Genomic DNA, 72,089 nt, shown 5'->3' with positions numbered 1-72,089 from the left:
CTAAACTTAGCTATAGATACTAAATCAGTTAGTAAGGTACTAACCAACACTGTTTCCTACGACAGTCGAGTTCAGCCGGTATTCGGTTACCAACGGATTTTCTTAACTTACCAACAGAATATATCGTTGCCAATAATGAAATTTCTTGTAGAGCCAAAGAGATTTCTTCACAATGAGCTACAATATTCTTATGATCGAATTGCTTCCTACATAATTTCTCCTCTCAATTTTCATTAAAAAGCTAACTAAACATAAGGCCATAAAAAATATGGAAAATTCCGATATCCGCCCAAAAAATTTATATTCTTATCCGAGGAAAAGCGGATATTATCCGGATTCGAAAAAAGAGAATATTATTCGTATCCAAATCCGGGATATTCGAATCCGAAATTAAATACATATATAATATTTTAATTATATAAATATATACTTATATATATTTTAAATTTAATAAATTAGCTTATAGTGTGTGTATATGCATTGAATAATACTGTCATACAAATTTTAAATAAGTGTACAAATACTTAATCATTGTCAATACAGTAGGCACATAAATAATTGTACATATACAAAAATATCAGTTGAGTTTAACCGTAAAAATATATTCTAAAATCATTGTCAATACAGTAGGTGCATAAAAAAAATCAAAAAATTAGATATCTGTCCAAAATACCTACATTCGTATCTGAGAAAACATGAATATTATCGGTATCCAAAATAAAGCGAATATTATCCTTATCTGAATCCGACAATCACTGATACAAATATGGATATGTCGGATACCAGTACAGATATAATTCAATCTGTATCCGTACTATCTGTTGATAACCCTAAGTTGACAGCTGATTCAATATCAACACATCTCAGTGTTCAGTATTCTTATATTTTATTTTCTAGCAGCGAAAAATCGGGTGTTCGGAAGCTCATGCTATCCAGCCAATTAAAACCAAATTTGTTATGACTGATATATTATTGGCGCGTTAACTTTTAAGACTTCAAATTTTATTCACACCCACTTGAGAATGGTTTCTAAAGCCAAACACAATGAAACAAACCCATTTATTATATGTATATTAAAGGATCAGGTTTGGATAAAACCAAAACTAGAGATATTCAATTTTTAGAATTGGAAATTAAAAATGCAGCAAAAATGATAGTTGGATTTAATTTTGGTCATAAAACTGCATTTCAAAAAAAACGACAAAATAAATTAAATTATTATACATAATTAGGAGGTGGGGGTGATAAAAACTTAATTATTTAAAAAATATGTAAAAATTAGGAGGTGGTGATGACAAAAGTGGTTCCTAGTTTCAGGGTAATAGAGTTGCTCCCCAGATGCAGACATTTTGTTCAACCTGAAACGTAAAAAGTAATAATTAACTTATTATAAGCGAAATAATTGATTATCTTGTTTAATTGATTACTATTAAAATAATAAAACGGAAATATATAACCCTTTGAGAGATAATGACCTAAATATCTGCGGTTGTAAAGGAGTCGAATCAAGCTAAACTCTTATGTATTAATTCGTTAAAAAAATGTCGAACCTGAAATCTAGCTGAAATTTTATCGAGTTAAAAATTTTTCTTGTACGTGTATCGACTCATTATGAAAAAGTTTATTCGCGTACATATTTACGAACAACTCATGGACTAACATTAAAAGTACAACTAATGAACATTGTTCACAAAATTTTAATCACAAACAACTTAGTTCATAAACTCGCTGTTAACGAAGGAATTTGGTTAACAAAAATTTGAGGTTCGCGGTCAGAATCAAAATCTGATGCGGTGGTCGGTGATCGGAGAAATCACCGCAATGCGTTGATTTGTACTTAAGAAACGGCTAAGATTGCTAGGTTTTATGTTTGCATTCTCAGAGCTCTCAAACACGTGCCCTCACAATGTGCCTACGTAGCTCTTTTTATAGAGGATCAAGCCAGACGTAGTTCTTGGGGAACAAGAAACCTAGATGGACTTGGCTTCTCATTCTGTGGCCCAATAGGAGTTGTCGAACCAACTTCTTATTATAACTCGACCACTGATTTGCTTTAGGAGTGCATGACGATGTGTCCTAGTCACAAAGGCCCAAGGCTCGTTATGACTTTGGGACTTTACGGACAAGAAAACTCCCCGGCCGAAGAATATCCAAATCCGCTACCGCTACTTCCGTCGATCGTAAACGCGGGTATAGCCATGACTTACTGCAAATACCAAAGTGCATCCTTGCCCCCCGATGAGGATAACCCACCCAACTACAGGACAAGTGATCCCAAGCGTAAAAGTGTAAAGTGCTAGATAACCCCAGAATCTCCTGTCGAGGACATCCCCCCGAATACGGAGAAAGGGCTCCCAAAGCACACACTAGATATTTATAACCGTTCCCCTATGAGGATAAACCGAAAGATTACATAACGACACCTTCGACATATTTTCCGGGATAAAGGGCTCCCGAAGGGCCCTTTCCTTCACGGGAGCCTTCCGGAGTTCTCCTCAATGCCTAGGGAGCGCCCTAAGCATGGAGAGGCCCTTTGGGGACTCCTTTCCTTGTATGATTCTTATACTTTGTCCACATCCCAGTTTAGTTGTGGGAGCAACCTCCTCGCTCATTCTTCCTTGTCATATCACTAGTATTGCGGAGTAGCCACCCGTGCGGCCATATAGCACGGGGCGCTCCTTATAAGGATCCGGGGACATTTCCCCGGAATTCAGGTCGTCCTTCAATTATTAATTATTTCACTCTTTCTCCCTTGTCTTGAGATCATATTCTATAAGTTCCCTATCAATACTATAACGATCGTCGTGGTACCGTTATCGTTGCACTCATCGCAGACTTCATCCACCCCATTCGTCGTAATCCTCTGTCATAATGGTAATTGTAAACCTTCGCATATAACTTTACCAATCATCGTCGTAACTTCTCCTCATCAATAATCGTCGTAAGCGACTCCCATATAAGGAGTGCCCTAGTCGTAAGAGTCATCCATAAAGGGAGTGTCCTAGTCGTAAACGTCCTCCGTAAATGGAGCGTCCTAGTTGTAAGTGTTTTTTGTAAAGGGAGGGCCCTTGGCTCAGGAGCTCCAGAGCTCGTCCATCCTCTTCCGCGGAGCGATCAGACCTATTTTTTAAAAGACCGATAAAATACCCATGATAATTTTGTGGTATAACAACTACCCCCCGATTTTCTAGTTTGTTAAAAATAAAGTGGAAAATCTTCTTCTACTTCCTATATCCTTCCGTGATTTTTGTCATCCATAATATCGTCACTTCATCTTTTGCTAATCAACTCTTTTCCGTACGTGAGAATTCTTTTTTCCATAAGGAATATTTTAGTTGATAATCTTCATCATTAAAATCTTCTTCCGAGTCCTCGTGTCAAGTGCTTTCGCAAATTCTCTCAAAATTTTCCATAAAGATCTTCCGCAGACGTTTTCCGCAAATATTTTCCGCAAATATTCTCCTCCTTCCGAGCGCATTCAGGGCGCCCCTACTCCCGAAAGTCAATTATGGGGGTTCAAATTTCAAAAATTCTAAATTTTTCTTTCTTTTAATACATCTTGCTCCTTCATTTCATTCTTAACTCCCATCTTCTAAAATACCCAAGATAAAGGGCATAAACTCTTTTCCTCCAAAAATCTCAAGAATCTTGGATTAACTTGTTCTTGGCTCCACCTTTGTGTTAATTTCAACCCACTCATCCTCCATCTTCCAAGGTACTCTTTCATGTATCTCTTTTAAATTCCTTTCATATATGCTACTAGATAAAAGAAATTTGAGCTTCTTGAACTTCCATGTTTATGCCATGTTTTGTGTGTATATGAATAGGTATATACATAGCTTGTTGATTTTTATAGATGCACTAGTTTGAATTCCAATTGTGTTAGTAGCTTGAATATTCAAATTTAGGTCATAAAAATTTGTAGCCACACACACGGGGGCGCTCGAGGCATGCCATGGGGGCTCTCGGGTCGCGACCCACCTTTCCCCATACGTGGCATGCTGGAGATGCGTCACAGCGAGGACCTCCGCACTAGGCGGGGCACGCCCGGAGCCTTAAAGCTCCCGGGTTGCGGCCTTTGATTTTTTTTTTAAGACAGGTCGTGCCCGAAGTTTTTAATGTCGCTTGGGTCACCGCCTTTGCAGAGTGCTTGGCGCGCCCGAGGATTTGCAGCTTTCAGATTGTGGCCCTTCGCGTAATATGGGGGCGCCCGAGGCACCTTGGAACTTCTAGTTTACGTCTTTTGTCCTTTTCATTGTGGCGTGTCTTAGCTCCTCCAAAATATACTTTTATTTTTATTGGTGTTGTGACGTGTCCTAACATTTTTCCTTGTTCTTATCACAGCTGGATGACAATTCACCTACGTATTTCCATCCGTTCACGGATTTTAACCGCAAGATGGGTTTTTCACCACTTCACTTTGGTCACCGACTCCTTTTTCAGCTTCATACTTGTTTCATTGTGCCGAGACTTTGGTAGACGGGATTCGACGAGGAGAGATTTCTATAGCTATTAAGCATGAGGCGTCTACTTTCACTATGACAAAGATGGCCTATCGCAATGGTTTAATAATGCCTGTTACAAAATTATGTTACCTTACATATGCCCATCTTAGCCTACCGCAACGTAGTATTTTTGATGTTAATATAGCCTTTATAACATGTTACTATAGTTTCAAAATGTTACATACGAGTAACATGTGGAAACTTATGTTATAATAGGGTGTTAATGGATTAAATAGTAACATTTTACAAATAATAAATATATATAATTATTTGAATTGAAAATTAATCAATTTTGATAATATAATTAAGCTATAATATTAATATTATCTAAGATTGAGAAAATAATTTTTTTTTTTAAATTTTGTAAACTATACTAATTAATAACTGATAAATTTTTTTTAATAAAAAATTTGACCACTATTGAAACTTAAAATTTTATTAAAAAATAAAAAAAGTGAAATTAGACCGCAGTTATTTGGGATGTCATTGAGCTCTCCATCAAGCGGGCTATAGCAGGCTCAAAATTTTTGGAGAAGCGGCAGATTTTTGTCAAAAATTTACAGTCTTCTGTAAACATCTCTCTCTCTCACAGTCTCTCTCTCACACTCTAAATATCACTCTCTCGGTCACCAGTCACACACTCTCTCTCAGCTTTCAAGTGAACCGAATCATCCTAAAGTACTACCTCACAGGTTGATGATTAGATTAGCTAGGGTTTTATATTTGTAAAATCTTACAGATTCGAGCTAGGGTTTTTAATTGGAATCGGGGTTTTTAATTGAAATTGGGGGTCGAAGGAGCATCATATTCTTTAACTCTTCACTCTCCTCTTAAGTAGTCCCTCTCTCACTCTCTCTCTCCCCAATTCATTTCTGTATATCTATATTTATGTACAAACAAATAATTGAATTATCACAATCCCGTGTTTAGTTTCATTGTTTTGTATTTCTATTATCACTTGATCTCATTTTAGGGCTTTGAATTTCTCATTTCTAGTATGTAATTATTTCTTTTATCACTTATATTTAATAATGTCCTGTTTTATACTGTGATCTATCCTTGTAGTAGCAATACCAGTTATGATTTTTAATCCATGTTTATTTCAATTTAGTGCAGTTTTGTTTGTTTGCTGAAATAATTAGTTTTTATTTTATTTCTGTGTGTATATCTATGTTTACAATTACGCCGTTTAATTGAAACCCAGTTGTTGTTTTACGCAGAGGAATTATGGCTTAATCTGAAGCTACGCCTGTTGTTCTGAGTAGCGAGTTGTTGGAATGGCCTAAAACGGATAAGCACAGGTTCTTAAATGTTGTGTCTCATGTTGGTGACCTTGTTCACACCATCAAGTATGTGGTTTATTATTTAATTGGGAGAAAGAATGTCAAATATGTGCTAGTTGTGATGAATTTATTGTTAAATGGTGTTTTATTTGATGTTTACAGGTTTTATACTGAAGGTTTTGGGATGAAGCGTTTGAGGAAGAGGGATATTCCGGAAGAGAAGAACAGAAATGCCTTTCTCGGGTTTGGTCGTGAGGAATCTCAGTTTGTTGTGGAGCTAACTTACAATAAGTTTAAACCATATTATATTACATAGACTTTAATCTTTTTACTCTATTTTGTTTAGCTATGATGATAAATGATACTTTGTATAAGTGACTAGGTAGATTTAACTCCCCTCCTACCCCTTTAAGAAATACATGTATCTTAGGGTCATCTAATGTAATTGATAAAATGTAAGATGTTAGTAGCTTGCAAGTGTCTTTTTTGGGGAAAATTGGTTGATGTGTTGTTTAATATAACATTGTTTGTTCAATGTTAAAAGATTGTGATTTGTAAAGAATTAAAATTTACAAAATTAAAATGTACAACCAAGTTATTTTATGTGTTCATGCATTGTGCAGTCCTGTCTATTTTCTGTTGTAGTAATCACCATTATTGAGAATGTACCAAGTAAACTAAAAGAACCTATTAAGTTTGAAAGGTAATCACTCCTAGTTAATGTAATTTTCTTATATTGCTCCCTCCTTAACCGACAAGTGTCTTCCGCTGCTAGTTTCTAGAATGATAGTGTTCTGATATATACAATTGGTGATGTGGAGCAGAGTCTCGTTAAGGGTGATGTATGGTTTCCCGATTGTGTACCCTGCTATATGAACTAGGTTATTTATAAATATAAATCAAGTTTTAAATTTTAGATTAATTGTGATAATTTGTATAGGTTGGAAATGAAGTCTTTTTCAGGATCAAATGGAGTACCCAATTGAAAAAACTTATGAGTGCTTATTGTGACCGTCAATCAGTTGACATAAATTTAATTACCTTTCTCTTTGATGGTTGTCCTCTCCGAGGAAAGCAGAGTCCCGATGACGTAGCCCTTGGTTTCACTCTGTCTCTTACATGTTTACTTGGTCTCCGGCTTAACTTTGTGTACACCCGTGTACACCCCCTTTTTCTATTGCTAATATACATTATGTGTTGTGTTTTCTCAGTTGAAAATGGAAAATGGAGACGAAATTGATGCTATGTTGCACGAGACTGGTGGAACACCTTTTTGATTATTACTCTCTTTGTTTGCTTTTGAGTTTCAAGTTAGCAGACTTCATGTTAGTTTGTGGAAGGCTACTGTAAAGTGTGATCATTTTCTAACCAAATCAGAGGAGGTTGATATTTTAACATTTTCTCGCTTTTCAGATGTTTGTTGAGGAAGTGATGGAGTTAGCTGAGTTGGATGTGTTGAGAAATGCATGATGTATTCATAATTTTCAAAAAATGAAGCACGGGTTTATCAGTCGGTATTCCTAATACTTAACACCCCTCTAAACCATGTAAATTTAAAGTCGCACACGTACAACATATGGAAAAATGATAGGTAACAAGTTGTTTGTGAGCAAAGTTATATATTCACAGCGGAGAAGAGGCGCTACAATCACCTCATTGGTTCTTATGCTTAACTTTCCTTTTTTGCTCAATTAGATGTTTTTGTCTTATATATCTTGTTTAATAGTTTTGCTAATATTGCATATAAAATTATTGTGTAATTTCTTTATCTAAAGAGGATAATGGAAAGAGTTATGTTACTTAAATTTGCAAGTTTTGCATTAGTTGCTGGTACACAGGATAGTTGACTTAGAGAAATTTTGAGGATGCCATTTTGTGTTGAACTATGTAGATTTTTAAATACTTCTATAGTTTGGAAGGAAGGTAAAGAAAGTAACTCTAACCCCAACTGTCATTTCTGACCCAGATTACCGGAAACTAGTTGTTTTACTTGGTTTGTGTTAAATGTATTGGATTTTTTTACCAGTTATATGGCTAAATAAGAGTTCATGTGTTTCTTTTTACTTCATTATATGATAGCACATGTTGGATAGAGCTAGGCAGTTGTTCTTAATTCTTAATTCTACTTTCAGCTTAAATATATGGCAAACTTAAGTCTACTAAAGTTCAGAATGACATTCAATATCTCTTTATATTGATTATTCTAAAAGTTATAGTTTTCATAATAATTTGCTTGATGTTGAAACCTTTTGCAGTCCAGTGTTCAGTGTGTTCAGTTGGATGGATCTGTGACTATGAAGGCAAGATATGCTACCATCAAAAGATTTATCGAGGATCCAGATTGTGAGCTTGAAAGTAGGAGGGGTTGCACTTAATCTTACAGTGGCATCACTATCTTTTACCTATCTTCTTTTGCGTACTCCAAGTGTCATCGTACTAGATTTCAGATGTTTATTTATCGTACTCTAGACTATAGACTATGTACTTGTTTTTTGGATTATGTGGAGTTGATGGTGAAATGTGTGAAAACTGAAGGGTTTCTGAAAACCTATTTGAAGTTTGGTGGTTTGAATTGTTTATTTGTTGACTTGTTTGAAAAACAGGTTTATGGCATGTTTAATTTACAAACAAATCTGGTCAATTTTTTTTGAGAAATATGTTACATTACGTACTTCAATGTTATAAAGAAACTAGTATAATATAATACAAATCATTATAAAACTGTTACAGTAGGGGGGAAAATGTTATAATGATTTTGTCTCCCACGGGTAGGCCCACATGTGGAGCCCTTTTTTTTTGCAAATTTTAAGTGCAAAAGTAACATACATAGTGTGATACTATAGACATAGTTTGATGTTACCTTTGATTGTTATTGTAACAGAAATGTCAATTTTATACGAGGGCAAAAAGGATATTACCTTAGGGGCCAAAGGTTACTCGAAAAAAAACAACTTAATTTTTATGTTACCTTAGGTCTTTTGGATGACTATGGTAACATTTCTTTGGCCTGTTTTAAAATTTTTTTCATGTTGCTATAGGCCATTTATGGCATAGTGTTCCGATATTTTTTCTGGACTGCATGCTCTGAGTTGTCGTTCAATCTTGGAAGATTGGTCTGAAGATGAAATTTCAGATTTAGAGGCAAATAGTAAAAGAAAAGGCAAGACCGTGATTTTTAATGGGGAGAGTAAGTCTCATGTGTACGGGCCTACTACTCAGGATGTGTTTAGAGATGAGGCGGAATTCTTATTTACATCAACTACCGAGTTCGTTGTCACTCCTCATAATTCTTATATATCTTATCTTCATCGGGAGGTAAAGAAGTGTGAACTGGACTTGGATTGGAGGAGTCATTGGGAGAAGAAGCTTACTCCGAAGCAGATGGATAATCTTCGAAAAATTCATAATAGATGGGCTTATGTTGGTATGGCATCCACCCTGACGTAGATTTCGAGTATAGGAAGAGAGGTGCTGTGGAGAGTACGACTAGCATTCCTCATCCTTCTGGTATATTCTAGGCGCCCCCTATCCTAGAATATTTTTCATATCATGGATATCAATTCTTGCATGCACTCCTTTACTTGCACATGTATCTTTGTAATTTCTCCATTTACGTCTTATATGCACGTGTTTTGGTCTCTTTGCGTCTTCCTCTATGCCATGCTTCATCTATCTGCATCTTACGAAGCTATTTTATGTTTAACTTTTAGGTATGGCTCCTAAAATACCGAGGTATTTCAGACCTGACTTGACTTGTAAGAGAATATTTCCTATAGTTCTTGAAGGGAACATTATTGAGCCTCCTTTAAGGCACGGGGCGCGCTATAGTCCAACTCCCACGAAGGTCGTTCATGCGCTTCCAGTCCCTTCGCCGAAGCGTGTCAAAGCGGGTTCGAGAGTTGGTACTTCGAAGAAGGTGAAGGCTTCTTCTTCTCGTTCCTAATTTTTAAGAAAAATTGTTCGGATCGTGAATAATCTAGATTGGACCAAATTATTTCAATAATATTATCTTTTTTCATTATTTTACATCGTATATTATATATTTATACGTATTCAACTTGAAAGAATATGTTCAATATTAAAAAAGAAATGATTAAATGCTACATTATGATAAACCTAAATTGTTTTATACTTGTACATTTAATAAACACTATTATTTTATAATTAATAATATATTTACTTTTTATTGTAAGGAATATATTTACTTCTTAATAATCCTATTAGGCATTAGTTTAAAAAATATTTTAAACTGTGTTCAAACTGTGTTCTCTCCGTTCAATAGAAGCTTATCTAGACTACATGTACAGTCTTATGTGTCTCAGTTTTGGTTGGTATCAAATATCTAAGAGATAAAACTCGTACAAGTTTGTCTCCAATGTTTTTACTTAAAGAAACCATGAATACATTTTTTAGAATTCCTATACATTTTCTTGAATCGGTAAGCAATCTAGCACAATGTACCATACTTTGAACTTAATGTTAGAATTTCCAACTCTCCCTCATCCTAATAAGTATTACAGCTAGCTATATGCATCAGAAGTCTACATCCAGAAAACATATGTAGCAAGAAAAGAATAAACATTAATTTGCAATTGAAATTGTCAAGTCAAGGCCGAGGAAAATGGTAGGCAACATGTGAATGTGATTCAAAGTCTTGTGGGTATTAAAAATAAGACCATCTGTATAAAATGAAGTAAAAGATGGTGCCACTTACTATACGTGCATGCATACACCTTCATATATATATGCTTGAGACTTTAGTATATAACTTTACACACTGTGTAATTAATCAAGTTGTCTAAATAGTTGGCTGGATGAGTTTCTCTCGAGGTACACAGCTGCTCAGTATAAATAATTGTCATCCTTTATAGGCTAGGTAGTAAAAGTCTTATTATGTAATAATACTGATGTTAGCCATGAAGTAATCAGACCTCAGATGTAGCCTATTAATAGAAAGTTGGTAGTTTGTAGTTTATTATTGAAGTGAAAAATAGAGTGATTATAAATAGACAGCAAAAGCTCCTTTAAGTGATAAAAAGAAAAGTTGTGTACTAGATTACAAAATATATTTTAGCTTATATTTGTGAAATAAAAATTTGTTGTGTGCTTTACTTATATATACATAGTTTTCTATGTGTGTATTTTATTATCCAAATACTGTTAAACATGCACCCTGTCTTTCGAGTTCGAGAAATAGAAAATCCCATACACGTTTCTAACAACTAGTATCCAAGCCAATGTTACGTTCGTGAAAAATGGAAAATAAGGTGCAACCTAGCATTCCAAAATTGACGTCCATAAATTACGAGAATTGGAGTATCCAATTGAAGTTATTACTCGATTCTTACGATAATTGGAAAGTTGTCGAAAATGGGTTCAACAAGCCCGCTGATGCAGCCGCTAAAACAACAATTCCAAATGCCAAGAAGATGGTGTTAAATAAGATCCGGAAAAAAGATAAAAAGCGCCGTACATAATTATTCAGGGCGTTGATAAATCAACCTTTGAAAAAATATTTGAAGCAAAAATAACAAATGAAGCGTGGGAGATTTTGTAAAAATCATTCCAGGGAGTTGAAAAAGTTAAAAAGGTGCGGCTCTAGGTGCTACGCGGAGAGTTCGAAAATTTAAAGATGAAGACTTCTGAAAATATTGGTGAATTTGTTACGCGCTTGAAATCCATGACAAATGAGATGAAAAGAAATGGTGAAAGTCTCGACGATGTTCGGGTCATGGAAAAACTTCTCCGTTCACTGACTAGAAAAATTGATTATGTAGTTTCTTCTATCAAGGAGTCAAAGGACTTGTCCACAATTTCAATTGATGAGCTCGTAGGTTCACTTCAAGCTCACGAGCAGCGAATGAACCAGTATGATGATGCAAGCCATCTGGAGAAGATGTTGCAAAGTAAAGTATCCATTGGCCACAATTCTGGTAGTAGTAGTTCTGTACGTGGAAGAGGTGGCTTCAGAGGTGGCTACAGAGGTGAACGAGGACGTGGAAAGCAATTTTTCAATAGAGACCGAAATTCTGAAGGTTATTAACCATCTGGTCGTGGTGAGAATTTTAGAGGCTGAGGAATAGGCGGATTTCAATGGGGTGAAAATCTCAATTTCCACGTTATAATTGTAATAAATTTGGTCACTTCAGTTACGAGGGTAGAATAACAAAAGTGGAAGAAAAAAGTCATTTTGCATTAACAAAAGAGATAAAGACGTTGGCACTGCTATGTTCCCCACTTATAAAGGAGACGAGGAGAGCAAGAAGAATGTTTGGTATCTTGACTCATGAGCCAACAATCATATGACTGGCCATAAAGATTTATTTACAGAGGTAGACGAGACCATCAGCGGCGAAGTTACTTTTGGTGACTCGTTAAAAATTCCTGTCAAAAGAAAATATATAATTATGATTGTGTCAAAGAATGATGAGAAAAAGTATATAAATGATGTTTATTATATACCTGGTTTGAAAAATAATATCATCAGTTTTGGCCAACTTGTGGAGAAAGGGTATAATTTTCAGATACATGACAATTCTCTCATAATCAAAAATCAGGTTCGAGAATTATTTGCAGATGTGGAGGTGTCAAAGAATCGCCTTTTCACACGTGATATATAGACGAAAGTGCAGAAGTGCTTGAAATAAGTCATTAAAAATGACTCGTGGTTATGACATTTAAGATTTGGTCATCTTGGATTTTCTGGCTTGAAATTATTATCAAAGACAAAGGTGGTGGACGACTTACCAGAAATCAATGAACCAGAAAATTTGTCTGAAGCATGTATCAAGTAGAAACAATATAGAAAAAGTTTTCCTGTTGGAAAATTATGGAGAGCCAGGAGGCTGTTGGAGATTGTTCACACAGATATAGCTGGTCCATTTGATATCCCATCACTTGGAGGTAATAGGTATTACCTAACATTTATTGATGAATTTAGCAGGAAAAGTTGGGTGTATATCATCAAAGTTGGGTGTATATCATCAAGGAGTTCAAAGCACTAGCAGAAAAACAAAGTGGCCTGCATTAAATCATCAGTTCACAACGGCATATACTCCTCAGTAAAATTGTGTTGCAGAAAGGAAGAACCGAACAATTCTTGACATGGCAAGAAGCATGGTGAAAGCAAAGCACTTGCCAAGAACTTTTTGGGCTAAAGCCGTTTTTATGTGTAGTTTATTTGTTAAATCGCTGTCCACCAAAAAGTGTCAGAAATAAAACTTCAAATGAAGCATGGAGTGGAAGCAAACCATCAGTTGGACATTTCGGAAATTTTGGATGTATTGCTTATGCCCACATTCCCTATCAGAAAAGGAAGAAGCTAGAAGATAAAGGCGAGAAATGCATGTTTACCGGATATGACAAAAGGAGCAAGGCATACAGACTCCATAATCCTCTAATGAAAAAATTTATCATTTCTCGAGATGTTGAGTTCGATGAATCAGATTACTGGAGATAGAGTGAGGAAGAAAGAAAAGTTGTCGGTTTATTCTTTCACGAAGATGATAACAACGGTGATGACTCCAACATTGAAGATGACAGAGATGATGATCTAACTCCTCCACAAAGTCTGACTCAACAAACTCCTGCGTCGATACCGTCAACGGGAGAGAGCCACAGTTCAGGGGGAACAATGAGAAAGATGCGGAGTCTGGATAATATCTATGAAGCAACAAGTATGGTACAGACATCCTTTGATTATTCTCTATTTTGTTAAATTGATGAATATGATCCAGTTACATTTGAAGAAGCTTCTGAAAAAAGGAAATGGAACAAAGCCATGGATGAAGAAATTGGCGCAATCAATAAGAATGATACATAGGAGCTCACAGATCTTGCAGAAGGACACAAAGCAATTGGTGTGAAGTGGGTCTATAAAACTAAGATGAATTAAGATGGAGAAGTGGAGAAATACAAGGTGAGGTTGGTAGCTAAAGGCAACAAGTAGAGATATGGTATTGACTAGACCAGATATTCGCTCCAGTTGCAAGAGTTGATACCATATGACTTCTGGCAACAATGGCAACTCAGAATCAGTGGAAGATATTTCAGATGGATGTCATGAATATTTATCTTGAAGAAGAAGTCTCTATTGAGCAGCCTCCCAGATATGTTCAGGAAGGCCGAGAAAACAAAGTCTACCGGGTGACGAAAGCACTAAACGGTGTGAAGCAAGCTCCGCGAGCATGGAACACAAGGGTTAATGAGTACTTTCAGAAAAAATAGTTTCTTGAAGAGTTCCAACACTTAATCTAGAAAATATTAAACTATATAAGTTATCCACCTTTAGCTCTGACTCGTTAACAAAACTGATTTTGCTACTGAAATTTGATGAATGTGCATCGAATTAAGGTAAGTCTGATTGTCAGAATTTACCTGCTTAGACAAATCCCCATTTAAGTGCCTATATCATATGAATTCTAATTTACTAACATGCTTGCCTGCCTTGAGAAATATTTTCATTTATTATTGGGGTCTATCAAGATCATCTTTCTCTTTCAATTCGCCGGTGTAACAAGCCCCCCTCATCGGTACAATTATAGATGGCTCAATATAGCATGTAACTTCCCGGCTTAAAAAATTTAACATCTGTATAATGCAAATCTTCGGAGTATATGAGTGGCTTTTTCTCCGCACTTGTCAATTTAAATTATCTTTCAATTTATTTTACAAGGTCGATCATTTTAATATCGTACCCACAAGTAATGCACTTGATCTTGCTACCCCCGCAAAATCAAATACTTTATATATTAATATGGAGAAAGAGGCATGCTATTAATTTCTTTTTTTGCATTATGAAATGCACATCTAAATTAAATTTCATATGGCGGACTAATGTCTGGTGTGTTTCTGATTCTTGCATGTTTATTGTGTAGGTACTTTCTGCAATATCAAACTTTCTTATTTGGTTTGCTTCTTAATTTACTAAATTGAATAGTGTGAAGCTAACTCAGGGATGTGAAGAATCAAGTAAATCTAGTACCCTTTGGAACTACTTACTTGAACACTCTCTGAGAGCCTCGCAGGGCAGGGGCGGCCTTGAAGTTAATTGGGCCTTTGGAAAAATCATTTTTGGAGCCTAAATTATACATATACAGAATATTTTATATTCATATAAAAAAGGACTATAAGAATTTAGGACCTTAAGTGTGGAGGACCGAAGAGCAAGTCTTGTTCGTCATAGTCAGGATTACCCTCAGAGCCACGATTGTCCATAAATCATGTCAGGTAATTTTTTGAGTCCATTATTCTTTTCAAAAATTATTTTCTGTTTGGTAGATGTGAATGGAATGGGGTGGATGAAATTAAAGGAAATTAACTGGAATTGAAGGGAAGAATTAGAAAAAATGAGTTAATACAAAATTGACATGATAAGAATTCTAAAAAAATGGATGTAGTAAGGAATGTATCATGTTTGAATGGAAACAAAGATCAGGCGAGAACTTGGAAATGCGAATTGATGTGATAATTAAGTTGTGTATCATACAATTTTTTAATACGATACTTATTTGCTAAATGCGTATTTTGTCTATACGGTGATTTTTTGCCTCATTTAAAAATATGCAAATTTGTGAGATTATTATGAAATAGGGATATTATATTAAGGATGGGAGTTGGGACATAGTTAGTAACTACAAACTTGAGTGACCGCTAATTAAGGTTAGGGGAAATTGTAAACAGAGGCGGATTTCATTACTTATTGGGGTTCCCGGCGATGAAAATAGTTGGGATTCTTGGAGGCGAACAAGACAGAATTAGAAGGTTACCAGATAAACTAATTCACAAAATCATGTCACTTGTCGATGCGAAAGAAGCAGTTTAAATTGGCATTCTCTCGCAACGATGGAGGTATAGAGATCACTCCCTTTTCTCAGTTTTAATTGGTTTGGCAACGGAAATAATCATAAGTTCGTTCTCCATGTTTTATCTAACCGAAACCATAAATCCCATATCTTGAAATTGAAGTTATATATATTGAGAAATAAACCTCCGCTGCGTTTAGTTCAAAAATTTCTTAAGTTTGCAATCTGGGAGAATATTTAATGCTTACATTTATATCTCTTATGTAATCATAAACCTTTTAAGTTAACCACCTTCAGCTTTAAATCGTTGTACAATTTGAAGTATGTGCACCGGAATCAGATATTTGGGTTTTACCTTCCATAACAACTGTCCACTGAAAGTCCTACGGTTTTAATGTCCAGAAGTTATCTGATTTATGTTTAGCATGCTTACCTCTCTTGTAAACTCTGAGTATTTATGATTGGGATTTATTAATATATCCCTTCTCTTTTAGTTTTCAAATTTAACAACTCTTCATTTATCTGACTGTATTGCCCAAAATAAATTGGGATTTTCCAGCTCTATTACGTCTATATCTCCGTGATGTAATACTTCTCGATAATATGAGTGACATTACCCTGCACTTCTCAATCTATAAAATATAACATTAGAGTTTTTACGATCATAACATTTCTTGTCCTCGGTTGGTGAACTTGAAAAGTTCAACCTACTGTTATATTCCCCGTAGTATTGTCGCTTTGGCACCAAAGCTTTACAAGTTCAGTTATATTGGTATCTTCTATGTATATAATAATACTGGCTCTTTTGAATAGTAACTTCCACCCCTTTTTAGCATTGTACCCACCAAGTTGTAAAAAATTACTAAAGTTGCCACTGATTAGTTTTTTAAAATTACATATTGGATGAGAATAAAGATTATATTGGATGAGAAGAAAGCTTATGTTGAAAGCTTTTGAAGCTTCTCTTGGAAGGTAATAATGTGTCCTATACACTTTTGAATTTGAAATTCAAAATCTAATTAGTTTGTTTAGGTTAATTAGTGACTTCTCCCTCTCTTTTGAATTGTGTGTTCACCCACTTGAATATTGTGTATACATGTGTGCACTTGAATAGCTTGAATAGCTTTTTACCAGTGTCTTCTTACCTGTGTCTTCCATTTGAGTACGGGTTGATTCATTGTGCAAGGAATGGGTGGTGAAGAAGGTGACAAGTTCTTTAACCTGGAAGATTTGAATGCAGATTATGGTCGGAAGTACAAAAAAACGAAACAATTGAATCGTAACAAAGAGAATGTGGTTGTCGAGTTTGCTGTTGCTGATCGTTGTGCTTTATCTTCTTCCACAGGTAAGGAGTAGTAGCACATGTAAGTTTGTTGTTATTGAATACCTTCTCTTTGTATGTGTGAATATAAGTAAGAATTCTGTTTGTGTTTGTTCAGCACCCGTGTTAACAGGATCAATGGCCAACGTTCATACTCCGTCAACCAAGACGAACCGATCACCTCTGTTTACCCCAGCAGTAGTTAGTAGTGGGAGCCAAAATAAAACACCTACCAGTACATATTCTAATTCTTAAAAAATTTAAACCGCAAACATACTTAGGCTTATGTTCTGACTACCCATTACTTTGTCTCTAATGCAGGTATGTTGACAGAATCCATGCCAAATATTGTTAGGTTGGTGGGAAAGAGGAGGAAACTTGGTGACTTGCCTAGGTCAGACCATTTGAATGAAACAGCTGCAAGTACTGTTTGTTTTATTAATTTACTCTGTGTTTATCTTGCAAAGCAACTGTTATTTTTTGTTTATGAAGCAATAATGCGTTTAATATTTGGTTGGTAGAATGTTGTAGTCCTGTTGTTACTCCCCGATCAAATAGGAGAGTAAACTACATGAATCCTCTTGAAGGTAGTCAGGACCGAACTCCTTTATCAGATGTAACAAATTCAGGTAGCGCCTCATTTTCTAGAAATATGTTGAGAGGTAAATATTAGATTCTAGCATTGTTAAGCTTTTGTCTCTCTATTGTTATGGTAACAGGAATAACTAATTAATAGTTGTTTTAATTGTGAAATAGAGGAAACACGATCAAACGTTAATGATGTTTTGTTAAATGGACGTGAACCTTTGAACCGGAAAGTGAAGGAAAATTATCTTGGATTTGGTACAGAATTATTCGCAGATGAGATTGTTAGTTATGATGAGGAAGAAAGTAATGACTTTAATGAAGGTGAAATGAATGTGATATTGCGTCATTGTTATGTCTTACCTAATAATGATTTACCATGTAATATTTTCTTGCAGGGCCGAATGTAGTTGCTTCTTCATTTTTGTCTGATGATTCTGAAGGATCAGATTATGAAGCAAGTGATTGTGAATCAAGTGGTAAGAAAAACAAAGATGTACTCCTAAAAAAGTATCCACATTTAAATTTATCAAACTAAAATAAAAAAATGCAGATGATGCAGATTGTCTTGGTCACTTGATGGTGATGATGAAGTCATTGTTGATGTATACAGAGTTGCATGGTGGTGATTGCTTGAAGGTCACCTAAGCATCAGACCATTTAAGTTTCTTAAGAAAAACAAGCACGGTTGCGACTGTCAAGCAATGTTGCATGCTCCTCCTTGTTTATATTCTTTTATTGCCAAGTCATAGAAACCTAGTAGTGTGTGTGTGTGCTGCATTGATTCTTATTCCACGTTCTTTAAAAAAAATGAATATATCACCAAAGTTTTTGATTCTCTCCAAGATGACATGATCCTTAAACAACAACTGTTCCAGCGAGTGGTGACAGCTGAAATTGCAGCCCAAAAAATAAATGTGTTGGTGACAGCTTAAAATCCAGCACCTGAAGAGCCATTGGAAGCTCAAACCAAGAGGATGGTTGATTGTCAGCATAAAGATAAAACTGTGAGCGTTAAAACTGTCGACTTGAACGTTGAAGTACAACATGTGTTGCATAATTCTCTAGTAGATGCAGATAGAGTTAGACCAATTGATTCTCTGACTATGAAGACAAGATTTATCGAGGATCCAGATTGGGAGCTTGAAAGCAGGAGGGGTTGCACTTAATCTTATAGTGGCATCACTAGTTTTTTTCTATCTTCTTTTGCGTACTCCAAGTGTGATCGTACTAGATTTCAGATGTTTATTTTATCGTACTCTAGACTATAGACTATGTACTTGTTTTTTGGATTATGTGGAATTGATGTGAAATGTGTGAAAATTGAGGGGTATGTGAAAACCTATTTGAAGTTTGGTGGTTTGAATTATTTATTTGAAGTTTGGTGGTGTAAATTGGTAATATACCTTCGGGGGGCGCCCTAAGCTGTAGTGGTAGTAGTTTTCAATTTTTGGCTTAGAATATTTTTCATATCTTGGATATCAATTCTTGCATACACTCATTTACTTGCACATGTATCTTTGTAATTTCTCCCTTTACGTCTTATATGCACGTGTTCTCATCTCTTTGCATCTTCCTCTATACCATGCTTCATCTATGGCATCTTACTAAGCTATTTTATGTTTAACTTTTAGGTATGGCTCCTAAGATACTGAGGTATTTCAGACCTGACTTGACTTCTGAGAGAATAGTTCATATAGTTCTTGAAGGGAACGTTTCTCCCTTTGTGTTAAAATTTTTATTGAAAAACCAAATTTGAACTATAAAATTCAAAATTCTAAACAATCTGTTTAAGGTTCAGTCCGATCCCAAAATCAAACATGATAATAGATTCCGATATGGTCTGGTTCTGTACCTTCATAGAGCCTTTAGATATCTTATTAGTAATGGAGTCTTTGGCGATTAAGAATGTAAAGATTATTGGAGACGATCATGATGAAACCTAGCAGTTTTCCTGATGAATAATACCTAAAAATCTTCTCATTTTTGTAAGCAGAAGTAGGTGTTCCAACAGTGTTCTCTCCGTTCAATGGAAGCTTATAAAGACTACTTGTACAGTCTTATGTGTCTTTGTTTTGGTTAGTATCAAATATCTAAGAGATAAAACGCGCACAAGTTTGTTTCCAATGTTTTTACTTAAAGAAACCATGAATCCTTTTTCTAGAATTTTATAATATGTACATTTTCAATATAGTATTTCCTATACATTTTCTTGAATAGGTAAACAATCTAGCATAATGTACCATATTTTGAACTTAATGTTAGAATTGAAATTGAAATTGTCAAGTCAAGGTCGAGGAAAGTGGTAGGCCGCATGTGAATGTGATTCAAAGTCTTGTGGGTATTAAAAATAAGACCATATGTATAAGATGAAGTAAAATATGGTGCCGGTTACTATACGTGCATTCATACACCTTCATATATATATATATGCTTGAGACATAAGTATATAGTTGTACATGATGTGTAATTAATCTAGTTGTCTAAATAGTTGGCCGGATGGGTTGCTCTGAAGGTACACAGCTGCTCAGTATGAATAATGGTCATCCTTTATAGGCTAGGTAGTAAAAGTCTTATTATGTAACAAATTTACTCATGTAAGCCATGAAGTAATCAGACCTCAGATGTAGCCTATTAAAGGAGGGCTGGTAGTTTGTAGTTTATTATTGAGGTGAAAAATAGAGTGATTATAAATAGAGAGCAAAAGCTCCTTTTAAGTGATAAAAAGAAAAGTTGTGTACTAGATTACAAAATATGTTGTAGCTTATACTTGTGAAATAAAAAGTTTGTTGTGTGCTTTACTTATATATATACATAGTTTTCTAACTGTGTATTTTATTATCTAAATAATATTAAACATGCAACCTATCTTTCGAGTTCAAGAAATAGAAAATCCCATACACGTTTCCAACACTAGTATCCAAGCCAATGCTACGTTCGTGAAAAATGGCAAATATGGTGCAACCTAGCATTCCAAAATTGACGACCATAAATTACGAGAATTGGAGTATCCAAATGAAGATGTTACTCGGTTCTTACGATAATTGGAAAATTGTCAAAAATGGGTTCAACAAACCCGCTGAAGTAGCCGCTCAAGCAGTACTTCCAAATGCCGAGAAGACGGTGTTAAAGGAGATCCGGAAAAAAGATAAAAAGCGTTGTACATAATTATTTAAGGCATTGATAAATCAACCTTTGAAAAAATATTTGAAGCAAAAACGAAAAAGAAAGCGTGGGAGATTTTGCAAAAACATTCCATGGAGTTGAAAAAGTTAAAAAGGTGCGGCTCCAGGTGCTACGCGGAGAGTTCGAAAATTTAAAGATGAAGACTTCTGAAAATATTGGTGAATTTATTACGTGCTTGAAAGCCGTGACAAATGATATGAAAAGAAATGGTGAAAGTCTCGACGATGTTCGGGTCATGGAAAAACTACTCCGTTCACTGACTAGAAAATTTGATTATGTTGTATCTTCTATCGAGGAGTCAAAGGACTTGTCCACAATTTCCATTGATGAGCTCTTAGGTTCACTTCAAGCTCATGAGCAGTGAATGAACCAGTATGATGATACAAGCCATCTGGAGAAGATGTTGCAAAGTAAAGTATCCATTGGCGACAATTCTGGTAGTAGTAGTTCTGTATGTGGAAGAGGTGGCTACCGAGGTGGACGAGGACGTGAAAGGCAATTTTTCAATAGAGACCGGAATTCTGAAGGTTATTACCCATCTGGTCGTGGTCAGAATTTTAGAGGCCGAGGAAGAGGCGGATTTTAACGAGGTGACAAATCTCAATTTTAATGTTATAATTGTAATAAATTTGGTCACTTCAATTAAGAGGGTAGAACAATAAAAGTGGAACAAAGAAGTCATTTTGCATCAACAAAAGAAGATAAAGATGTTGGCATTACTATGTTCCTCACTTTTAAAGGAGACGAGGAGAGTAAGAAGAATGTTTGGTATCTTGACTGAGGAGCCAGCAATCATACGACTGGAAATAAAGATTTATTTACAGAGGTAGACGAGACCATCAACGAAGAAGTTACTTTTGGTGACTCATTAAAAATTTCGGTCAAAAGAATATGTACAATTATGATTATGTCAAAGAATGATGAGAAAAAGTAAATAAATGATATTTATTATATATTTGCTTTAAAAAATAATATCATCAGTTTTGGCCAACTTGTGGAGAAAGGGTATAATATCAGATACATGATAATTCTCTCATTATCAAAAATCAGGTTCGAGAATTAATTGCAGATGTGGGATGTCAAAGAATCGCCTTTCCACATTTGATATATAGACGAAAGTGTAGAAGTGCTTGACATAAGTTATTAAAAATGACTTGTGGTTATGACATTTAAGATTTGGTCATCTTGGATTTTCTGGCTTGAAATTATTGTCAAAGACAAAGATGGTGGACGACTTTCCAGAAATCAATGAACCAGAAAATTTATCTGAATCATGTATCAAGGGGAAACAACATATACAAAGTTTTCATGTTGGAAAATTATGGAGAGCCAGGAGGCCGTTAAAGATTATTCATACATATATAGCTGGTCCATTTGATATCCCATCACTTGGAGGTAATAGGTATTACCTAACATTTATTGATGATTTTAGCAGGAAAAGTTGGGTGTATATCATCAAAGAAAAATCGGAGGCTCTTGATAAATTCAAGGAGTTCAAAGCACTAGCAGAAAAACAAAGTGGCCTGCATTTCAAGACACTCAGATCAGACAGAGGAGGATAGTATACTTCATACTTGTTTAGAAACTTTTGTAGGGCACATGGAATAAATCATCAGTTGACAACGACATATACTCCCCAATAAAATTATGTTCGAGAAAGGAAGAACCGCACATTTCTTGACATGGAAAGAAGCATGGAAAAAGCAAAGCACTTGCCAAGAACTTTTTGGGCTGAAGCCATTTTTATGTGCAGTTTATTTGTTGAATCGCTGTCCAACAAAAAGTGTCAAAAATAAAACTCCAAATGAAGCCTGGAGTGGAAGCAAACCATCAGTTGGACATTTCGGAATTTTCGGGTGTATTTCTTATGCCCACGTTCTCGATCAGAAAAGGAAGAAGCTGGATGATAAAGGAAAAAAATACATCTTTACCGGATATGAAAAAAGGAGCAAGGCATACAGACTCCATAATCTTCTAACGAAAAATTTAATCATTTCTCGAGATGTTTAATCATTTAACGAAGATGATAACGACGGTGATGACTCCAACATTGAAGATGATGAAGATGATGATCTAAATCCTCCACAAAGTCTGACTCAACAAACTCTTGCGTCGATACCATCGACGGGAGAAAGCCACAGCTCAGGGGGAGCACCGAGAAAGATTCGGAGTCCGGATAATATCTATAAAGCAACAAGTCTGGTACAAACATCCTTTGATTATTCTCTATTTTGTTTAATTGATGAATGTGATCCAGTTACATTTGAAGAACCTTCTGAAGAAAGCAAATGGAATAAAGCCATGGATGAAGAAATTGGCGCAATCAAGAAGAATGATACATAGGAGCTCACAAATCTTGCAGAGGGACATAAAGCAATTGGTGTCAAGTGGGTCTATAAAACTAAGAAGATGAAGGTTGGTAGCTAAAGGCTACAAGTAGAGATATGGAATTGACTATGACCAGATATTCCTTCATTTGCAAGAGTTGATACCATACGACTTCTAACACCAATAGCAGTTCAGAATCAGTGGAAGATTTTTCAGATGGATGTCATGAATATTTATCTTGAAGAAGAAGTCTCTATTAAGCAACATCCCGGATATGTTCAGAAAGGCCGAGAAAACAAAGTCTACCGGCTGAAGAAAGCACTATACGGGGTGAAGCAAGCTCCGCGAGCATGGAACACAAGGGTTAATCAGTACTTTCAGAAAAATAGTTTCATGAAGAGTTCCAACACTTAATCTAGAAAATATTAAACTATATAAGTTATCCACCTTATTTGATGAATGTTCATCGAAATAAGGTTAGTCTGATTGTCAGAATTTACCTGCTTAGACAACTCATTTTGCGACTGAAATTTGGTGAATGTTCATCGAAATAAGGTAAGTCTCATTGTCAGAATTTACCTTCTTAGACAACTCTCTATTTAGGTGCCTATATGATATGAATTCTAGTTTACTAACATGCTTGCCTGCCTTGAGAAATCTTTGCACTTATTATTGGGGTCTATCAAGATCATCTTTCTCTTTCAATTCTTCAGTGTAACAAGCCCCCCTCATCGGTACAAGTATAAATGGCTCAATATATAGCATGTAACTTCCCGGCTTAAAAAATTTAACATCTGTATAATGCAAGTCTTTGGAGTATATGAGTGGCTTAGTCTCCGCACTTGTCAATTTAAATTATCTTTCAATTTATTTAACAAGGTCGATCATTTTAATATCGTATCCACAAGTAATGGACTTGAATATCGGAACCAATCTCTCTCTGTTCACGGGAACATAAGAACATTACAGGGCAATATTTTCATTATCTTTATCTGAAGTGATCTTGTTACCCCCGCAAAATTAGATACTTCATATATTAATATGGGAGAAATAGGCATGCTATTAATTTCTTTTTTTGCATTATGAAATGCACATCTAAATTAAATTTCACATGGCGGACTGATGTCTGGTGTGTTTCTAAATTAAATGCACTTTCTGCAATATCAAACTTTCTTATTTGGTTTGCTTATCAATTTACTAAATTGAATAGTGTGAATCTTACTCAGGGATGCGAAGAATTAAGTAAATCTAGTGCCCTTTGGAACTACTTACTTGAACACTCTCCGAGAGCCACGCAGGGCAGGGGGGCCTTGAAGTTAATTGTACCTTTGGAAAAATCATTTTTGGGGCTTAAATTATACATAAACAGAATATTTTATATCCATATAAAAAAGGACTATGAGAATTTAGGACCTTAAGTGTTGAGGACCGAGGTGCAAGTCTTGTTCGTTATACTTAGGATTACCCTCAGAGCCACGATTGTCCAGAAATCATGTCAAGAAATTTTTTAAGTCCATTATTCTTTTCAAAAATTATTTTCCATTTGGTAGATATGAATGGAATGGGATGGATAAAATTAAAGGAAATTAACTGTAATTGAACGGAAGATTTAGAAAAAATGAGTTAGTGCAAAATTGACATGATAAGAATTCTAAAAAAATGGATTTAGTATGGAATGTATCATACTTGAATAGAAACAAAGATCTGGCGAGAACTTGTAACGTGATAATTAAGTTGTGTATCATACAATTTTTTGATGCGATACTTCTTTGCTAAATGCGTATTTTGTCTATACGGTGAATTTTTGCCTCAATTAAAAATATGCAATTTTGTGAGATTATTATGAAATAGGAATAATATATAAAGGTTGGGAGTTGGGACATAGTTAGTAACTGCATAATTGAGTGACCGCTAATTAAGGTTAGGGGAAATTTGAAACAGGGGCGGATTTGATTACTTAATGGGGTTCCCAGCGATGAAAAAAGTTGGGATTCTTGGAGGCGAACAAGATAGAATTAGCAGGTTACCATATAAATTAATTCAAAAAATCATGTCACTTGTCAATGAGAAAGAAGCAGGTTAAACCGGCATTCTCTCGCAATAATGGAGATATAGAGATCAGTCCCTTTTCTCAATATAGAGTTCGTTCTCCATGTTTTGTCTAACCGAAACCATAAATCCCATATCTTGAAATTGAAGTTATATATTGAGAAATAAACCTCCGCTGCTTTTAGTTCAAAACTTTCTTAAGTTTGCAATCTGGCAGAATATTTAATGCTTACATTTATATCTCTTATGTGATCATAAACCTTATAAGTTAACCACCTTCAGCTCTAAATCATTGTACAACTTGAAGTATGTGCACCGGAATCAGATATTTGGGTTTTACCTTCCTTAACAACTCTCCACCGAAAGTCCTTCGGTTTTAATGCCCAAAAGTTATCTGATTTATGTTTAGCATGCTTACCTATCTTGTAAACTCAGAGTATTTATGATTGGGATTTATTAATCTCTCCATTCTCTTTTGGTCTTTCAAATTTAACAACTCTTCATTTATCTGGCTATATTGCCCAAAATAAATTGGGATTTTCCAGCTCTATTACGTCTATATCTCCGTGATGTAATACTTCTCGATAATATGAGTGACATTACCCAAAACTTCTCAATCTACGAAATCTCACATTAGAGTTTTTAAGATCATATCATTTCTTGTCCTCGGTTGGTGAACTTGAAAAGTTCAACCTACTATTATATTCCCCCTAGTATTGTCGTTTTGGCACCAAAGCTTTACAATTTCAGTTATATTGGTATCTTTTCCATTACGTTTGGAGTTCCTGATAGAAGAATATACGTATAAAGTTACGTCATTATTTTGAAACCTTGTATAAATATAGGAAAAAAGTTATATGCAGTTTACAAGTATTCTTCTAGGATTTGTTAATGCCAAAGTACTTTATGCAATATCAGTTCTTTTTGGCGTTGCTTCTCCATTTACTAAATTTAATACTGTGAAGCTAACTTAGGGATGCGAAGAATGAGGTAAATCTAGTGCCTTTGGAACTACTTACTTGAACACTTTCCGAGAGGCACACAGGGGCAGGGGCGGCCTTGAAGTTTATTGGACCTTTGGAAAAATCATTTTTTGGGGCCCTAAATTATGTATACACATAATATTTTATATTCATATAAAAAAAGGAAGATGAGAAGCCGCAATTGTCAAGAAATCTTCCCAGGTTATTTTTCGAGTACATTATTCTTTTCAAAAATTATTTTCTGTTTGGTAGATGTGAATGGAATGGAATGGGTAAAATTAGAGGTAATTAACAGCAATTGAAGGGAAGATTTTGAAAAAATGAGTTGGTGCAAACTTGATATGATAAGAATTGTGAAAACGTTGGATGTAGTAAAGAATGTAGCATTCCATCTCAAACTTAAGTAGAAACAAAGATCAGGTGAGCACTTGGAAATGCGAATTGACGTGACACGGATAATTAAGTTGTGTATCATACAACTTTTTTTTATGTGATACATATCTGCTAAATGTGTATTTTGTTTAACCGGTCATTTTTTGCCTCAATTAAAATATGCAATTTTGTAAGATTATTATAAAATAGGGCTAATATATAAAGGTTGCGAGTTGGGACATAGTCAGAAAGTACTTGGACCTCCAAAATAGGGGAAACTTGAGTCAGCGATAATAAGGGTTAGGGGAAATTGGAAATAGAGGTGGATTTGATTACTTAAGTGGGTTGCCGGTGATGAAAAAAGTTAGGATTCTTGGAGGCGAACAAGACAAAATCAGATGAACTAATTCACGAAATCTTGTCATTTGTTGAAAGAAGCAGATCAGACCGGCATTCTCTCACAACGATGGAGGTATATAGATCACTCCCTTTTCTCAGTTTTAATTGGTTTGGCAATGACAATAATCATAATTTTGTTCGCCATTTTTTGTCTAACCGAAACCATCAATCCCATATCTAGAAGTTGAAGATATATATATTGAGAAATAAACCTCCTATGCGTTTAGTTGAAAAGTTTCTTAAGTATGCTATCTCGGAGAATACTCAATGCTTACATTTATATCTCTTATGTGGTCATAATCCTTATAAGTTAACCACCTTCAGCTCTAAATCGTTCAAGAAATTAGTATTAGCAGTACAACTTGAAGTATGTGCATCGGAATCAGATATTTGGGATTTCCCAGCTCTGTTAAGTCTATATCTCCGTGACATAATACTTCTCAATAATATTAGTGACATGACCCCACACTATTCAATCTACAAAATCTCACATTACCGTTCTTAAGATCATATCATTTCTTGTCCTCGGTTGGTGAAGTTGAAAATTTCAACCTACTGTAATATTCCCCATAGTATTCTGGTTTTGGCACCAAAGCTTTCCAATTTCAGTTATATTGGTATCTTTTCCATTACGCTTGGAGTTCCTGATAGAAGAATGTACGTATAAAGTTACTGCATTGTTTTGGAATCTTGTATAAAGATAGCAAAAAAATTGTTTTTTGTGGTTTTGGCACCAAAGCTTTCCAATTTCAGTTATATTGGTATCTTTTCCATTACGCTTGGAGTTCCTGATAGAAGAATGTACGTATAAAGTTACTGCATTGTTTTGAAATCTTGTATAAAGATAGCAAAAAATTTATCCGTAGTTTATAAGTGTGCTTCTAGGACTTTTTAATGCCAAAGTTCATACGTTTGACTCGGAGAGCATTCAGCTAAAATTTCTATCTAATTAAAATTTGATAATAGTCTCAGTTCCTTTGGTTTGCTTGTGGACTTGGTAAATTTAGTCCCTAAGCAAGGGTTTTAAATCTTTAGGTAAAACTAGTTATTCATATGTGATATGCACATTTAATCTGATCTGTCATAGTTCGCTATTCCTTTAAATTGATATACATAAGCCTTTTTTAATCTTCAAAAATAAAGACTTTAAAGTTACTATTTCTGTTTATATGCCTCTTGCATTTTTAAGCATCACTTGCAGTTTTCACTTTTGGTGTTTAGCTTTAGTATTCCAGTTAAAGTCAACTACTAGAACTTGACTGATTTGGTGGCTCACCTAGAACCACCATTGTTACAACATAGCCTCTCCTAGAACCACCATTGTCACAACATAGCCTCTAGTATTCTCTTATGCTTCTCCAGAACTCAATGCAACATAGCCTCTAGTATCCTCTATTTTTAATGGGTATATCTCTTCCATATTATAGTTTTTTGTTGGCGAAGCGGGCAAACAATGTGGGAACTACTGGAATTTATTGTTAATTTCTTGAAAGGATTTGTTGTTTAATAGAATTGTATTAAGTTAGATGTAGTCTTGTTAATGATGATAGGACTTTCAGCATCCAATTGCATTAGATGCAAGGTTTGAAATTAGTATAGGTAGAGGTGTATATGGGAGTCTTTAACAAAAGCATACAGTAAATTTCAAATTATGATATCAATCACAATTTTTACAGCTTTATAGCTTGCTCCTTTTTGTCGAGTCCTCCCTCCACGGGGATATGAAGAATCAAAATAGCTAATTTTCCATTGTTGCTTCACAAAGTGCAAAATGAATTCTAGCATTTTCATAATTCACAACTGCAAAAGTTGAAAGGCATCAAGAGCCCTTTCTTGCACATCCTCCTTTGAGCTTCGTGTAAAACAAAGCAACAATGTCACACCTTGGATGAACCAATAATTATTCAGCCCTGTAGGACCCATACAGCACTCCGCAAAAGGGAATATATGAGGCTCCATTCCAACCAAATCATAATCTCATTTGGGCCCTGCTCTTTAATTTATGAATTCCTCCCGTTTGTGAAAACATTCCAATCTTCCATTGTTGTTTCAGCAAAAATAGAACATACCCTTTTAAGTATATTGGTGGAAAGAGTAAGTAACCGTTTACCTTTAATGTTCTCGAGGTCAACAAAATTATGATCTTTGTCAATAGTTGGGCCATTTAATGCGCATAAGATCAATAAGTTCTCCGAGGTTGAAAGCAATCTAGACAAAGCACCAGGATGATATCAGCTCATGAAACATCTAAACATTTCAAATGTGACAACATACTCAAGTACTATAATGTTTCACAAATTGATATCATCCCATATGCTACGTCTAGATTCCTTTCAACCCCGGAAAACTTATTGATTTTATGCACATTGAATTTCCCAGTTATTGATAATGATCCAAGTTTTGTTGTCCTCAAGAATTTTTAAAGATAAAGTGCTAATTACTCTTTCCACCAAAATATTTAAATGGATATATTTTCTTTTTGCTGAAACAACAATGGAAGAGATGAACGTTTTCACCAGCCGGTGGAATTCAAAATTTAAAGAGCATGGCCTAAATGAGATTATGATTTGGATGAAATGGATCCTCCCATATTCTATTCCGCGGTTTATCGTAAGGGATCCGACATATTTGATAAATTATTGGTGCATCCAAGGTGTTGTATTGTTGCTTAGTTTTACACAAAGCTCACAAGAGGGTGTGCAAGAAAGGGCTGTTGATGCCTTTTCAACTTTTGCAGTTGTGAATTATAAAAATGCTAGTACTGATTTTGCATTCGCTGAAGAAGTTGCTTAGAAAAGCGGCAGATTACCCTTTTTGAATCTTACAATATCTTGAAGGGAGGGGCTTAGTGTAATGCAGCTGTGGTAATTTCGGTTTATCTAGTGTTTGTTATCATTTATTTTGTTTTTGTCATAAATATGATGCACTATAAAGTGGTAGATCTATAGATATCAGGGCAACAAATGCTTCAAAACTCTAAAAAACACTTTAAAAAACTATTTTTGAATATGGATCTTTGAACAGTATTCAAGGTTCCATATATAGAATCTCCGGTACCTGGAGATTCAAGTATATCTAGTGTCCCTTTACTAGATTCAATATTTCTTGTCCTTGGTTGGTGAACTTGAAAATTTTAGCCTACTTTATGATTCCCCATAGTATTGTGGTTTTGACACCAAAGCTTTCTAATTTTAGTTGTGCTGGTATCTTTTCCATTACATTTGGAGTTCCCGAGTAGAAGAATTTATGTATAGAGTTGCGACATTATGTTGAAATCTTATATAAAGATGGGAAAAAAAATTATCTGCAGTTTGCAAGTATGCTTCTTGGACTTGATAGTGCCAAGATTCTTACATTTGCCTCAGAGAGCATTCAGGTAATTTTTTTATCTAATTAGAATTTGATAATAGTTTCAATTCCTTGGTTTGCTTCTATGACTGATGATAGTATTGACACTTGATTGTGTAACTTGTGGACTTGGTAAATTTAGTTACTAAGCAAGGGTTTTAAATCTTTAGGCTAAACTATAGTAAATCTTACCATGAAAACTTTGTAGGAATTGCTCTATCATTTCCTACCAGTATATAATATGGTAGGAAGTGCTCCATGTGGCTCCCATATTTTGTACACGCAAGCATCAAAACCTACCAATTTTGGTAGGAAATTTAAAACCTACCAATTTTGGTAGGTTTTGACCAAAATTTTAGACCAAAATGGTCCCATAAACCACATCACCAGCTCTCACATATTTTAACTACTAATTGTTTTTCAAAAAAAAAGAATTTTGTTCATTATTCTGACACTATTTCCTACCAAGTTTGGTGGTAAATTATTTCCTACCAATTCTGATAGGTTTTATGATAAAATTTTATACTAACATTGTCCACCATCCACATCAGTAGTCCACATATTATTAAATAACAATTTTTCAAAAAATGAAAAATATTTAATAATTCAGGGTCTTTTCCTTCCAATATTGGTAGGAAATGGGTGAACACTAAGCAAATGTGTGTTTTTTATGTTTTTCGTCCATTGTGTAAAAGTATTTATGAATGATCCAACCATTCATATGTCAAGATCTATATATTTTAGTTATATGATAAACTTATTAGGAAAAAATAATGTATTCAGTTTGTTATTTTAACAGTCAACCAGTAGTTTGACCAATTCTTCTAACTAGCGATTGGTACTATATTGATGTTTTGATTTTTTAAAAAATATTTACAAACAATCCAGCCATACGAATGTTAAGATCTACATGTTTTGGTGACATTAAAATTCTTTTAAAAATAAATAATTTTTTTATGTTTGTTATTCTAACAATCAGCCGATTGTTTGATTAGTACTTCTTACTACTATTTAGTCCCGTATTCATGTTTCATTTTTTTTAAAAGTATTTATGAATGATCCAACCATACGGATGTCAAAAAATATATATTTTAGTGATATGACAAACTTATTAGGAAAAAATAAATGTATTCGGTTTGTTATTTTAACAGTCCACCAGTAGTTTAACCAGTTCTTCTTACTAGCGATTAGTACCATATTGATGTTTCGAATTTTTTAAAAATATTTAAAAATGATCCAATTGTGTGGATGTTAAAATCTACATGTTTTGCTGATATTAAAATTCTTTTTAGAAATAAATATTTTTTTTATGTTTGTTATTCTAACAATCAACCGATTGTTTGATCAGTGCTTCTCACTAGTGTTTAGTCCTGCATTCATGTTTCAATTTTTTTAAAAGAATTTATGAATGATCCAACCGTACGGATGTCAAGATCTATATATTTTAGTGATATGACAAACTTATTAGGAAAATATAAATTTATTCAATTTGCTATTTTAACAGTCAACCAGTAGTTTGACCAGTTCTTCTAACTAGCGATTAGTACCATATTGAATTTTCGATTTTTAAAAAAATATTTACAAAAGATCCAACCATACAGATGTGAACATCCACATGGTTTGGTGACATTAAAATTCTTTTAGAAACAAATAATTTTTTTATGTTTGTTATTTCAAACAATCAGCCGATTGTTTGATCAATACTTCTCACTAGTGTTTAGTCCCGTATTCAAGTTTCAATTTTTTTAAAAGTATTTATGAATGATCCAACCATACGGATGTCAAGATTTATATATTTTAGTGATAAAACAAACTTATTAGGAAAAAATAAATGGATTGGGTTTGTTATTTTAACAGTCAACCAATAGTTTGACCAGTTCTTCTAGCGATTAGTACCATATTGATGTTTCGATTTGGTAAGGAATATTTACAAATGATCCAACCATACGAATGTTAATATCTTCATGTTTTGATGACGTTAATATTCTTTAAGGAATAAATAAAATTTTGATGTTTGTTCATCTAACAATCAACCGATTGTTTGATCAATGCTTCTCACTCGTGTTTAGTCCCGCATTCATGTTTCAATTTTTTTAAAAGTATTTATGAATGATCCAACCATACGGATGTCAAGATATATATATTTTAGTGATATGACAAACTTATTAGGAAAAAATAAATGTATTCGATTTGCTATTTTAATAGTCAACCAGTAGTTTGACCAGTTCTTCTAGCGATTAGTACCATATTGATGTTTCGATTTTTTAAAGAATATATACAAATGATCCAACCATACGAATATTAATATCTACATGTTTTGATGACATTAATATTCTTTTAGGAATAAATAAAAATTTTATGTTTGTTCATCTAACAATCAACCGATTGTTTGATCAGTGCTTCCCGCTTGTGTTTAGTCCCGTATTCATATTTCGATTTTTATAAAAAAAATTATGAAGGATCCAACCGTACAATGTCAAGATCTATATATTTTAGTGATATGATAAAATTATTAGAAAAAAGGTATTCAGTTTGCTATTTTAATAGTCAGCGAGTAGTTTAACTAATTTTTCCTACTAGCGTTTAGTCCCACATTGATGTTCCAATTTTTTTTAAATACTTATAAATTATCCAACCATACAGATGTTAATATCTATATTTTTAGTGACATGACAAAATCCTTTGAAAAAATTTAATTTATTTTGTATGTTATTTTAACAATCAACCAATTGTTTGAATAATACTTCTTACTAGTGGTTATTCCCATATTGAAGTTTCGTTTTTGTTTTTTAATTTTTTTTATGAATGACCCAACCGTATGAATATCAAGATATATATATATATATATATTTTAGTGAAATAAAAGTTTTGGAAAAAAATAAATGTATTTATTTTACTATTTTAATAGTGAACTATTAGTTTGACTAGTCAATTTTACTAGTGTTTAGTCATATATTGATATTTCGATTTTTTTAATATTTTTTTTAATAATTGCACTTACACTAAAAATTCAAAAAAAATCGTTAAACCCCATTACCTACCTATATTGGTTGTAGTTTCACAAAAAAATTATACATGAAAGCAAGATCAAAATTTTTAAATTTGGAGGAAACAAAAAAATTCAAAAAAAATATCCAACTCAAAACCTACCAATATTGGTAGGAACTGAACTTTAGTTTCACGAAAATTTCAAACATAGAGCCAAAACCAAAAATTTCAATATGGAGCCGAAATCAAAAATTCAAAATTTTCGCCAAATTCTAAACCTACCAATATTGGTAGGAAATGAACCTTAATTTCACAAAAAATTCAAATGTGGAGCCAAAATCAAAAATGAAAATTTCAAATATGGAGCTAAAATTTAACCCAAAAATTTGAAAATTGTCGGCGAACCCATAACCTACCAATATTGGTAGGAAATAGGTGACTTGAATCTATAAACCACTATCTTCCTCTTTTCACTTTCAATTTCATCTACACCAAAATTTCATTTCACAAGTTCTCCATCTTCTTCTTTTCTTTTGGTAAATATTTTCATCTTCTTCATTTTAACCATCTCCTATATATGTATGCATTTCAATATTTTTAACATATTTTTAATTTTGATTCATTTATGTAATTACTTCATTATTTTTTACTACATGTATTAATTGTTTATGTGTGTTAATGACTACTAACATTAATTTACTCCTCTTGTGTAGATTTTATTCACTCTACACCAATGGATGAAACACGCAAAGACGAAAATGGAAAAATCACAAAGAATGTAGGCAAATGATTCAACAACGATAATAAAGAAATTACAAAGAATGAAGGAAAATGATTCAACAATGATGAGAACTTGAAGATTATTAGTCTAAATTTTTGAAACATCTAATATTTGTTGTAATTAATTATTATTTATAATATAAAATTATCATGAAGATGTAACTTTTTCTTTTTCGTGTTATCATGATGATATGTCCGCATCGTGGTTTATGATGAATTTTTCAGTTTTGGTTATTGTTGTATGCTTATGATTTAGCTATTAATTTATCTACAATTTGTTCTACATTAATATCAATGAAACAATATTTTTTTTAAAAAACTGTCCAAAATTTCCTACGACATTGAAACCATTTCCTACCACATTCAAAGTATTTCCTACCACAGTCAAGCTAAATAGTGGTAGGAAATGGTTGGTAGGAAATGCTGATACCTGGCAGGACACGTGGATGGGTCCCACATGACAACTCACCAACATTACCCATATTTGTATGACATGGCAGGTGACGTGGCAGGTGACATGGCGTACTATGTGGCACGCCACATGGGCAGCCATTCGGCAAATGGGGGCCAATTGAAATACAAGCATCAATTCCTACCATAAAGTAATTCCGACTGGAGCAAATCCCACCAAGCCTTTTGGTAGGAATTGCCCCCTTTTCCTACCAGAAATAGACCATTTCCTACCAAAATGCTGGTAGGAAAAAACCATTTTTCTTGTAGTTATTCGCAGGTGTCAAGGATCAGACCCTTCAATACACGTTCAATCTCATTTGTCATAGTTCACTATTCCTTAAAATTGATATACAGAAGCCTTTTCAATTTCAAAAGCAAAGACTTTTAAGTTACTATTCCTGTTAATGAGCCTCTTGCATTTTCAAGCATTTGTTGCAGTTTTTACTGTTGGTGTTAAGCTTTAGTATTCTAATTAAAGTCAACTACCAGAACTTGACTGACTTATGCTTCTCTATAACTCAATGCAAATTTCCCTTATTTTTGTAGGGGAGACTGTGCATGTATCCTCTATTTTAATGGTATATCTCCGCCAGATTATGGTTTTTTTGATGGGAATAGAGCATACAGTGTGGGAACTACTGAGTATTTATAATTAATTTCTTGAAAAGGATTTATTGTTTAAGAGAATATTAGCAAGTAAGATGTAGTCTTGTAAATGATTACAGGACTTTCAACATCCAATTGCATGAGATGCATGCTTGAATTTAGTATAGGCAGAGGTGTATTAGAGAATCTTAAACAAAAGCATGTGCAACTGACACTTAATTTCGAAATTATGTTAATAATTGGAGTTCTTACTGCTTTATACAATAGCTTGCTCACTCTTGCTGTGTCCTCCCTCCACTAGGATATGAAGAATCAAGATACCTAAATTATCATTGTTGCTTTACATTGAACCCCCTCCCTTCAAGATCTTGTAACACTACTAGAAATTTGTCAATAGACATCGCTTATTAGCCGATGTCTATTTAAAATCCAAGCGATGTCTTTGCATGCGATGAGAAAGGTTGGTACATTACACATCGCTTATTAGCCGATGTCTATACACAGTTTAGACATCGTTTTTCTTAACAATGTGATGTATTTTTCTTCAATGTATACCTTCACTATGGTTTCAGTTATTCATTCATATGTCATGTATATCATTTTAAACTTATCACATATAAAGCAATATGATACATTAACATCGAAAAACTTGTTAACCTGATGTGTAACTTAACATATTACATCAGTCTTTTATCAGAAGCGATGTCGTACCTTTCTTTTTTTAATGAAACCGATGTCTTTGTGTGTGTTTAACATCAGTTCTTTCAAAATGTGATATCTATTATATTGTTTTACATCAGTCATTTCTTGTGAGCTGATATATGTGCCTGCTTATGACATTAGTTTATTGTATAAAATATCTTATTTGACTACATTTTACATCAGTTATTTTGTTCATGAAGTGATGTTTGTTTATTTTTTTTATTCATGAATCCCCTGTTTCAATCAAATGCCCAAAACCCAAACAAGAGTCATCCAAAAACATATCAACTGCCATTTTACCATTCCAAAACTAACCAAACCAAAACAAACGCAAAAACAAACATACATTCATTGATTTACCATAGATTATACCAATTACGTACATATATCCACCACCAACCAAACTTCATAATCCAAACAAACTACATAACTGCAAAAGCAAGTACTAGACATCCACCATCGATCATTTACATAGTTCATCCCAAACAGAAATACATCTGCTAAACCAGCTGAAGCTCTTCTAAAATTTAACAGCTGCTAAACCAGCTGAAGCTCTATATAAATTAAACATGAGTTGAGATGAAACCTCGGTAGCAGCAAATCTCATCTTTGCTTCATCTAGCTCTTTCTGTGATCCCCTGGACGATACCTAGATAGACTGCAACATAAGTTTTTTTTAAAAAAAAACATGAGCTTTACTAGACTATTCACAATGTAAACATATCAGCCATTCCAAATATTGCATATTGGAAACCTAACCAGAACACAGTCATAGGCAAAGGCTCTGCAGAATCAACCATGTTGTACTCGACAGCAACAAATTTGCGGTGTGTCTCTACTATTCCTCCCACAGCCATAGAAATGGCTGAGAGAACGAGTCCAACTCCTATTCTTTGGAGGTGTGTGACTCCAGTGGGAATCCCTGTGAACTTTCGGAGAATTGGAACACAGACACGATCATATATTGGGATCAATATAAACATAAACACTAGTGGAATGCCAGGGATTGAAGATCCAGGGACTTGAAAACCAAGAAGATTTCTGTCCATCGTATTACTCTGTTGAATGCTGAAAGTTTGGAGTTGAGCCAAACATGTATTTATGAAGATAGTGCTTAAAATTATCGAGTGCATCCGAATTAAAATTTTTGTTTCCTCGACTTGTGTCACAGTACACATTTTCTAGGGTCCCGGATTGTTAACAGTAGATGAATCTGTAGTCACAATAACTGTTGCGTGATCCAAGAACCTGCAATATAGAGAGATTAAATTTTCCGAACACTAAGAATCTCTACTAGCTAGCTAAAATGAATAAGAGTAGGCACCTGAATTGATTTGTTCTGTGAAGAGTCTCAGATTGTTTATCATGAACCTCGTGGAATCCTACTGCGTTTTCTGGCAGTGAAAGATTACGGTTTCTAATTACAGCCACAAATACCTAGTTTTAGAAAAAAGCATTTGAAGTCATGAATTAGCCCCATCAAAATGATGGACATCAAAGTATATCTATCTGCAATTACAATGACCATGCATACATCCTGTGTAATTGTACAAAATGGTGCACACCTGTATTATTCGACTGAGTGGGCTTCCTTTTGGGACATTGTTCCTGTAGAGTGATCTTCCCATGCACAGGAACAAGATTGCGATTGCTATTGCAAAAGTAGACACCCCAAATCCCCAGTTCCAGCCTTCATTTTCACTAATCTAGACCAAGAAAGTGACACCAAAGATAGCCCCACTAACAACAAAAAATAGGAACCAGTTAAAGAAACTAGAAAGGGTATTAGACTCTTCAGGGTCTGACTCATCAAACTGGTCTGCTCCCAAGGAAGGAAGCACCGCTTTTAGTCCACCAGCCCCAAATGCGACTAAATATTGGCCAGTGTATAGAATCGCAGCTTGGCTACTATCGGCAGCCTCACATTGATTTATTAGTAATATCTTAAGCATCTCAAATATTTGCAGAATTCTGAAGATCCAGTGTAGACTATATGTATACAATTGATTAGAGAACTCTTAGAATGTAACTTATCATACAATTATTGTATCATTCAACTCAAGATGTTCATATTTCTATGTTATGCAAACAGCTAGATCAAATATGAAGAATTCCAAAAAGATTATGATATAGGGGAGAGTCTACCTCTATGGAAAGGACAACAGCAATTGTTAAGATCTCCTCGGAACATGCAAGCTCATCTGAAGCTAAGATCATTTTTGAGAACATTGGTTCCTACATAAAGTTAAATATTCTGAGTACTAGAAATCATGAAATCAGTATAAATTATGTTTACTATATGGCTAGGTAGGTGGTTTTGCACTTGGATAACAGAGAGAAGTGCAGAAATTATACCAGGCATCTCATGTGTTTGTGCTCAGGAAGAAAGATAAAATTATTCAATTTTTTAAAAGAAAGATATACTGCAACATACTAATAGAATTTCAGCTATTTGGAAACCAGCTGGTGAAGTAAGTTTGGCATCATCATCAATTACAGAGGAAACAAGACTTGTTCTCTGAATCTCTGGAATCCCCTCTGTAGACAATTCATTGACGTAATACTCCTCTGTGTAGAGCCTAATATCGTATAGCTCAAATTAATATTATTCAACAAAGTCTTGCTCTCCAGCAAAATCAAAACAAAAACTTAATAAATTTATGAACAAGAACTCATGGAGTGATATTTGAGAAGAATGCCGAAGATGAATTATAATTAAATTCAACCATCCATTTTCAATAACAAAAATACCAAAGAGGTGGAACTTGGACATAATTGCAATAAAAAAACAACAGAGATATCCAGTGCCAGAGATAAGCTCAAAAAGTAGAAAGATAAAGACATGCATATACATATGAAAGCGTAATATCAAAATCATGAGTTATCGAGCTGTTAAAACCTAGAATGATCAATCAAAGCTGAAATTACATATAATAAACACCTACCGACTAGTATTTTATTCATTAAGTCTAGTTGGATGATATAAAGGGAGAAATTATTCAAGACTCGGCCTACACAGGTAACCCCTAATTCAAACCAGGAGAGATGCTATGGAAGATATTCACCCATCAATCTATGAAAATTATCAACTCATATCACGCCCTGTTTTTCAAGATCTAATTCACTTCAAACTGTGCACACAGTAGGCAGAATTTGGACACATTATCACACCTAAACCATTAAAATCTTCTTGATATTTAGAATAGATAATAATAATAGGCACAACTTCTAAAAATAAACTATTGTCAATAAAATGAGAACTTCTCAGTTCAGCACCTATAACATTTTCCAGGACGTACTCTTCCTGCCCTTCCAACTCTTTGCCTAGTTGACGCTTTTGATATTGGTGCTACTATCAAATTTTCAACATCTGTAATCTGCAAAGTTGTAATCAGAGTTATGTTAAAAATCAAAGACAATGCTGCATATTTAAATATAATTTCATATATGATATATCACAACCAGAAACAGGAGATTACTCTAAGCAAATTTGTAACCAAAAGAAACCTACTGCCCAAAATGCAATATACTATATTTGAACTCTTAATGGCCATGTAGCATCTTTTCGACACTGACACAAACTGAATTATTCTGCCTAGGAAAACTAAGAATATCTGAATACATGATTTTAAGATTATAATATGAATTAGTAAACAGACTAAACACAAATATATTTACAAACAACACAAACACAGATATATACAAGCACTTGTTATTACATGTAAATCCGTATTTTAACTACTCATACAACTACACATGCAACAACTACATATTTCAATGTCACATGCATACATACAACTACACAAAATGCAGCCCAAACATATATAAATAGATATGTAAAGAAGAATATACCTAACAAAGCAAGCTCCAAAATCCCAAAAAACACAGCAACAAACTCCAAGACCAAAATCCAACTTAATTAGCTCAGAGATTTAAGCTTTAATAAACCCTTAGCTACAAGATTTAGCTCCAAGAAACTCTACTCCTCACCTTAAACTTCAATGAACACACTTAACTCCTTAATCTTCGAATCTGTCACAAAAATTGAAACAGATGAGAAAAAAAACATTTGAAAGAAAGTCAGTAAGAAATTAAGAGATGAGTTGAAGAAATTGAGAGGTTTAATTGGAGATTCAAGGTATAATCGGAAAGGGGGGAAAGACAGTAAGCATATATTTGAGAGTTCTAGGTTTAGCAGTCGAGAGAGAAAGGGGGAATGACTGAATGAGTTTTTGTTTTTGTTTTTGTGGAGATTGTAATTTTTTGTTTTTGTTTTGATTTTGATTTATTTTTAATTTTATGTTATAATGTTATTAAAGTGAATGAGTGAATAGGCGGGATGCGAAAATATACTACGGGGGAAAAAAATTTGGCTAAGGGCGGGGAGCAAAAGGGAGAAGCAGCGGGCTCTAATTTTTTAAAATTGAGCTTAGACATCGGTTATTATGTCAACCGATGTTAAAAAAAAATTGGACATCGATTTATATGTTAACTGATGTGACGTAGTTTTTAAAAGAACAACTTAGACATCACTTTACTCAAAAGCTGATGTAAACATACCAAAAAGACATCACTTTTTTTATGTGATATAAAAAAGGCTTTTAACATCAGTTACTTTTCTGACTGATGTCTAATGTGCGATGTCTAATGCTGATTTTCTAGTAGTTTAAGGTTCAAAAGAGGGTAATATACCGCCTTTCTGAGCAATTACTTCTGCAAGTGCAGAATCAATATTAGTATTTTCATAATTTACAACCGCATAAGTTGAGAGGGCATCAAGAGCCCTTTCTTGCACATCCCTCCCGCAAGCCTTGTGTAAAACTAAGCAACATTGTCACACCTTGGCTGAACCAATAATTATTCAAATGTGTCAGATCCCTTAGAGCAAACCGCAAAAGAGAATATCAGAGTATTATTCCAACCAAATCATAATCTCATTTTGGCCCCGATTTTTAATTTTTGTATTCCTCCAGCTGATGAAAATATTCCTCTCTTCCATTGTTGTTTCAGCAAAAAGAGAACATACCCCTTTATATATATTGGTGGAAAGGGTATTCAACAGTTTACCTTAAATATATTCTTGAGATCAACAAAACTAGGATCATTATCAATAGCTCGGCTATTCAATGCACATAAGATCAATCATTTCTCTGAGGTTGAAAGAAATGTAGACAAAGCATCAGGACGATATCAGTTCATGAAACATCTAGACATATCAAATGTAGAAACATACTCAAATGCTATAATGTTACATACATGTTTCATAAATTGATATCATCTGATGCTATGTCTAGTTTGCCTTCAACCCCGGAGAACTTGTTGATCTTATATGCATTGAAATGTCCAATTATTGATAATGGTTCTAGTTTTATTGACCTCAATAATATTAAAGATAAACTATTAATTAATATTTCCACCAATATATTTAAATTGTCATGTTCTCTTTTTACTCAAACAACAATGGAAGAGATGCATGTTTTCACCATTTGGAGGTATTCAATAAATAAAGAGCAGGGCCTAATGAGATTATGATTTGGTTGAAATGGATCCTCTCAGATTCTCTTTTGCATTTTCTGTAAGGGATCCTACATATTTGAATAAATATTGGCGCATCTAAGGTGTGGCATTGTTTCTTAGTTTTACATATAGCTCACTTGAGGATGTGCAAGAAAGGGCTGTTGATGCCTTACAACTTTTGCAGTTGTGAATTATGAAAATGCTAGCAATTGCTTAGAAAGACGGCATATTACCCCGTTTGAACCTTACAAAATCTTGGAGGCCGAAGGGGCTTCAATGTAAAGCAGTTGTGGTAATTTAGGTTGATCTAGATATTTCATCACAGGGATATAAAGAATCAAGTATACGTAGCGCTCTTACAATCTACTTGTAGTTTTCTTTGAACTTTGTTCAAGGTGCCATTTAGAATTTCTCCAGTGCTTGTTTCCCTGAGAGTTGCATGGGGAGGTGGTGATTGCTTTGTTGGTTTTAATCTAAAACCATGCTTATTTATTTTATTTATTGCAAGATTTATTTCCTATTCTTAGTATATGATTTGGTCATATGGCCGGTAGAGTAAGTTTAGGAGATGATTGAATAAGCGATAGGCACTAGAGATAATTTAGGAATTAGTTTCCTGATTGTTAGCATATCACCTATCTACAGGTGTATTTAAATTCTGTATTTTGCTCTTTTCTAATCAAGGCATCCATTTAGAGTATTCTTGTTTATGCACTATCTTTCATATATCAGTTTTATATCATAGAGATCTCCTATAATCTGGTATCAGAGCACATGTCAAAGGGGACTATGGCAGAGAGAAGCAAAGTGAAGGATGGTATGATCGGGCTAAGCTACCCTATGTTAAACAGGGGAAACTATACGGTCTGGTCGATCAAAATGAAGGTGTATTTGCAAGCACAAGGAGTATGGCACGCTGTGGAGGCGGAGTCAACAATGCCCGACGAGGAAAAGACAGATAAGATGGCAATGGCAGCCATTTATCAGAGCATTCCGGAGGACATCTTGTTGTCTGTGGCAGAGAAAAAGACAGCAAACGAGACATGGGTAGCTGTCAAAACCACGTGTCTAGGTGCTGATAAAGTGAAAAAGGCGAGGGTACAAACTCTTAAGGCTGAGTTTGAATCCCTGAGTATGAAAGAGACAGAGGTAATCGAAGACTTCTGTATGAAACTCAATAGTTTGGTGACAAATATTCGAGCTTTAGGAGAAGAAATACAGGAGGCCTATATTATGAAGAAACTGCTGAGGGCAGTACCCGGAAAATTCCTTCAAATAGCCTCTACCATTGAACAATTTGGTGACTTGGAGACTATGACTGTCGAGGAAACGGTTGGACCTCTTAAAGCCCATGAAGAAAGACTCAGGGGTCAGAGTGATACTAGTGGGGGACAGTTACTTTTAACAGCAGAAGAATGGTCCAAGAAGGAAATAGACGAGACCAAGCTACTTCTCACGAGAGAGGAATGGTTGAAACGGAGTGGAAATGGTGGAACACAGGGCTCTACGAGTTCAAGGGGTCGAAATGGGAGAGATTTTACTCGAGGAACATGCGACAAGAGCAAAGTTCGCTGTTTCAGTTGTCTTGGGTACGGACACTATACTGCGGAATGTAAGAAAATAAAACGGGAAAGGGAGCAAAAGGAGGAGGCGAATTTGGCCAGAATGGATGATGAACCTGCTTTGCTAATGGCAGAAAAGGTATTTTTAGTGGACGAAGGAAAAGTGTCGCCCAGGTTGAATCAAGTTAACAAAGGAAAACAAGGTGATTCCAACGTTTGGTACCTTGACAACGGGGCAACAACCACATGACAGGCCAGTTGTCAAAGTTCAAACAGTTAGACCAAAGTGTTAAGGGACAGGTCAAATTTGGTGATGGATACACAGTGCGCATCGAAGGAAGGGGGACAATTCTAATGAAATGCAGAACCAGAGAAGAAAGACTTTTACAAAAGGTATACTACATTCCTGCTTTGTGTAGCAATATAATCAGTCTAGGATAATTGGCTGAAGAAGGGAACAGAGTTGTACTAAACGGAGAATATTTGTGGGTCTACGAAAGAGAAGGAAAGCTGATAATGAAGGTAAAACGTTCAACTAATTGCTTGTATAAAATTATTATATATAGTGAGAATGCAGATTGTTTATTATCCAAAACAAGCGAGAACTCCTGGCTTTGGCACGCCCGACTCGGGCATGTGAACTTCAAGGCTTTAACTTTGATGTCAACTGGAAGAATGGCATATGGTATACCTGAAATAAAAGCACAGAATGAGGTTTGCAGAGGGTGCTTAATGTCGAAACAGGAGAGAACTCCTTTCCCAGGACAGACAACTTACACTGCAAATGAGGCCTTGGAGATAGTTCATGGTGACTTGTGTGAGCCCATAACACCATCTACTACTGCTGGAAATAAGTATTTCTTCTTGTTGGTCGATGACTACACTAGAGTGATGTGGGTGTATTTTTTGAAAAGTAAAAATGAGGCACTTGAAGCTTTCAAGAATTTCAGGGCAAAAGTCGAAACTGGAGGTAAAAGAAGGATCAGAACCCTAAGAACGGACAGGGGGTGAGTTTAACTCAAAATTATTTGATGCATACTGTGATAAGGCAGGGATCTCTAGACAACTCACTGCTCCTTATTCACCACAACAGAATAGTGGGGTCGAAAGGAGGAACAGAACTGTTGTTGAAATGGCTCGAAGTTTTCTCAAGGACAAGAATATGCCATCCACATTCTGGGAAGAAGCTGTACGCCACTCGGTGTATATACTAAATCATCTACCTACTAGAGCGTTATCTGGTGTGACACCGTATGAAGCATGGGCCGAGAGGAAGCCGGATATAAGTCATGTTAGGGTGTTCGGTTGTTTGGCACATATGAAGCTACCAGCTAATCAAGTAACTAAGTTGAGTGACCGAAGCAAGATGATGATCAACCTTGGAAAGGAGCACAAGAAGAAGGCATACAGACTTTATGACCTCGAGAACAAAAGTGTGCATGTAAGCCGTGATGTAATAGTTTGAGGAGGAAAAAGGATGGCACAGTTGGGAGAAAATTGAGACTACTATTGGCGAGCATCAAGGTAGTTTTAGTGTATGTAACTTGCAAACTGAAGAAGACAGGGTTGAGACGGAGGGTTTTGACACACCACCACCATCTCGACAGTTGAACACTGGTGAGGCAGATTATTCGATGTCCACTCAGGGTACAACATCATCTGGGCATGGATCACAAATTACTCGAAACTCTATCTTGAGTTCAGATTCTGAAGCAAGTAGCGAGCTACCCAGAAAAACCAGACAGGTGTCGGAATTGTACGAGGAAACTGAAGAGATTGATCTGGACGAGGATGAGCTTATGCTAATGGGAACTGAGGAACCCACAAGCTATAGTAAAGCAGCAATAGAATATAGCTGGCAACAAGCAATGAAGAATGAGATTGATGCAGTCGAAAGAAATAATACAGTGGATGTTGACTGAGCTTCCTGCAGGACAAAAAGTGATTGGATTGAAATGGGTCTTTAAACTGAAAAAGGATACAAACGGAGAGGTGGTAAAACATAAGGCACGCATCGTTGTGAAAGGATATGTCCAACAGCAGGGGAGAGATTTTGACGAAATATTCGCGCCAGTGACGCATGGGAGATTCACCATTTTGATGTCAAATCTGCCTTCTTGAATGGGGAGATTCAAGAGGAAGTTTATGTTACTCAGCCTGAGGGTTTTGTAAAGAAGGGGAAGGCACATCTTGTCTATAAACTTGTGAAAGCACTGTATGGTTTGCGTCAAGCCCCTCGTGCTTGGTACACAAAATTGAGCAGATGTTTGGAAGAACTCGGTTTCCCTCGATGTCCATATGAGCATGCAGTGTATATGAAGAGAATTGGGGAGAATTTGTTGATAATTGGTGTGTACGTCGATGATCTACTTATGACAGGTACCAAAGTATCGATCATAGAGGAGTTTAAAGCACAAATGAACAAACGGTTTGATATGAGCAACCTGGGAAAGCTATCATACTATCTTAGGATTGAAGTGGAACAGGGACTTGGTTATGTCAAATTGAGGCAGACTGCATATGCCAAGATGGTGCTTGAGAAGGCTGGGATGTTGGAATGCAATCCTACCAAATATCCAATGGACCCAAAGGAGAGTTTGACAAAGGACGAAGGTGGGAAATTAGTGGACACAACTCAGTTCAAAAGTATCGTTGGAGGTTTACGTTATTTGGTTCATACAAGGCCAGATATAGCCTATTCTATGGGTATAATCAGCAGATTCATGGAGAAGCCAACCATTCAGCATCAACATGCCGCGAAACGAATACTTAGGTACATCAAAGGAACTTTGGGATATGGTTTGGTGTACACTAAGAATGGTAACAATAATATCCTAAGTGGGTACTCAGATAGTGATCTTGCCGGGCACGTAGACGATTGAAGAAGTATCGGGGGTATGGGATTCTACTTGAATGAAAGTTTAGTGATATGGGTTTCACAAAAACAGCGGTGCGTGGCATTATCTTTCTGCGAGGCTGAGTTCATGGCGGCAACTGCAGCCGCTTGCCAGGCTATTTGGTTGAGAAACTTGTTGGGACAAATCACAGGAAATGATGTCGGTCCAGTAGTGCTTTACATTGACAATAAATCTGCTATTGATTTGGCCAAAAATCCAGTTTTTCATGGACGCAGCAAGCACATAGATATTTGTTACCATTTCATCCGTGAGTGCGTGGAACGGGGGGAGATTGTGGTTAAGCACATAAGCACAGAACTCCAAAAGGCTGATATATTGACTAAGGCGCTGGCTACGATGAAGTTTGAAAGAATGAGGTTGCTGCTGGGTATTAAGAACCTAAATAAGTAAGTTTAGATTAAGGGGAGAATGTTGGTTTTATTCTAAAACCATGCTTATTTATTTTATTTATTGCAAGATTTATTTCCTGTTCTTAGTATATGATTTGGTCATATGGCCTGGTAGAGTAAGTTTAGGAGATGATTGAATAAGCGATAGGCACTGGAGATAATTTAGGAATTAGTTTCCTGATTGTTAGCATATCACCTATCTACAGGTGTATTTAAATTCTATATTTTGCTCTTTTCTAATCAAGGCATCCATTTAGAGTATTCTTGTTTATGCACTATCTTTCATATATCAGTCTTATATCATAGAGATCTCCTATATGCTTGAAGGTCACCTAAGCATCGGACCATTTAAGTTTCTTAAGAAAAACAAGCACGGTTGCGACTGTCAAGCAATGTTGCATGTTCCGCCTTGTTTATATTCTTTTATTGACAAGTCATAGAAACCTAGGATATTTGTGCATTTCATTCGCAGCCATGCGAACTTGCTGAACTTTTTAGTGGCCATAATATATTGACTAAGGTTTTCATCATGTTGTTGGTAAATATTCTTTAGTCATTTTCTAGAACTTGATATAGGTAAGTAAAGTTTTTCACCAAAGTTTTTGATTCTCTGCAGGATAACATGATCCTCAAACAGCAACTGTTCCAGCGAGTGGTGACAGCTGAAATTGCAGCCCAAAAAACAAATGTGGTGGTGACAGCTGAAAATCCAGCACCTGAAGAGCCATTGGAAGCTCAAACCAAGAGGATGGTTGATTGTTAGCATAAAGATAAAACTGTGAGCGTTAAAACTGTCGACTTGAATGTTGATGTACAACATGTGTTGCATAATTCTCTAGTAGATGTAGATAGAGTTAGACCAATTGATTCTCCAGCTGAAGGGACAAACAATAACTGGTGAGCTCTTTTAAAGGGAAAAGATATCTCAGAGTTAACTGCGAAGTACCGGGAAACCTTTTAGCACTTCACCATAAAATAAAAAACATAAAGTTGTGTGCAGTGAGGTGGCTGAGGTTGATTCTGAGATAATTGTTCAATACAGGGATGTATTTTCCTACTTGCACAGTCTGGGATTTAACTAAAGTTGGGTGTTGAAACCGCCTAAACTATATATATCCCTCTCATAACTCCTAAAATCATTTAAATTTGAGCGCTCTTGTTCATTTCATTTTCTCTCAAATTTTACTCTCTCCATCTTAGTCCAACAATATGCAGCCAATTCAATTTCTATATAATCTCAAGTAGGGGCTTGAGTTTTAGCGCTTTTAATTTGGTGGTGTTGTTCTCTTCTCATTTATTTAATATTTTTGAATTTGGGGATTACCATTTAGAATTGTTGACTTACAATTTTGCAGGTGATTTAAAGATTTATGTTGGGGCTTGGATTCAATGTTTTTGTACATGACTAATTCTTGTGCGAATATTTACCTTCCTTATGTTACCTTAAATTAGGCCTTGAATTTAGGGATTTCGTTTCAGTACTTTATAATATAACAACACTGATATATGTTAACCTCTCTAAATAGGTTGTACAAGAATTATTTTTTTGGAAATGATAAAATACTGGCTTGGGGAAACTAAAAATGTTGGAAACACTTGACACTAAACAAGTTCTATATTAAATATTAACAACTTTTATTGAAGTCCTAAATTTTTATGGATTGTAATGTGACAGTTGTATGTACTATTATTTTTATTGGAATTAATGGTTATATGGTTAGATTTGATTAATTAAGAAATTTAGAAACTTTTGTATATTTCATTTTGCGTTGTTTGTGAGTTGTGATTATAAATGGGGTCGGATATTTAGAGAGGTGTTGATATCTAACATATCACCCATATCATATTAACAATTCTCATTATTAGTAAGGTCTCATCAGGTTTTCTGGTGAAAAAATTACGACCTAATTTAGGATGGTTTCTTGTCAAAATTTCGATAATTTATTGTCACCAAATTTTAAAATGTATTTTCCATTAACAGTTGTTGTTAGAGTTATCAACCAAATATTTTTTTGGCAAGGTGATGCTTTTTGATTACTTTGTAAGATGTTAGTAGTTTTTTACTATTCGGTTACTAAACTTAGCTACAGACACTAAATCAGTCAGTAAGGTACTAACCAACACTGTTTCCTTCGACAGTCGAGTTCGGCGGGTATTCGGTTAGTAATCTCTTTCACCAATGAATTTTCTTAACTTATCAACAGAATATGTCGTTGGCAATAATGAAATTTCTTGTACAGCCAAAGAGATTTCTTCACAATCAGCTGCAGTATTCATATGATCCAATCGCTTCCTACATTATTTCTCCTCTCGATTTTCATTAAAAAGCTAAGTAAACAGAAGGCCATAAAAAATATGGAAAATTCCGATATCCGTCCAAAAAATTTATATTCTTATCCGAGAAAAAGCGGATATTATCCGAAATCGAAAAAAGAGAATATTATCCATATCCGAATCCGAGATATTCGAATCCAAAATTAAATACATATATAATATTTTAATTATAAAAATATATACTTATATATATATTTTAAATTTAATAAATTAGCTTATAGTGTGTTTATATGCATTGAATAATACTCTCATACAAATTTTAAATAATTGTACAAATACTATATACATATACAAAAATATCAGTTGAGTTTAACCGTAAAAAAATATTCTAAAATCATTGTCAATACAGTAGGCCCATAAGAAAATTCAAACAATTATATATTCGTCCAAAATACCCCCAATCGTATTTGAGAAAACATGAATATTATTTGTATCCAAAATAAAGCAAATATTATTTTTATCTAAATCCGACAATCACGGATACATATATGGATATGTCGGATACCAATACAGATTTAATTCAATCTGTATCCGTACTATCTGTTGACAACCCTAAGTTGACAGATGATTCAATGTCAACACATCTCAGTGTTCCATATTCTTATATTTTATTTTCTAACAGTGGAAAATCGGGTGTTTGGAAGCTCATGTTATCCTGCCAATTAAAATCAAATTTGTTATGACTTATATATTATTGGCGCGTTAACTTTTAAGACTTCAAATTTTATTCACACCCACTTGATAATGGTTTCTAAAGCCAAACACAATGAAACAAACCCATTTATTCTATGTATATTAAAGGATCGGGTTTGGATAAAACCAAAATGAGAGATATTCAATTTTTAGAATTGGAAATGAAAAATGCGGCAAAAACTGGTAGTTGAATTTAATTTTGGTCATAAAACCGCATTTCAAAAAAAATTACAAAACAAATGCATTGATTTAATTTTTAGAATCAAGATCTGCTGCGGTGGTCGGTGATCGGAGAAATCACCGCAATAGCATTAATTTGTACTTAAGAAACGACTAAGATTTCTAGGTTTTATGTTTGCCTTCTCAGAGCTCTTAAACACGTGCCCTCACAATGTGCCTACGTACCTCCTTTTATAGAGGTTCAAGCCAGATGTAGTTCTTGGGGAACAAAAAACCTAGATGGACTTGGCTTTTCATTACGTGGCCCAATGGGAGTTGTCGAACCAACTTCCTATTATAACTCGAATACTGATTTACTTTAGGAGTTCCCGACGATGCGTCCTAGTCACAAAGGTCCAAGGCTCGTTATGACTTTGGGACTTTACGGACAAGAAAACTCCCCGGCCGAAGAATATCCATATCCGCTACCGCTACTTCCGTCGATCGTAAACACTGGTATAGCCATGACTTACCGCAAATACCTAAGTGCATCCTTGCCCCTCGATGAGGATAACCCACCAGACTACAGGACAAGTAATCCCAAGCGTAAAAGTGTAAAGTGCGAGATAACCCCAGAGTCTCATGTCGAGGACAATCCGCCGAATACGGAGACAGGGCTCCCAAAGCACACACTAGATGTTTACAACCGTTCCCATATGAGGATAACCCGCAAGATTACAGAATGACACCTTCGACATATTTTCCGGGATAAAGGGCTCCCGGAGGGCCCTTTCCTTCACGGGAGCCTTCCCGAGTTCTCATCAATGCCTAGGGTGCACCCTAAGCATGGAGAGGCCCTTTGGGGACTCCTTTCCTTGTACGATTCTTATGCTTTGTTCACTTTCTAATTTAGTTGTGGGAGCAACCTCCTTGCTCATTCATCCTTGTCATCTCACTAGTATTGCGGAGCAGACACCCGTGCGACCATATAGCAATAGGCGTTCCTTATAAGGATCCGGGGACATTTCCCCGAAATTCAGGTCATCCTTCAATTATTAATTTATTCACTCTTTCTCCCTTGTCTAGAGATCATACTTGTTCTTTGTCGTTGCCTTCTACTATAACGATCGTTGTGGTACCGTTGTCAGTTGCAGTCATCGCACACTTCCTCCACCCCATTCGTCGTAATCCTCCGTCATAATGGTAATCGTAAACCTCCGCATATAACTTTACCAATCGTCATCGTAACTTCTCCTCATCAATAATCGTCGTAAGCGACTCCCATACAAGGAGTGCCCTAGTCGTAAGCGTCATCCGTAAAAGGGAGCATCCTAGTTGTAAATATTTTCCGTAAAGGGAGGGCCCTAGGCTCTGGAGCTCGTCCGTCCTATTTCGCGGAGTGATCCGACCTATTTTCTAAAACACCAATTAAATACCCATGACAATTTTGTTGTATAATAACTACCCCCCGATTTTCTAGTTTATTAAAAATAAAGTGGAAAAACTTTTTCTACTTCCTACGTCCTTCCGTGATTTTTATCATCCATAATATCCTCACTTCATCTTTTGCTAATAAACTCATTTCCGCACGCGAGAATTCATTTTTTCATAAAGGAATATTTTAGTTGATAATCTTCATCGTAAAAATCTTCTTCCGAGTCCTCGTGTCAAGTGCTTTCGCAAATTCTCTTAAAATATTCCACAAAGATCCTCCGTAGATGTTATCCGCAAATATTCTCCTCCTTCCGAGCCCATTCAGGGAGCCCCCATACCCCGAAAGTCTATTCTAGGGGTTCAAATTTCAATGATTCTAAACTTTTATTTCTTTTAATACATCTTGCTCCTTCATTTCTTTCTTAACTCCCATCTTCCAAAATACCCAATATAAAGGGCATAAACCCCTTTCCTCTAAAAATCTCAAGAATCTTGGATTAACTTGTTCTTGGCTACACCTTTGTTTTAACTTCAACCCACTCATCCTCCATCTTTCAAGGTACTTTTTCATGTCTCTCTTTTAAATTCCTTTCATGTATGCTACTAGATAAAAGAAATTTGAGCTTCTTGAACTTCCATGTTTATGCCATGTTTTGTGTGCCTATGTATAAGTTGTATACATAGCTTGTTGATTTTTGTAGATGCACCTATTTGATTTCCAATTATGTTAGTAGCTTGAATCTTAAAATTTAGGTACATAAAAATTTGTAGCCACACACGGGGGCGCGCTCGAGGCATGTCATTGGGGCTCCCGGGTCGCGACCCCGCTTTCCCCATACGGGGCGCGCCGGAGATGCGTCACAGCCACGACCTTCGCACTAGGCGGGGCACGCCCGAAGCCTTGAAGCTCCAGGGTTGCGGCCTTTGATTTTTTTTTTAAAACAGGTCGCGCCCGAAGCTTTTAATGTCGCTAGGGTCGCCGCCTTCGCGGAGTGCATGGCGCGCCCGAGGATTTGCAGCTTTCAGGTTGCGGCCCTTCGCGTAATACGGGGGGCGCCCAAGGCACCTTAGAACTTCTAGTTTACGTCTTTTGTCCTTTTCATTGTGGCGTGTCTTAGCTCCTCCAAAATATACTTTTATTTTTATTGGTGTTGTGACGCGTCCTAACATTTTTTCTTGTTCTTATTGCAGCTGGATTACGATTCGCATACGTATTTCCATCCATTCACAGATTTTAACCGCAAGATGGGGCTTTTCGCCACTTCACTTTGGTCACCGACTCCTTTTTCAGCTTCTTCCTTGTTTCATTGTGCCGAGACTTTGGTAGACGGGATTCGACGAGGAGAGATTTCTATGGCTATTAAGCATGAGGCGTCTACTTCCACTACGCCAAAGATGACCTATCGCAATGGTTTAATGATGCGTGTTACAAAATTATGTTACCTTAGATATGCTCATCTTAGCCTACTGCAACGTTGTATTTTTCATGTTACTATAGCCTTTATAACACGTTACTATAGTTTCAAAATGTTACATACGAGTAACATGTGGAAACTGTGATCTCATTTTAGGGCTTTGTATTTCTCATTTCTAGTATGTAATTATTTCTTTTATCACTTATATTTAAGACTGTCATGTGTTATATTGTGATCTATCCTTGTAGTAGCAATACCAGTTATGATTTTTGATCCAAGTTTATTTCAATTTAGTGCAAGTTTGTTTGTTTTACTGAAATAATTAGTTTTTATTATGTTTCTGTGTGTTATCTATGTTCATAATTAAGCCGTTTAATTGAAACCCAGTTGTTGTTTTATGCATAGGAATTATGGCTTAATCTGAAGCTACGCATGTTGTTCCGAGTAGCGAGTTGTTGGAATGGCCTAAAAAGGATAAGCACATGTTCTCAAATGTTGTTCTCGTGTTGGTGACCTTGTTCGCACTATCAAGTATGTGGTTTATTATTTAATTGGAAGAAAGTATGTCCAATATGTGCTAGTTGTGACGAATTTATTTCTAAATGGTGTTTTATTTGATGTTTACAGGTTTTATACTGAAGGTTTTGGGATGAAGCTTTTGAGGAAGACGGATATTCCGGAAATTAAGAATGCAATTGCCTTTCTCGAGTTTGGTCCTGAGCAATCTCAGTTTGTTGTGGAACTAACTTACAATATGTTTAAACCCTATTATGTTACATAGACTTTAATCTTTTTACTCTATTTTGTTTTGTTACTTAGATGTGATAATTCTCGGTATTTTGTTGGTATTGTTATTTAGCTATGATGATAAATGATACTCTGTATAAGTGACTAGGTAGATTTAACTCCCCTCCTACCCCCAAGAAATACATGTACCTTACGGTCATCTAATGTAATTGATAAAATGTAAGATGTGAGTAGCTTGTGAGTGTCTTTTTTGGGGAAAATTGGTTGATGTATTGTTTAATTTAAATTGCGGTGTTTGGTTGTTTGTTCAGTTTTAAAAGATTGTGATTTGTACACAATTAAAATTTACAAAATTAAAATGTACAACCAAGTTATTTTATGTGTTCATGCATTTTGCAGTCCTATCTATTTTCTGTTGAAGTAATCACCATTATTGAGAATGTACCAAGTAAACTAAAAGATCTATTAAGTTTGAAAGGTAATCACTGCTAGTTAATGTAATTTTCTTATATTGCTCCCTCCTTAACCTGGCAAGGTGTCTTCTGCTGCTAGTTTCTAGAATGATAGTGTTCTGATATATACAATTGGTGATGTTGAGCAGAGTCTCGTTATGAGTGACGTATGGTTGCCCAATTGTGTACCCTGTTGTATGAACTAGGTTGTTTATAAATATAAATCAAGTTTTAAATTTTAGATTGATTGTGATGATTTGTATAGGTTGGAAATAAAGTCTTTTTCAGGATCAAATGGAGTACCCAATTGAAAAAACTTATGAGTGATTATTGTGACTGTCAATCAGTTGACATAAATTCAATTTCCTTTCTGTTTGATGATTGTCCTCTCCGAGAAAAGTAGACTCCCCACGATGTAGCCCTTGGTTTCACTATAGTCTCTTACATATTTACTTGGTCTCCGGCTTAACTCTGTGTACAATCCCTTTTTCTACTGCTAATATACATTATGTGTTGTGTTTTCTCAGTTGGAAATGGAAAATGGAGATGAAATTGATGCTATGTTGCACCAGACTGGTGGGACACCTTTTTGAATTTGAGTTTCAAGTTAGCAGACTTCATGTTAGTTTGTGCAAGGCTACTGTAAAGTGTGATCATTTTCTAACCAAATAAGAGGAGGTTGATATTTTAACATTTTCTCGCTTTTCAGATGTTTGTTGAGGAAGTGATGGAGTTGGCTGAGTTGGATGTGCTGAGAATTGCATGACGTATTCATAATTTCAAAAAATGAAGCACAGGTTTATCAGCTGGTATTCCTAATACTTAACACCCATCCAAACCATGTAAATTTAAAGTCGCACACGTACAACATTTGGCAAAATGATAGGTAACAAGTTGTTTGTGAGTAATGATATATATACGCAGCGGAGATGCTCAATTAGATGTTTTTAGCTTATATATCTTGTTTAATAGTTTTTCTAATTTTGGATATAAAATTATTGTGTAATTTCTTTGTATAAAGAGGATAATGGAAAGAGTTATGTTACTTAAATTTGCAAGTTTTGCATTAGTTGTTGGTACATAGGATAGTTTACTTAGAGAACTTTTGAGGATGCCGTTTTATGTTGAATTATGTGGATTTTTAAATTCTTTTACAGTTAGGAAGGAAGGTAAAGAAAGCAACTGTAGCCCCGACTGTCATTCCTGACTCAGATTACCTGGAAACCAGTTGTTTTACTTGGTCTATGTTAAATGTATTGGATTTTTTTACCATTTATATGGCTAAATAAGAGTTCATGTGATTCTTTTTACTTCATTATATGATAGCAAATAATGGATAGAGCTAGGCAGTTGTTCTTAATTCTTAATTCTACTTTCAGCTCGAATATATGTCAAATTTAAGTCTACTAAAGTTCAGACTGACATTCAATCTCTCTTTATATTGGTTATTCTAAAAGTTATAGTTTTCATAATAAAGTTCATATGTTTATTTATCGTACTCTAGACTATAGACTATGTACTTGTTTTTTGGATTATGTGGAGTTGATGGTGAAATGTGTGAAAACTGAGGGGTCTGTGAAAACCTATTTGAAGTTTGGTGGTTTGAATTGTTTATTTGTTGACTTGTTTGAAAAACAGGTTTATGGCATGTTCAATTTACAAATAAATCTTGTCAATTTTTTTTGAGAAATATATTACATTATGTACTTCAATGTTACAAACAAACTAGTATAATATAATACAAATCATTATAAAACTGTTACAGTAGGGGGGGAAATGTTACAATGATTTTTCGGCCCACGGGTAGGCCCATATGTGGAGCCCATTTTTTTTGCAAATTCTAAGTATAAAAGTAAAATACATATTTGATACTATAGACATAGTTTGATGTTACATTTGACTGCTGTTGTAACAAAAATGTCAATGTTACACCAGGGAAAAAGAGATGTTACCTTAGGGGCCAAAGGTTACTCGAGAAAAAATAACTTAATTTTTATGTTACCTTAGGTCTTTTGGATGACTATGATAACATTTCTTTGGCATGTTGTAAAAAAAATTTCATGTTGCTATAGGCCATTTATGGCATAGTGTTCCGATATTTTTTTCCTGGACCCCATGCTCTGAGTCATCGTTCAATCTTGGAACATTGGTCTGAAGATGAAATTTCAGATTTAGAGGCAAATAGTAAAAGGAAAAGCAAGACCGTGATTTCTGATGAGGAGAGTAAATCTCATGTGTACGGGCCTACTACTCATGATATGTTTAGAGAGGAGGCGGAATTCTTATTTACATCAACTATCGAGTTCAGTGTCATTCCTCATAAGTCTTATATATCTTATCTTCATCGGGGGGTAAAGGAGTGTGAACTGGACTTGGATTGGAGGAGTGATTGGGAGAAGAAGCTTACTCTGAAGGAGATGGATAATCTTCGAAAAATTCATGATAGATTGGCTTGTGTTGGTATGGCATCCACCCTGACGTAGATTTCGAGTATAGGAAGAGAGGTGATGTGGAGAGTACGACGAGCATTCCTCCTCCTTTAGGTATGTTCTGGGCGCCCCCTATCCTAGGTAATATACCTTCGGGGGTGCCATCAGCTGTAGTGGTAGTAGTTTTCAATTTTTGGCTTAGTATATTTTTCATATCTTGGATATCAATTCTTACATGCACTCCTTTACTTGCACATATATCTTTGTAATTTATCCCTTTACGTCTTATATGCACGTGTTCCCGTCTCTTTGCATCTTTCTCTATGTCATGCTTCATCTATGTGAATCTTACTAAGCTATTTTATGTTTAACTTTTAGGTATGGCTCCTAAGATACCGAGGTATTTCAGACCTGACTTGACTTCTGAGAGAATAGTTCCTATAGTTCTTGAAGGGAACGTTACTGAGCCTCCTTCAAGGCACGGGGCGCGCTCTAGTCCACCTCCCACGAAGATCGTTCATGCACTTCCAGTCCCTTCGTCGAAGCGTGTCAAAGCAGGCTCGAGAGTTGGTACTTCGAAGAAGATGAAGGCTTCTTCTTCTCTTTCCCATTTTTTAAGAAAAATTGTTCGGATCCTGAATAATCAAGATTGGACCCAATTATTTCAATAATATTATCTTTTTTCATTATTTTACATCATATATTATATATTTAGACGTATCCAACTTGAAAGAATATGTTCAATATTAAAGAAAAAATAATTAAATGCTACATTATGATAAACATAAATTGTTTAATAGTTGTACATTTAATAAACACTATTATTTTATATATAATAATATATTTACTTTTTTATTGTAAGGAATATATTTACTTCTTAATAAGCCTATTAAGCATTAGCTTAAAAGATATATTAAATAATTTTGTGTTAAAATTTTTAGTGAAAACAAAATTTAAACTATAAAATTCAAAATTTTAAACAATGTTTTTAAGGTTCAGTTCTGTCCTAAAATCAAACATGATAATTGATTCTGTCATTGGTCCTTGTTGCATAATTTTATGAAATCCAATTTTCCTATCAGGTTCGGTTCTGTACCTTCATAGAGCCTTTAGATATCTTATTAGTAATGGAGTCTCCGGTGATTAAGAAAGTAAAGATTATTGGAGACAATCATGATGGAACCTAGCAGTTTTCCTGATGAACTAATACATAAAAATCTTCTCATTTTTGCAAGCAGAAGTAGGTGTTCAAACAGTGTTCTCTCTGTTCAAACAATGTTCTCTCCAATGTTTTTACTTAAAGAAACCATGAATTCTTTTTCTAGAATTCTATAATATGTACATTTTCAACACAGTATTTCTTATACATTTTCTTGAATAGGTAAGCAATCTAGCACAATGTACCATACTTTGAACTTAATGTTAGAATTTCCAACTCTCCCCCATCCTAATAAGTATTACAGCTAGCTATATGCATCAGAAGTCTACATCCAGAAAACATATGTAACAAGAAAAGAATAAACATTAATTTGGAATTGAAATTGTCAAGTCAAGGCCGAGGAAAATGGTAGGCAGCATGTACACCTTAATATATATATGCTTGAGACTTAAGTATATAGATGTACACGCTGTGTAATTAATCAAGTTATGTAAATAGTTGGCTGGATGAGTTGCTGTTGAGGTACACAGCTGCTCAGTATAAATAATGGTCATCCTTTATAGGATAGGTAGTAAAAGTCTTAATATGTAATAAATTTACTCATGTAAGCCATATATAATCACACCTCGGATGTAGCCTATTAATAGAGGGCTGGTAGTTTGTAGGGCTGGTAGTTTGTAGTTTATTATTGAAGTGTAAAATAGAGTGATTATAAATAGAGAGCAAAAGCTCCTTTATGTGATAAAAGAAAAGTTGTGTACTAGATTACAAAATATGATGTAGCTTATATTTGGGAAATAAAAAGTTTGTTGTGTGCTTTACTTATATATATATAGTTTTCTAAATGTGTAATTTATTATCAAAATAATATTAAACATGTACCTTGTCTTTCGAGTTCGAGAAATAGAAAATACCATACACGTTTCTAACAACTGATATCCAAGCCAATGCTACGTTCGTGAAAAATGGCAAATATGGTGCAACCTTGCATTCCAAAATTGACGTCCACAAATTACGAGAATTGGAGTATCCAAATGAAGGTGTTACTCTGTTCTTACGATGATTGAAAAATTGTCAAAAATGGGTTCAACAAGCCCGCTGATACAGCCGCTGAAGTAGCATTTCCAAATGTCGAGAAGACGGTGTTAGGAGATCCGGAAAAAAGATAAAAAGTGTTGTATATAATTATTCAGGGCGTTGATAAATCAACCTTTGTAAAAATATTTGAAGCAAAAACGATAAAGGAAGCATGGGAGATTTTGCAAAAATCATTCTAGGGAGTTGAAAAAGTTAAAAAAATGTGGCTCCAAGTGCTACACAGAGAGTTCGGAAATTTAAAGATGAAGACTTCTGAAAATATTGGTGAATTTGTTACGCGCTTGAAAGCCGTGAAAAATGAGATGAAAAGAAATGGTAAAAGTCTCGACGATGTTCGGGTCATGGAAAAACTACTCCTTTCGCTGACTAGAAAATATGATTATGTTGTTTCTTCTATCAAGGAGTCAAAGGACTTGTCCACAGTTTCCATTGACGAGCTCGTAGGTTCACTTCAAGCTCACGAGCAGCGAATGCACCAGTATGATGATGCAAACCATCTGGAGAAGACGTTGCAAAGTAAAGTATCCATTGGCGACAATTCTGGTAGTAGTAATTTTGTACGTGGAAGAGGTGGCTTCAGAGGTGTCTACCGAGGTGGACGAGGACGTGGAAGGCAATTTTTCAATAGAGACCAGAATTCTGAAGGCTATTAACCATCTGGTCGTGGTCAGAATTTTTAGAGGCCGAGGAAGAGGCGGATTTCAACAAGGTGACAAATCTCAATTTCAATGTTATAATTGTAATAAATTTGGTCACTTCAATTACGAGGGTAGAACAACAAAAGTGGAAGAAAGAAGTCATTTTGCATCAATAAAAGAAGATAAAATGTTGACACTATTATGTTCCTCACTTATAGAGGAGACGAGGAGAGCAAAAATAATATTTGGTATCTTGACTCAGGAGCCAACAATCATATGTCTGGTCATAAAGATTTATATACAGAGGTAGACGAGACCATCAGCGGAGAAGTTACTTTTGGTGACTCATTAAAAATTCCGATCAAAAGAAAATGTACAATTAGGATTGTGTCAAAGAATGATGAGAAAAAGTATATAAATGATGTTTATTACAAACCTGCTTTGAAAAATAATATAATCAGTTTTGGCCAACTTGTGGAGAAAGGGTATAATATTCACATACAAGATAATTCTCTCATAATCAAAAATCAGGTTCGAGAATTAATTGCAGATTTGGAGATGTCAAAGAATTGCCTTTTCATACTTGATATATAGACGAAAGTGCAGAAGTGCTTGAAATAAGTCATTAAAAATGACTCGTGGTTATGACATTTAAGATTTGGTCATCTTGGATTTTCTGGCTTGAAATTATTGTGAAAGAAAAAGATGGTGGACGGCTTTCCAGAAATCAATGAACCAGAAAATTTGTCTGAAGCATGTATTAAGGGGAAACAACATAGACAAAGTTTTCCCGTTGGAAAATTATGGAGAGCCAGGTGGCCGTTGGAGATTGTTCAGACAGATATAGTTGGTCCATTTGATATCCCATCACTTGGAGGTAATAGGTATTACCTAACATTTATTGATGATTTTAGCAGGAAATGTTGGGTGTATATCATCAAAGAAAAATCGGAGGCTCTTGACAAATTCAAGGAGTTCAAAGCACTAGCAGAAAAATAAAGTGGCCTGCATTTGAAGACACTCAGATCAGACAGAGGAGAGTATACTTCATACTTGTTTAGAATTTTCTGTAGGGCACATGGCATAAATCATCAGTTGACAACGGCATATACTTCTCAATAAAATTGTGTTGCAGAAAGGAAGAATCGCACAATTTTTGACATGGCAAGAAGCATGGTGAAAGCAAAGCACTTGCCAAGAACTTTCGGGCTGAAGCCATTTTTGTGTGCAGTTTAGTTGCTGAATCGCTATCCAATAAAAAGTGTCAGAAATAAAACTCCAAATGAAGCATGAAGTGGAAGCAAACCATCAGTTGGACATTTCGGAATTTTCGGTTGTATTGCTTATGCCCAAGTGCCCGATCAGAAAAGAAAGAAGCTGGATGATAAAGGCGAGAAATGCATCTTTACCGGATATGACAAAAGGGAGCAAGGCATACAGACTCCATAATCCTCTAACGAAAAATTTAATCATTTCTCGCAATGTTGAGTTCGATGAATCAGATTACTGGAGATAGAGCGAGGAAGAAAGAAAAGTTGCCGGTTTATTCTTTAACGAAGATGATAACGACGGTGATGACTCCAACATTGAAGATGACGGAGATGATGAGCTAACTCCTCCACAAAGTCTGACTCAACAAACCCCTGCGTCGATACCATCGACGGGAGAATGCCACAGTTCAGGGGGAGCACCGAAAAAGATACAGAGTCCGGATAATACCTATAAAGCAACAAGTCTGGTACAAATATCCTTTGTTTATTCTCTATTTTGTTTAATTGATGAATGTGATCCAGTTACATTTGAAGAAGCTTCTGAAGAAAGCAAATGGAACAAAGCCATGGATGAAGAAATTGGCGCAATCAAGAAGAATGATACATAGGAGCTCACAGATCTTGCAGAAGGACACAAAACAATTGGTGTCAAGTGGGTCTATAAAACTAAGACGAATCAAGATGGAGAAGTGGATAAATACAAGGCGGGGTTGGTAGCTAAAGGCTACAAGTAGAGATATGGCATTGACTATGACCATATATTCGCTCCAGTTGTAAGAGTTGATACCCGACGACTTCTGACAGCAATAGCAGCTCAGAATCAGTGGAAGATATTTCAGATGGATGTCATGAATATTTATCTTGAAGAAGAAGCCTCAATTGAGCAGCCTCCCGGATATATTCAGAAAGGCCTGAGAAAACTAAGTCTATCGGCTGAAGAAAGCACTATACGGGGTGAAGCAAGCTTCAGAGCATGCAACACAAGGGTTAATGAGTACTTTCAAAAAAATAGTTTCGTGAAGAGTTCCAACACTTAATCTAGAAAATATTAAACTATATAAGTTATCCACTTTTAGCTCTGACTCATTAACAAAACTCATTTTGCGACTGAAATTTGATGAATGTGCATCGAAATAAGGTAAGTCTGATTGTCAGAATTTACCTGCTTAGACAACTCTCCATTTAGGTGCCTATATGATATGAATTCTAATTTACTAACATGCTTGCCTATGTTGAGAAATATTTGCATTTATTATTGGGTTCTATCAAGATCATCTTTCTCTTTCAATTCGCTGGTGTAACAAGCCCCCCTCATCGGTACACGTATAGATGGCTCAATATAGCATGTAACTTCCCGGCTTAAAAAAATTAACATCGGTACACGTGCAAGTCTTCGAAGTATATGGGTGGCTTATTCTCCGCACTTGTCAATTTAAATTATCTTTCAATTTATTTAACAAGGTCCGTCATTTTAATATCGTACCCACAAGTAATGCAGTTAAATATCGGAAACCAGCCTCTCTCTCTTCATGGGAACATAAGAACATTGCAGGGCAATATTTTCGGAAGGTAGATTTTTCATTATCTTGCTACCCCCGCAAAATCAGATACTTCATATATTAATATGGGAGAAATAGGCATGCTATTAATTTCTTTTTTTGTATTATGAAATGCACATCTAAATTAAATTTCATAAGGCGGACTGATATCTGGTGTGTTTCTTATTCTTGCATGTTTATTGTGTAGGCACTTTCTGCAATATCAAACTTTCTTATTTGGTTTGCTTCTCGATTTACTAAAATGAATAGTGTGAAGCTAACTTAGGGATGCGAACAGTCAAGTAAATCTAGTGCCCTTTGGAACTACTTACTTGAACACTCTCTGAGAGCCACGCATGGCAGGGGTGGCCTTGAAGTTAATTGGGCCTTTGGAAAAATCATTTTTGGGGCCTAAATTATACATACACATAATATTTTATATTCATATAGAAAAGGACTATGAGAATTTAGGTCTTTAAGTGTTGGGGACCGAGGTGCAAGTCTTGTTCGTCATACTTAGGATTACACTCAGAGCCACGATTGTCGAGAAATCATGTCAAGTAATTTTTTGAGTCCATTATTCTTTTCAAAAATTATTTTCCGTTTGGTAGATATGAATGGAATGGGATGGATAAAACTAATGGAAATTACCTGGAATTGAAGGGAAGATTTAGAAAAAATGAGTTAGTGCAAAATTGATGTAGTAAGGAATGTATCATACATGAATAGAAACAAAGATCAGGCGAGAATTTGGAAATGCGAATTGAGGTGATAATTAATTTGTGTATCATATAATTTTTTAATGCGATACTTATTTGCTAAATGGGTATTTTGTCTATACGGTGATTTTTTGCCGCAATTTTGTGAGATTATTATGAAATAGGGATAATATATAAAGGTTGGGAGTTGGGACATAGTTAGTAACTACAAATTTGAGTGACCGCTAATTAAGGTTAGGGGAAATTGGAAACAGAGGCGGATTTGATTACTTAATGGGGTTCCCGACGATGAAAAAAGTTGGGATTCTTAGAGGCGAACAAGACAGAATTAGCAGGTTACCAGATAAACTAGTTCACAAAATCATGTCACTTGTCGATGCGAAAGAAGCAGTTTATACCGGCATTCTCTCGCAACGCAACCGATGGAGGTATAGAGATCACTCCCTTTTCTCAGTTTTAATTGGTTTGGCAACGGCAAATATCATAAGTTCGTTCTCCATATTTTGTCTAACCGAAACCATAAATCCTATATCTTTAAATTGAAGTTATATATATTGAGAAATAAACCTCCGCTGCATTTAGTTCAAAAATTTCTTAAGTTTGCAATCTGGCAGAATATTTAATGCTTACATTTATATCTCTTATGTGATCATAAACCTTATAAGTTAACCACCTTCAGCTCTAAATCGTTGTACAACTTGAAGTATGTGCACCTTCAGCTCTATGTCCTACGGTTTTAATGCCCATAAGTTATCTGATTTATTTTTACCATGCTTACCTGTCTTGTAAACTTCTCCGTGATGTAATACTTCTCGATAATATGAGTGACATTACCCCACACTTCTCAATCTACAAAATCTCACATTAGAGATTTTAAGATCATATCATTTCTTGTGCTCGGTTGGTGAACTTGAAAATTTCAACATACTGTTATATTCCCCATAGTACTGTGGTTTTGGCACCAAAACTTTCCAATTTCAGTTATATTGGTATCTTTTCCATTACGCTTGGAGTTCCTGATAGAAGAATATACGTATAAAGTTACTGCATTGTTTTGAAATCTTTTATAAAGATAGCAAAAAATTTATCCGCAGTTTACAAGTATGCTTCTAGGACTTTTTAATGCCAATGTTCATACGTTTGACTCGGAGAGCATTCTGCTAAAATTTCTATCTAATTAAAATTTAATAATAGTTTCAGTTCCTTTGGTTTGCTTGTATGACTGATGATAGTATTTACACTTGATTGTGGAACTTGTGGACTTGGTAAATTTAGTTACTAAGCAAGGGTTTTACATCTTTAGGTAAAACTAGTTATTCATATGTGATAAGGATCGGACCTTTCAATGCACATTTAATCTGATCTGTCATAGTTCGCTATTCCTTCAAATTCATATACAAAAGCCTTTTTAAATATTCAAAAATAAAGACTTTAAGGTTACTATTTCTGTTAATATGCCTCTTGCATTTTTAAGCATCACTTGCAGTTTTCACTTTTGGTGTTAGCTTTAGTATTCCAGTGAAAGTCAACTACTAGAACTTGACTGATTTGGTGGCTCGCCTAGAACCACCATTGTCACAACATAGCCTCTTCTAGAACCACCATTGTCACAACATAGCCTCTAGTATTCTCTTATGCTTCTCCATAACTCAATGCAACATAGCCTCTAGTATCCTCTATTTTTAATGGAGATATCTCTTCCAGATTATGGTTTTTTATTGGCGGGCATACAGTGTGGGAACTACTGGTATTTATTGTTAATTTCTTGAAAGGATTTGTTGTTTAACAGAATCGTATTAAATTAGATGTAGTCTTGTTAATGATGATAGGAATTTCAACATCCAATTGCATTAGATGCAAGGTTTGAAATTAGTATAGGTAGAGGTGTATATGGGAGTCTTTAACAAAAGCATATAGTAAATTTTGAATTATGATCGCAATCACAATTTTTACAGCTTTATAACTTGCTCCTTTTTGTCGAGTCCTCCCTCCAAGGGGATATGAAGAATCAAAATAGCTAATTTTCCATTGTTGCTTCAGAAAGTGCAAAATGAATTCTAGCATTTTCATAATTCACAACTACAAAAGTTGAAAGGGCATCAAGAGCCCTTTCTTGCACATCCTCCCTTGAGCTTCGTGTAAAACTGAGCAACAATGTCAGACCTTGGATGAAACAATAATTATTCAACCCTGTAGGATCCTTACAGCACACCGCAAAAGAGAATATGTGAGGCTCCATTCCAACCAAATCATAATATCAATTGGGCCCTGCTCTTTAATTTCTGAATTCCTCCCGTTTGTGAAAATATTCCAATCTTCCATTGTTGTTTCAGCAAAAACAGAACATACCCTTTTAAGTATATTGGTGGAAAGAGTAAGTAACCGTTTACCTTTAATGTTCTCTAGGTCAACAAAATTAGGATCGTTGTCAATAGTTGGGCCATTTAATGCGCATAAGATCAATAGGTTTTCTGAGGGTGAAAGCAATCTAGACAAAGCATCAGGATGATATCAGTTCATGAAACATCTAAACATTTCAAATGTGACAATATACTGAAGTACTATAATGTTTCACAAATTGATATCATCCCTTTTGCTATGTCTAGATTGCTTTCAACCCCGGAGAACTTATTGATTTTATGCACATTGAATTTCCCAGTTATTGATAATAATCCAAGTTTTGTTGTCCTCAAGAATTTTAAAGATAAAGTGCTAATTACTCTTTCCACCAAAATATTTAAAGGGCTATATTTTGTTTTTGCTGAAACAACAATGGAAGAGATGAACAGTTTTCACCAGCCGGTGGAATTCAAAATTTAAAGAGTAGGGCCTAAATAAGATTATGATTTGGTTGAAATGGATCCTCCCAGATTCTAGCCTACTTTATGATTCCCCATAGTATTGTGGTTTTGGCACCAAAGCTTTCCAATTTCAGTTGTGTTGGTATCTTTTCCATTACATTTGGAGTTCCTGAGTAGAAGAATTTATGTATAGAGTTGTGGCATTGTGTTGAATTTACTGTTGAATTTATCTTTTCCATTATCTGCAGTTTGCAAGTATCCTTCTTGGACACGGTAATGCCAAGATTCTTACATTCGACTCGGAGAGCATTCAGGTAATTTTTCTATCTAATTAGAATTTGATAATAGTTTCAATTCCTTGGTTTGCTTCTATGACTGATGATAGTATTGACACTTGATTGTGTAACTTGTGGACTTGGTAAATTTAGTTACTAAGCAAGGGTTTTAAACTTAAGGCTAAACTAGTTATTCGCAGGTGTCAAGGATCAGACCCTTCAATACACGTTCAATCTCATCTGTCATAGTTCACTATTCCTTAAAATTGATATACAGAAGCTTTTCAATCTTCAAAAGCAAAGACTTTTAAGTTACTGTTCGTGTTAATGAGCCTCTTGCATTTTCAAGCATTTGTTGCAGTTTTCACTGTTGGTGTTAAGCTTTAGTATTCTAATTAAAGTCAACTACCAGAACTTGACTGACTTATGCTTCTCTATAACTTGACTGACTTATGCCTGTATCCTCTATTTTAATGGTATATCTCCACCAGATTATGGTTTTTTTGATTGGAATAGAGCATACAGTGTGGGAACTACTGAGTATTTATAATTAATTTCTTGAAAATGATTTGTTGTTTAAGACAATATAAGCATGTTAGATGTAGTCTTGTAAATGATTACAGGACATTCAACATCCAATTGCATGAAATTCATGTTTGAATTTAGTATAGGCACAGGTGTATTAGAGAATCTTAAAAAAAAGCATGTGCAACTGACACTTAATTTCGAAATTATGTTCTCAATAATTGGAGTTCTTACTGCTTTATACAATAGCTTGCTCACTCTTGTTGAATCCTCCCTCCACTAGGATATGAAGAATTAAGATACCTAAATTACCATTGTTGCTTTTCACTGAACCCCCTCCCTCCAAAATCTTGTAAGGTTCAATAAGCCTTTCTTGCACATCCCTCCAATAAGCCTTGTGTAAAACTAAGCAACAATGTCACACCTTGGCTGAACGAATAATTATTCAAATGTGTCGAATCCCTTACAGAAAACCGCAAAAGAGAATATCAGAGTATTATTCCAACCAAATCATAATCTCATTTTGGCCCTGATTTTTAATTTTTGAATTACTCCAGCTGATGAAAATATTCCTCTCTTCCATTGTTTCAGAAAAAAGAGAACATACCCCTTTATATATATTGGTGGAAAGAGTAATTAACAGTTTACCTTAAATATATTCATGAGGTCAACAAAACTAGCATCAGGATGATATCAGTTCATGAAACATCTAGAATATCAAATGTAGAAACATACTCAAATGCTATATTGTTACATACATGTTTCACGAATTAATATCATCTGATGCTATGTCTAGTTTGCTTTCAATCCCGGAGAACTTATTGATCTTATGTGTATTGAACTGTCCAATTATTGATAATGATTTTTGTTTTATTGATCTCAATAATATTAAAGATAAACTATTAATTAATATTTCCACCAATATATTTAAATTGTTATGTTCTCTTTTTGCTCAAACAACAATGGAAGAGATGCATGTTTTCACCATTTGGAGGTATCCAATAAATAAAGAGCAGGACCTAATGAGATCTACCACAGTCCCGAAATTGCCTCAGGTATTTAATGTGTTTGTCATCATTTTGTTTTTTCTTTTGTTCTAAATACGATGCACTTATCTTTGATTATTGAAGGGGTGTAAAGTGGTAGAGATCTATAGATATGAGGGTATTAAAAATAATTTTTTTAGAAAAAAAAAGTGCGGTTTTCTTTAAATATAAAAATAAATTGCAAAATATAGAGAAGTGGTGGAATAGATTGCAACAAATGCTTCAAAACTCTCAAAAACACTTTAGAAAACTGTTTTGGATTATGGATCTTTGAACATTCTTCAAGGTTCCATATAGAGCATCTCTGGTGCCTCGAGAATTACTTGGGGATGTGGTGATTGCTTGAAGGTCGCCTAAGCATCTCTCCTTTTAAGTTGCTTAAGAAAAACCAAGCACGGTTGCCACTGTCAAGCAATGTTGCCTTCTACCTTGTTTATATTTTTTTATTGCCAAGTCATAGAAAGTAATTATGTAGCTGTACCAATATAGCATATAGCCAAGTTATGTTTATAATACAATGTTTTATGGGACTGTAGTCGCAACCCGCAGTGTTGCTTAGAATTAGAAGGTTTTCTTGACAAAGGTTGCTCAAAATGATGTGGATGAGAAAGGGCGTAAAATGCATTATATATCATCACATGATTGGTCAAATTTAACAACTTTGCAAGTAGCTAGAATTGGAGTTGCTCTTACACATAGAAAGCGCAAATGATAATATGAAGTTTGAAGCCTGATGTTTACATATAGTTAATATCTTGAAAATTAATTATTTGTCAAATTTGGTCCTAGTTGTGGCTATTGATCTTCTTTTTCTTTATTACATTTGGTGGCAGTTGGCTCTTTAAAGAATGAAGGTGGAAGTTTTATGTTAATTGGTAATTGTTTATCTGTTAGGGTTCTCTGTCCAGTAGGATCCAAATTGTCATTTTGCCCGAATTTAAAACAGATCCAGGTTTGTTCGACTCCATTAAAATTTTAGTCTGAAGTTTATCTAGGATGATTTACATTTTAAATTCATTGCAAATTTATAATCCAATTGCTTTTTAGTAGATCTTTCATAGTGTAAAGACTGAACCAATTGATCTACATCACATTTGAAGAGCCAGGGCCTTTAAGGGTGTTAGAGTTTTTTAATCTAAGTTTAGATATTTGAATAAGTAGTTTTTAATAAGTCTATTTTCTTTCATATTTTGTTGGAAGCTGAATTAGTAGTCATATAGACGTGGAGTCTATGTAGGAATGCATTTGAAGGAGTCAGAGTCATGATAGGAGAGTGGTTTATCGTTTCCTTGTTTTTAGGTATGCACTGTTAGTTCTAGTTTCTATATATTGTAATGCATCAGATTAATAAAAGTTAAAGCCTTTAGTGTACCTCCTTTGTTTTATCTCAGTACAAACTAAACACTTACACATATATATTGATTGAGTATCAACAGATAGGCTAACAATCTGGTATCAGAGCAGTGAAGCCTGTGGATATCCAAGTATATGCCAAAAATGACGAAAAATGAGATAGAGAAGAGCAAAGATGGCACAATTGGGTTGAGCTACCCCATGCTGACGAGAGGGAATTATACAGTATGGGCGCTAAAGATGAAGGTGTTCATGCAAGCGCACGGCGTATGTGACGCTGTGGAGTCAAAGGGTGACAAGACGAAAGTCGAAGAAAGGACTGATAAAATCGCTTTGGCAGCGATTTATCAAGGGATACCTGAGGATATCCTTCTGGTAGTTGCAGAAAAAGACACTGCGAGAGACGCGTGGGAAGCCATAAAAACCATGTGTTTGGGGCTGATCGTGTGATGAAGGCTAGAGTTCAAACCCTAAAGGCTGATTTCGAATCGCTAGGCATGAAAGGTTCAGAGCCTTTAGACGATTTCTACATGAAATTGAATGGTTTAGTAAAAAATATACGTGCCCTAGGCGAAAGCATTGAGGAAATATATGTTGTTAAGAAGTTGCTTAGAGTTGTGCCACCGAAATTCTTACAAATTGCATCAACTATTGAACAATTTGGGAATCTGGAGACCATGACGGTAGAAGAAACTGTAGGCTCACTCAAAGCCCACGAAGAAAGATTACGAGGTTCCGTGGAGTGCAGTGGGGGGCAAGGATAGTTGATGCTTACCGAAGAGGACGGAAAGCTCTTGCTAACTAGAGATGAGTGGTTGAAGCGTTGAAATAAAGAAGGTACTTCGGGGTATCGAGGCAGAGAAGACATACGCAGCTAGAGAGACAAGAGCAATGTAAGGTGTTTTAGTTGTCATCTTTATGGACACTACGCTGCTGAATACAAGAAACCAAAACGAGAAAAGGAACAGAAACAAGAAGTTAATATGACACAAACTCCAGATGGTGAGCCTGCTCTATTGTTGGTCGAATGTGAGAAAAAAGAAGCTGATATTACTCTGTTGAATGAAGAAAAACTAGTGCCAAAGTTGGGAATAAGCGAGGCAGAAAAACAAGCTGAATATAACCTATGGTATCTTGACAATGGAGCAAGCAATCATATGACCGGAGAGAAATCAAAATTCAGAGAATTGGATGAAAGGGTCACTAGACAAGTGAAGTTTGGAGATGGATCAGTTGTCCACATTAGAGGGAAGGGCTCGATTGTGTTTCAATGCAAGAATGAGGAGGAACGTATGCTACAGGAGGTATATTATATTCCTATGCTACGTAGTAATATTATTAGTCTTGGTCAGTTATCAGAATATGGTAATGAAGTCGTGCTGAGAGGCGTGTTCCTGTGGGTTCGAGATAGACAGGGAAAGTTGATTATGAAAGTAAAAAGAACATCGAATAGACTTTATAAAATTATTATCGAAAGTAACAGACCCAGGTGCATGCTATCCAGTACGGCAAAATACTCGAGGCTATGGCACATGCGTCTTGGCCATGTGAACGCAAAGGCAATGAGTCTAATGACTGAAAGAAACATGGTGCACGGGATGCCAAAATTACCTCAAATGAAGGAAGTTTGTTGAGGGTGCTTAATGGCCAAGCAGACACGAAGGCACTTTCCAAATCAAGCAAACTACAGGGCAACCAGGAAGCTGGAGCTGGTACACGCGGATCTCTGTGGCCCCATATCTCCGATGACACCAGGTGGAAGCCAGTATTTTTTGCTGCTAGTTGATGACTATAGCAGGCGGATGTGGGTATTTCTGTTGAAAAGAAAGGATGAGGCCTTTTATGCATTCAACAAATTCAAGGTACTAGTTGAGAATGGAAATGAAGATAAAGTAAAGACCCTAAGGACAGACAGAGGGGGGGAATTCATGTCTAAAGAATTATTGTCCTACTGTGAAGATATGGGGATCACACGACAATTCACAACACCCTATTCCCTGCAACAGAATGGTTTTATCGAACGGTGGAATAGGACTGTGGTGGAAATGGCTCGGAGTTTCATGAAAGAAATGCATATGCCATCCATATATTAGGGGGAAGCCATACGTCATTCCGTGTATATCTTGAACAGACTGCCAACAAGAGCCATGTCAGAAATCACGCCTCACGAAGCATGGACAGGAGAGAAACCTTAAATGAGTCATATATGGGTGTTTGGTTGTACTGCACACATGAAGATTCCGAGTATTGGACTGAAAAAGCTTGATGATCGAAGCAGACTTGTAGTTTATCTCGGGAAAGAGCCTGGTATATAGGCAAACAGACTCCTTGATCCAGTCATTAACAAAGTTCATGTAAGTCAGGATGTAATTTTTTAAGAGGACAAAGGCTTGGCTATGGGAGTAGAATGAACAAACCCAGGTAACAAACTCGAAATTTTTTGTTGTTATTGATGGGTTAGAAATTGCAGAACACACAGAAGAACTGTTTGGCGGTGAAGGATCAAGTCATGCTTACACGAGCGGAAGCACAAACAATAACACGGAGAGTCAAACTGCTTCTCAGTCAGACAGTGAAAATGCAGGCAGTACAGGGGCTTCAGAAACATCTTTGGGTGACTTAAACTTTGAAGCCAGTAGCGAACCCCGGAAGTACAGGTCATTGCCATAAGTGTATGAAAACACGGAAGAAATAGAGTTGGAGGACGAGTTGTACTTCATGAGTGAAGAAGAGCCCACAAACTTCAGTCAAGCATCAAAACAGAGAGAATGGAGAGTTGCTGTGGATAAAGAAATGGAGGCAGTTGAAAAAAATAAGACGTGGACTTTAGCGAAACTACCACGAGGCCAGAAAGTAATTGGACTGAAGTGGGTTTACAAAGTTAAGAAGGATACCAATGGGGAAATTATGAAGTACAAGGCAAGAATCGTTGCAAAAGGCTATGTCCAGAGACATAGAATTAACTTCGATGAGATCTTCGCCCCCATGACGCGTCAAGAAATAGTTAGATTATTATTGGCACTAGCTGCGAAAAACCAATGGCAAGTGCACCACCTCGACGTCAAAACTGCATTTTTGAATGGCGAAATACAGGAAGAGGTATATGTTGTTCAGCCAGAGCGGTACATTAAAAAGGGCCAAGAACAGATGGTTTATAAACTGCTGAAAGCGTTATATGGGCTAATACAAGCCCCGCGTGCAAGGTATGCTAAGTTGAACAAATGCTTGGTTGATCTTGGATTCACAAGATGCCCATATGAGCATGCAGTCAATACGAAGAGGGAAGATGGTGAGATATTGATCGTAGGGGTTTACGTTGATGATTTATTAGTGACAGGCACTAGTGTTAAGCTTATCGACGAGTTTAATTCTCAGATGAGTGGAAAATTTGAAATGAGCAACTTGGGGAAACTATCCTACTATCTGGGAGTTGAAGTCGAGCAAGGCATTGGCTATATAAACCTGAAATAAGCTGCATACGCGAGGAAGATTTTAGAAAGGGCAGGTCTGGGAGATTGTAACCCTGTGAGATATCCAATGGACCCAAAAGAAAGCATCACCAAGGATGAAAATGGCAAACTAGTGGATGCTACGATGTTCAAAAGTTTAATTGGAGGTTTATGCTATCTTCTTCATACAAGGCCCGACATCACATACTCGGTTGGTGTAGTTAGTAGATTCGTGGAGAGACCCACCATAATGCATTTGAATGCAGCCAAAAGAATTTTGCGTTATGTCAAGGGGACAATCGATTGTGGGCTGGTTTATTCTAAGGAAAATGGCAACAATGTACTGACTGGATATTCCGATAGTGATCTGGGAGGTTTCATCGATGACAAGAGGAGCACAGCAGGAATGGTGTTCTATTTAAATGAAAGCTTGGTCACTTGGGTTTCACAGAAGCAGAGATGCGTGGCATTATCATC

At 35.4% G+C, this 72,089-nt stretch overlaps 1 protein-coding gene and 1 pseudogene across 1 annotated transcript; one reads left to right on the top strand and one right to left on the bottom strand.

Moving 5' to 3' along the window:
* Positions 1 to 36,398: 36,398 nt before the first annotated feature.
* LOC141709749 (protein NRT1/ PTR FAMILY 4.5-like) lies at positions 36,399 to 37,643 on the bottom strand (annotated as a pseudogene).
* Positions 37,644 to 41,997: 4,354 nt separating this feature from the next.
* LOC141709733 (uncharacterized) lies at positions 41,998 to 43,020 on the top strand. The gene has a single exon (XM_074513019.1). It carries the CDS (start codon positions 41,998 to 42,000, stop codon positions 43,018 to 43,020), a length of 1,023 nt encoding a protein of 340 aa, XP_074369120.1.
* Positions 43,021 to 72,089: the final 29,069 nt, after the last annotated feature.

Source organism: Apium graveolens, chromosome 1 (assembly GCF_009905375.1).
Source record: "Apium graveolens cultivar Ventura chromosome 1, ASM990537v1, whole genome shotgun sequence".
NCBI lineage: Eukaryota > Viridiplantae > Streptophyta > Magnoliopsida > Apiales > Apiaceae > Apium > Apium graveolens.
The sequence above is the reverse complement of the archived record's forward strand: the minus strand, read 5'-3'. Positions and strand labels throughout refer to the sequence as shown.

What these genes read in the sequence shown, in the direction of transcription:
- LOC141709733 (XM_074513019.1), top strand. Translation starts at nt 41,998, where the DNA reads ATGGCAGAGAGAAGCAAAGTGAAGGATGGTATGATCGGGCTAAGCTAC.